This window comes from Cucumis sativus, chromosome 3 (genome assembly GCF_000004075.3).
Source record: "Cucumis sativus cultivar 9930 chromosome 3, Cucumber_9930_V3, whole genome shotgun sequence".
NCBI lineage: Eukaryota > Viridiplantae > Streptophyta > Magnoliopsida > Cucurbitales > Cucurbitaceae > Cucumis > Cucumis sativus.
Window position 1 is genome coordinate 11,983,403 of NC_026657.2, and position 72,089 is coordinate 12,055,491.

At 31.6% G+C, this 72,089-nt stretch overlaps 4 protein-coding genes and 4 long non-coding RNA genes across 10 annotated transcripts; all 8 read right to left on the reverse strand.

Moving 5' to 3' along the window:
• Nucleotides 1-12,216: 12,216 nt before the first annotated feature.
• On the reverse strand, nucleotides 12,217-13,641 carry LOC116402581. Its single transcript, XR_004215029.1, has 2 exons — nucleotides 13,476-13,641; nucleotides 12,217-12,546 (listed from the first exon to the last, which is right to left on the reverse strand). It is a non-coding gene; the product is annotated as an uncharacterized LOC116402581 (long non-coding RNA).
• A 2,351-nt stretch (nucleotides 13,642-15,992) lies between these two features.
• On the reverse strand, nucleotides 15,993-16,853 carry LOC116402800. The gene is made up of 2 exons (XR_004215448.1): nucleotides 16,667-16,853; nucleotides 15,993-16,272 (listed from the first exon to the last, which is right to left on the reverse strand). It is a non-coding gene; the product is annotated as an uncharacterized LOC116402800 (long non-coding RNA).
• A 1,463-nt stretch (nucleotides 16,854-18,316) lies between these two features.
• Nucleotides 18,317-19,777, reverse strand: LOC116402854. The gene is made up of 2 exons (XR_004215518.1): nucleotides 19,627-19,777; nucleotides 18,317-18,575 (listed from the first exon to the last, which is right to left on the reverse strand). It is a non-coding gene; the product is annotated as an uncharacterized LOC116402854 (long non-coding RNA).
• A 1,887-nt stretch (nucleotides 19,778-21,664) lies between these two features.
• Nucleotides 21,665-22,428, reverse strand: LOC105434846. Its single transcript, XR_968942.2, has 2 exons — nucleotides 22,167-22,428; nucleotides 21,665-22,036 (listed from the first exon to the last, which is right to left on the reverse strand). It is a non-coding gene; the product is annotated as an uncharacterized LOC105434846 (long non-coding RNA).
• Nucleotides 22,429-28,155: 5,727 nt separating this feature from the next.
• LOC101213132 (structural maintenance of chromosomes protein 2-1) lies at nucleotides 28,156-38,359 on the reverse strand. 3 transcript variants are annotated; one of them, XR_004215432.1, is made up of 21 exons: nucleotides 37,820-38,137; nucleotides 36,148-36,828; nucleotides 35,860-36,003; nucleotides 35,429-35,719; nucleotides 35,151-35,336; nucleotides 34,907-35,071; nucleotides 34,754-34,813; nucleotides 34,334-34,396; nucleotides 34,143-34,234; nucleotides 33,788-33,884; nucleotides 32,495-32,611; nucleotides 32,133-32,351; nucleotides 31,531-31,671; nucleotides 31,102-31,454; nucleotides 30,799-30,892; nucleotides 30,644-30,732; nucleotides 30,311-30,536; nucleotides 29,077-29,151; nucleotides 28,705-28,842; nucleotides 28,519-28,586; nucleotides 28,156-28,371 (listed from the first exon to the last, which is right to left on the reverse strand). XR_004215432.1 is itself a non-coding variant. In XM_004148098.3 (20 exons), the coding sequence occupies exons 1-19, from the start codon at nucleotides 38,135-38,137 to the stop codon at nucleotides 28,723-28,725; spliced, it is 3,531 nt and encodes a 1,176-aa protein (XP_004148146.1). In that variant the 5' UTR covers nucleotides 38,138-38,359; the 3' UTR covers nucleotides 28,156-28,371; nucleotides 28,705-28,722. The 3 variants fall into 3 exon arrangements, 2 of the variants coding, with proteins under 2 accessions (XP_004148146.1, XP_031738918.1); XM_004148098.3 differs by lacking the exon at nucleotides 28,519-28,586 and having other exon boundaries at nucleotides 37,820-38,359; XM_031883058.1 differs by lacking the exon at nucleotides 28,156-28,371 and having other exon boundaries at nucleotides 28,398-28,586.
• Nucleotides 38,360-47,187: 8,828 nt separating this feature from the next.
• Nucleotides 47,188-51,277, reverse strand: LOC101212895 (cell number regulator 6). Its single transcript, XM_004148097.3, has 5 exons — nucleotides 51,079-51,277; nucleotides 50,797-50,904; nucleotides 49,269-49,383; nucleotides 48,148-48,416; nucleotides 47,188-47,689 (listed from the first exon to the last, which is right to left on the reverse strand). The coding sequence occupies exons 2-5, from the start codon at nucleotides 50,902-50,904 to the stop codon at nucleotides 47,462-47,464; spliced, it is 720 nt and encodes a 239-aa protein (XP_004148145.1). The 5' UTR covers nucleotides 51,079-51,277; the 3' UTR covers nucleotides 47,188-47,461.
• A 2,033-nt stretch (nucleotides 51,278-53,310) lies between these two features.
• LOC101212661 (peroxisomal membrane protein 11B) lies at nucleotides 53,311-54,458 on the reverse strand. The gene has a single exon (XM_004148096.3). It carries the CDS (start codon nucleotides 54,108-54,110, stop codon nucleotides 53,427-53,429), a length of 684 nt encoding a protein of 227 aa, XP_004148144.1. The 5' UTR covers nucleotides 54,111-54,458; the 3' UTR covers nucleotides 53,311-53,426.
• A 120-nt stretch (nucleotides 54,459-54,578) lies between these two features.
• Nucleotides 54,579-60,469, reverse strand: LOC101212416 (conserved oligomeric Golgi complex subunit 7). The gene is made up of 10 exons (XM_004148095.3): nucleotides 59,895-60,469; nucleotides 59,078-59,167; nucleotides 58,849-58,968; nucleotides 58,668-58,769; nucleotides 58,301-58,581; nucleotides 57,677-57,816; nucleotides 57,333-57,531; nucleotides 56,539-57,214; nucleotides 55,775-56,107; nucleotides 54,579-55,118 (listed from the first exon to the last, which is right to left on the reverse strand). Exons 1-10 carry the CDS (start codon nucleotides 60,177-60,179, stop codon nucleotides 54,840-54,842), a joined length of 2,505 nt encoding a protein of 834 aa, XP_004148143.1. The 5' UTR covers nucleotides 60,180-60,469; the 3' UTR covers nucleotides 54,579-54,839.
• Nucleotides 60,470-72,089: the final 11,620 nt, after the last annotated feature.

The following is a 72,089-nucleotide window of genomic DNA, read 5'->3' on the forward strand; positions in this document are numbered from 1 at the left end:
AACTAAATAATAACTGTAATAGCATTAGTAACAATAACGATAATAGTAAGTATGTGTCATATCAAAACGATAATAATTAATATTGGCTAGAATAAATATGGAATGGATCTACTTATATAAAAAACAACAACAACCATAATGGATGTACTTCAATTTTCATATTATCCATACATTTCACCTATAATAAACATGGCATAAACTCCTCACATCTCCCCATGCATGTTGAAGTGTAAGACACAAATATTGATAGATAAGTAAGTATATGGAGATAATTAGGTGATTAGTGTGTTCATATAACTTTCTTTCTAAAGGAAATTTAATTAAGTTGTTATTGTAACTTTTCTGTGTTAGTTAAAACTTCTAATTTATTCAAGTCAAATAAATCAAATCAATATACATTTATTTATTCATTTTAATCACATGATCTAATGAATACGTAAAAGTTTGTATACGTAAAAGTTTGTAAAGAGATAATGACAGCATATAAAACCAAAGTTATTGTTAGTTAGATATAATAAAGAATCTCTCTATACATATGGGTTAATTCCAGAGCTTGAACATTTTAAATATAATCATAATAAACAAATAGCAAGGAGATTGTCACATGCATGGAAGGTAGAACAGCAAGAACAGCCATTTTAAGAAAAATAAATTCCAAGTTGAGAATAAATAATATATATTGACCTTCTTTGAATGTGTGACAGAAGTGATAAATACTCTAAAAATACAAAGAAATTAAAGAAATTATATGTTTGATTAACTTCAAAAAATGACATTATTAGCAACCACATTTACTCAAATAATATAATTAACATTTTTTATGATATGGTTTAGTTTGGTATATTTTAATGGATAGTTTTTTATTTGGTGAAAGAAATCAAAATGGCCCGACGGATAGGACCAAACGATTTTCCATTATTAGTACAAAAGTGGACTTTGACGAAATGGTTGGAAGAGAATTATATATAATTCTTTTTTTAATCATTATAATTATTCATTCCTTTTTCTTTTCTTTTTATGGTCCAAGTTTTTCAGCAAAAATTAAATTTAAGGAAAATCTTTCAAAAGTGAAAAGTGGTCAAAATTTATTTGTAAACTAGCTACAAAATATTAAAGACAAATCATTCTTATACCACGTTCAAACAAAAGTTGTTGATTAGCATTAAACTTTTTCAACCAAACTCATTTTCGTTTTAGATAATAGCTATCGATTTTCTTTTCAAAAATAAACAAATTATTTACACTCCAACATTTATAATTAAGGTCCAAATATTTTGTCAAATATTCTATTTTTTGTAGTGATAAACTTTATCACATTCATAAATTTTTACTAACAATGTAGTTTAATTTCTAATAGGCCTTGAAAAAATGTGATCTAAATTGTGTTATATTTGTTAATATGTTTTGAGTCTAATTGTTATAATCTTTCGTGAAAATGAAACTTAGATTTTAATTAATTTTAAATCTATATCTTGAATATCAACTTAATTTTTTTGGTTAATCTATGATTTAACATTTATTTGATCACATTCAAGTTAAATTAGTGAGTTGATAACCCAACTCCAAATTGTACGAATGGTGTGGTATTGATCAAATTTATTTTAGTCATAAGATATTTTAAAGTGAAATTGTTAAAAACAAAATATATTTACATTTCATAGAAAAATCAAGTATAATAAAATTTATCTTTTAATGGTATTGTTCGAGAAAGTGGTGAATAGTTTCTTGCATTTTTTATTTTTTTTATATGTGTATTTTTTGTGTAAAGTAGAGAAAATGGAATATTTTAACTAAAAAAGAGTTGAATATTTACAAGTGGGGTGATAGTTGACATTTCTAAAGGGACAAATTTTATGAATGAAAATTTACATAGCCCGATCATGTGAAATGAATTCCCAAGTCCCTAATTACATTCAACTCTTCTTATTTGTTTGTTTGTTTTGAGGAAAACAAAAAAGTCCTTATACAATTCAACTCCTTTTGATTTTCTACCTCTTTTGTTCAATTCCTTAAATGCTTTTCATAATATAACTTCAATTTTAATTAAACCTGTTTTTGTATTTTTCATTCGTCCATTAGAAATCTTAACTTGAGATAGTTTAGAATTTGATAATTAGATTCTACATTTAAAATTAAAAATGAAACGATCATATAATATTTACAATATAGTTTTATTATTTACACGCAATCTAACAAATTAATCAATATAATATATCTAAAACATGTACATTTAGTATTTTAAGACGTAAGTATTTGAACACAAAATCTTTTACATAGATCGATATATCAATTTCCTCTGCCACCAACTTTAGTAACTTCCACTGATAACTACCACCATCATTGTCTCTTACCACAATCAACCTAGCTCATATAGTGTTATTTTAATTTATATTAATAAATAGTTGTTTTTATAGTAATTTGACTTTAATATCACTTTTAGGATATAAATCAAACAAAACATATTTATATATAAAAGCACTTCCCATCAAGAGTTTCAAAATATATAAATAATTTAAAATTCAGACTGTTTAAACTAAATGTAAGTGATATATTATAAAACGCATTATTTCTTTCCTAACCAATTGGAACAAACCCGACATATATATATATATGTATGATATGTCAATTCATACTATATTCTTCTGCATATTAGATATATTTTACAAACTTCATGAGTACTCTAAATAATAAAACTAATAATCATACTTATGAATTTTTGTAAATTGTGTCCTTCACATTATAATTTTTAAGGAATAATTAAGCTTTGCATGTAAATTGAGATTCACGTATTGAGCCTATATTTAGGGATATGTTTTGGGTTATTTTAAGGAAATAAGTTTAGTCATATGTAAGATACATAGATGGAATTCAAAAATAAATCACAAAAGTCTTCAAACAATATTAATTTATACACAACCCAAACACACACAATTTTCAACACCTTTTGATATAAAAGATAAAGTCTACCCTTGCGGCTATTAATTTAGAAGGTGGTCCAACAAGTACATCTCCAAATAAGTCTTTTATCTACCCACTTGTAGTTAGAAATACATTTGCTATCTCATCTCTCTCTAACTTAATTCTAGTATATTCGTTTGTTTTTAATGTTTATTCAATGGTTTTATACCACTCGAGCACACAAAACCATACCCTTAAGAGTTGGAAATAAGATTAGTTTGAACCAGTTTGGTGGCATTTAATTAGTGTACGTCAATAAGGAGAAGAAACGTGAAAAGAGCTCCCTCGACGTTTCTTTGTTTATATGAATTTTAGAAACTGACATTCTTACAAAGTAGCAAAATCTATATCCACTAGAGCGTTGTTTGATATCTCCTTTTTTCGATTCTTCCTTGGCAAAAGCTCTCCCCCACCATATTATGTACAATTTGAGGTTGATTTTACAATATTTTCCTTCTATTCTCGATCTTGATGGAATTTCTAGTTTGGATCTCAAGAGTTTCTTCTCTTCCATGTAATTTGTGAGAGATTTCTCACTTCATCTCAAACTGATTCATAATTGAACTTTGAATTGGTTTCTTTTTGCTAAGATTTTATACTAATAATTATATTTTATCGACAGTGTTTGACAAAATAATTGATTTGGTTTAGATCAGCTATAGATTCACTGGCAATTAGTGAGGTTGGGTATAGATTCACTTCATCTAATTAGAAGCCTTTCTTTTAGTTGATCAACTTAGCACTGCCCTTTTCTCATAATGTTGTTATCTTAGATGAATTGCATGTTTCTCATCTTCTCATTAAAGAATAATTAATAAACTTGGACTGTTTACAATTAATTAGCTTCTAATTAATTTAGGCTAGGTATGGAATATGAGTTGAGTTGATTAATAGATTCAATAATTAATTTGCTTAGTTAGAAGGAATTTTGAGACATGACCCAACCTAGGATCTCCTGGATCATAAGAACACTTGATCGTAATATTTTTCACCATTGCACTACTCTTGGTTTAATTTCATTGCACATTTAATTTACTATCTTACAAATGAACAAACAACTTCCCTTCAGTTCCCTAGAAAAATGCTGAAGTCTTTAATTAAAACAACACAGCAGTTCTCTAAGGTTCGACTTGTACTACTGCTACCATTGGCTCAAGTAGGAATGAAGAAATTATTTTGTCGTTCCTACAACAAGTCAATACTTAGCTACCAACCAACAAATACTTTGTGATGCAAACAAAGTCTTACATTAACTAGATAATAAAATTGTAAGTTTATAAGTGATCACAATTATATTTTTAAAGGTTTCAGATTTTTGGAAGGTAAATTCGAAAAATAAATTCATGAGAGTTAATGTCAAAAGTGTATAATACCATATTATTGGGTTTTGATAAAATATTAAAAGGACTCAATTCTATCCATCAAAGGATCCAAATTTTAAAAAAATGATAGACTCCAAAGTCCATTATAGAAGCTCACAAATTTGATAATTTTAAACTATCTCAATTAAAAACAATCAAACTCAAAAGCTTGTCTATCCTAAATTTAGCTTAATTTTTTCTATAGAGATATTCTCTGACATGAAAGTCGAAAGAATATAATATCGAGCTTTGAGTATTCTCGTAAGATTTTTCACATAGTAGATTTCTTTTTGGGGTCGATATGATTTTTATCTAGCTCTGTTTAGTTTTTCATGTTTTTTTTTTTGGCATTTTTTGAGTATTTTTTTTTTATAATTCCTACAGCCCTATTATTGGAAAGCTTTTTGCCTCCATCCACAACCACTATGATGATGCTTCAAATGGTCAACTTTTCTAAAAAAGAAAAAAAAGAGGACTGATTGTTTAGAAGAATATATATAACAAAATAATATATAAATAGTCATAAAAACAAGTTGAGTATGGAAAAGCTTTGACGATGGCTTTTAGATCACTTTGACCAAAAGTTGACAAAGACACAACACCACTCCACTTAATTCATAATCGAATAATAATTAAAGCTTTTGAATGTGTGATTCATTTCTTCTTCTACTTTAATTTGACCCTTAAATATCACTTAACACATTTTTAATTAAACCATGAAAATACACCTAAATTTTTAAGTTTTAAAAAGTTTTACTCTACAAATTTGAGTTAGAGTTAGTTTTGGATGAAAACCGTTATCGTTTTGTGTCAAAATTATCTCAACTTTAAAACTTTCTAAAGTACCTTTCAAACTTTTTTAAAAAATGTAAAAATTATGGCTTAACTGTCGTTAATAAACAAAACCCCTAAAATCGTCTTTTAACTTTCTATTTTTCATCTTTTTCTTTCCTCAACCCCTTCTTCAATACCCTCCTACTCCTAGTTAAGTGTGTATTAATATAGTCAAATAGTTTTGTGTTTAACTGATTAAAAAAATGGTGTGATTTTATATTTTAACTTAAAATTTTAGATTTTTTTTTTGTGTCAAGAAAATTGGTGTAAGCTAAAAGTTGAAAAATTATGAAAAAACAATTCTAAAAAATACGCACATTTCCACACCTCTCTAAGAAATCTTTTTTTGACATATCAATCACAAATCAAATGCATCTCTTCCCATGATAACTTCACCATATTCTCTCTTTTGATGGTGTGTTATAAATTAGTAACTATCCTTCCATCCAAATTTGCATATACACACACAATAAATCATACCATGAATATATTATATAAACTAGGCCAACCATAGAAATGTTTGGAATCGTTATTAAAAGATACAAATATAATATGATTTACATTATTAATAGAAAAAGATACAAATAAATTTGATGATTATATATCCTTTAAAGGAAAATACACAAAAGGAGTTTTCAAGGTTCATCCTTGAACTTATTTGGAGGATGGTAGTTTCCATTCCAACCTCCATCCAACAGTACTTGATTATATGATCTCTTCTCCTTCTCCTTCTCCTTCACCTCCACTCCATTCAAACCTAAGATTACTAATACAATTAATAATAATTTTAAGCTAAAGTATAAAAATCTACCACTTCACCCTTTAATTTGTTAAAACAACATATTCATTTTTGTTGGACCCTTTTCATGAATATTATTTAGAAAAAGAATTATCAAACTGAAAAATTGACTCCCTAGAATTGAGTTTGAATGAAAATTGAGATCAATGATAACATTGAACAACAACCACACACATCTTTTTCAAGTTGACCTCTTTTTCATTTCATCTAAATTTCTAAGTGATGGATTTCTGTTAGTTCAAGGGGTAGCTAGAAGCATTTATGACAACTAAAAAGTCTAAGGGTATTATTTCAACTTAGGAATAAATTGTATTTTTAAATATAAAAAAATGTCATTTCTTTTATTAAATTTGGCCAGAAGTTTAAGAAGATTATTGGAATTATTTAATTCTGTGTATAATAAGTTTCATAACTCCAATATTATATTATGATATCGTCATGACATCATTTATATGGAAAGTTTATGAATGGGTAAAATAAAAAGTATTTAAAATATTTTTTTATATAAAAAATTATAAAAAACTAAAAAATCGTTTGAATCTGGATATTATTTCATACTGTAGATATTAAATATATAAAATTTAAATGTATGAAAATTAAACATATCAAATAATAAATATATGTACGTATTTGGGTGTGTGAAGTATAATTGATGTGGAGAAGTTAAAAGATACATGTTAGAATATGGAGATTTAATTAATATGTGCAAATTAAATGTTTGTGTTTGTTCATTAATTTCGTACATATATAAAAACTAAAATTAAATTATGAAATACAAAATTTTCTAAGCTGAACTTATCTCAACTTGTTAGTGTAATTTAATTATGATACCTTTTCAAGTATATATATATATAATAATTTTAAAACAACATTAATAATATTTTTATATTTTAATTAATTAAAATCATTTTGGGAGTAATAATATAATGGTTTGTTCCCTAAACTCGATTAATATGTTCCAAATTAATATTAAAATTTAAAATAGTAAATACAACAAAAAAGAATATAAGAAAAAATCCAAACTAGCATTCAATATTATTGCCTCTCATTAATTTAAAAACAATATATTAACTATTTTACAAAAGTGATAGGTTTGGAAATTAAAAGGGTCCCTCCTTCGCAACCCCAAATAGAAATCACAATATCACATCATTGGAAGGGATAATAGAAACCCACATCCCAAGTACTTTCTTTTTATCACTAATACCTACAATTTACATTAAAATTTAAATCGATTAAACCTTATTTTCTTTTATTTGGTGGTTATATGATAGAAGTCTATCAATATTTATCATTACTATATTTTATAGATACATTTCACATTTTTACGGTCAATAATAATTCTTCCTTTTAAAACTTAAAAGTTACAAAATTATAATGGTAAGAAAAAACATAATCACTTTATGGTTGCGCGTGAATAAAACATGCCTAATATTTTTTCAAACTATAAATCATATTATCTTGGAATGAGATAATATATTGTATTTTAACTATAAATTCATATAATATTTATTATCTAATTAGTCCTATACAAAATTATAAATTTAATTTTCTAATTGTTGGTCTATTCAAAACTTAGAAGGATTCAGAGGATCTGACTAAAAATCTTCTCTCCATTTTACTCCTTATCTAGAATAGAGGTGTAAGAGCAACTCGAATAATTCGGATTATAAGGATTTGATACTCACAAATGATAAAGAAGAAGGACAACACGTGTTTCCCTGTGATTCCTTTTTTACGAAGTAAGAGTAAAAAAAATGCACTATTAATTTACTGTTATTATTAATTTAATAAATGGAAAACTAAAAGCCACTTGGTCAATGACGTCACTCTTTTTCACGCCTTTTCATTTCTCTTTTGTCATCCTCGATGCCTCTCTCTATCAATCTCGCCGTGCCTCTTTAGTTCTCATCTCTTTTAGTCTCTCATCGTCTCCTTCTCATCTCTTGAACTCTTCACACACGCCTCGTCTCTACCTCTCATCTCCATCGTTCACCATCTCCTCAGTCTCGAACGTTCCAATGTTAGTGATTATTTATTTTGAGTTTTTTTCTTTCATTGAAAATTTAGTAGGTCTAGTTTTTTTTAGTAAATCTCTAGTCTTATTAAAATATATCATTATAAATATATTTTAATAAGAAGTTAAAAGATCTTATTTAAATACCTTTTCCAAAGAAAAAGATAAAAGATATTCCTCATATTTAAAATATCTTATTGTAAAGAAAATTTTCTTTATTGGCTCTTCAAAAAGGAGAAGTTTTCTGAATGTAAAATCCAATCTTTATAGCTATCTTCATAGCTGATGTTCAGAAGTTTATATTTTTTTGTGAAGAATCTGTACGAAGGTAAACCGACTGTTACCTTCTTTATTTTATGAAGAATTCTTGATATCTTCTTTAGTGGTTTCAGTGTATATGAGATAAGAGATTTAAAGACGATCTTGAACATTTGATAAAGTCTTTAAATTGTGAAGCTTCTCGCAAGTTTTTGTGTGCGTATCACTAGATTTTTATTCGAAAAAATTCGTGTTATCAAAGAAAGTTTTTGAAGGTATCTCAGTTACCTTATGCAGTACAACAGATTATTAAAAATCGTCAAGTGATTTAGAAATATGAATAAAAACTGAGATAATTGTACTACAATCACTGAATTCAGGGGAGTCTGATCAATTTGTCTTCGAGGATATTCACAATTACCTTAAGAGGGAGTCTGAGTTTATTTTAAGTTATAGTGATAACTTATCAAAGTAGCTTTAGATTTAAGTTACCGACTTTTAAAATTCAATAATATTTCTTATTTGAGCAAAAAAGCTCCCCAGATGTAGGTTGTATTTGTCGAACTCGGTTATTAAAGTCTTATGTGTTATTTGTTCGCTTTATTACGTTAGTTATTCCTGCAGTTAGTCATAGCGGGAGGATATTATTTATCATCTCACCTATTTTTCAAAATGGAATGATGAAATTAGAAAAGGAAAGCAAGAATTTTACAATCCGACAATCGAGCTCATATTTTAAGGGTTGGGTTGGGAATACTCTATTTGGGTTATTTGTGTTGGCAATCCAACCTGTCTACATACCTCTAATCTTGAGTGCATGGTTTTCTATGGTTGTGTATGTTGATGCAAATTTATAGTTTGTTTGTTTTGATTATTTTGTCATGAAATTCATAATATTCCATTTGTTTCTAAAATAGAATTCAATATTAATGGAAAAGAATGAAAATGAGACATTATAAGACAGAAGTTTGAATAATACGACTCCCTGTTATGATGTCATATATATTAAATTATTCATTTACCCAAATTAAACTTAGCATAGTTTAATTATATTAACATGCACATGAACGAAGTAATGATCTAAAAGAACTATCATGAGAAGAGAAAACTTACGAGCTGTGTCAGCCATTATATTGAGTTCCCTAGAAGAAACGTTGAAAGCAAGTAGGAGAAGCAAAGCAATGAAGACAATAATCTTCCAAGCACCAAAAAATGCTTTTCTGGAAGCCATTTTTGTCTGCAAAAACCTCAAGCCTTTGTTATATATTAAAAGTATAGAGAGATACTTTAATTATTGAACTTAGTATAGAAGAGACTTCAGTTTCTTAGTGTATTATAAACCCAACAAAGGCTTGTATATATAATCTTCTCTTCATTGCAAGGTCAAAGAAAACGGCCCAAAATTGTCATTGTTTCACCCATCTTTTATATATATATTTGATTTTATATTTATATCGAGTTTTCTTTAGACCCAAGTTTAAGCCCTACTTTTATTTACTCAACTATAAACTCCTTGCCAAAATTTCTATAAATCCACCATTGGAAGCATCATAGGCTTTTACACATTTCTTTGTTTTCTTCTTTTTCTTTTCTTTGAGTGTAGTTAGCGGTACAACCCATTTGTCGTCCTGCTATAAACAGTTCTTTCTTTGTTATTATGTTTTCAACAAAAAAGAAAAAAAGATGTAGTCTCTTTTATTGTATGCTATGTTATGTTAACAAATTGAGGGGTTTTGGGTTGGAATTGGTAGGTTAGGACCAAAAAAACACGTTTACATTTTAATATTTAAAAAATAATATATAATTAAAAAAGGAAGAAGAGGTAAGCAAAACTAAAAGTATACTAACTTGCAATTGAGGGTTAAGTTATGATCATTATCCTACATATTTAGTCCTTTTAAGTTGGTTTAAAAGGCAATTCGTTTTATATTAGTGGAAATACTTTTGGTCAAATCTCTTGAAATCTTCAGTATCTCGTTATCAAATGGTAACAATTTTTCTTAATCAATAATTTATTTTTAGAGTTAAAAGAACTAACATTTTTCTTCTTTTTTTTTATGTTATTTTAAATATTGATGAGTGGAGAGGCTCTAAATTGCTTAAGTGATGGAGTTTCAGTTTTGTAAGTACAATAGATAGACTCCGATTATTCGAACAACACACTTTGTGGTTGCTAAGTATACATATATTGAAACTCAACAATAAGAAGCATAGCTCGTGTATTCTATAAAAATATTTTTAAGGTCTTTCATTTTTTTCAATATGAGACTCTCATCATCCCTTGTTAGCAAGTACGTATGTTGCTCCTTCTCAACGTGAAAATGTTTATATAAAGGATAAGATGAACTTCAATTCGTAGAAATTGAGATGAGAAACAAATTTGGAAGGATTTGATACTCACAGATAATAAAGAAGTAGGGCAACGATAGGTTGCCCCATGCTTCCTTTTTTATAAAGTAAAAGCAAAATAAAAATAGTTCAATTTTTATTGGATAATAATTCAATTTTTGTTGGATGTTTAGTGACATAAAAGATGTGTACAACACAAAATGCAAATAAAATAGCATGTATACACGATTTAAGTTGGTTGGAAAAAATGTCACTTCCAAAAGGAGAATGTACGTCTTATTCGATTAGCAAGTTTTCTTTGTTTTACTTTTTATACCTCAGAAGAAGTTGATTTTGACAAAGTCAATAAACAAATTTTAAATTAATTTTCACCCAGAAATTTAAGACTTGAATATATATATATAGGGTTACTGTTCCTCATAGTGACACATAAAAGGATTGTGAAAAAAAATGGACGTTTTCCTTTTGAAGGATTATAATAGAGATGTAATTAATATCATGTAAAAGAAAGTCAAGTGTTGTAACATATTTTATTTGAAAGGGGAAACATTAGACTAAAAAGGTCCAATAGGAAGTATTTTTAAGAGCAAGAGAGATAGTAAAAGCATCATAATTATAAAATAGTATAGACTTGGAATAGTGCATCTATACTAGTGTTACATATATTTTAAAAAGTCTAAGACTATTATAAATGATTATATATCAAAGTTTACTCCTGTTTAACTATAAATGGGGCAGGGATTTCATAGAAGAAAATAATTAATTATCTAAACAAAGAAGGTGCTTTTCTCCCAAGAGAGAGATGGAAAATATTTTTCCCACCTTTGTAAGATTGTTCAATCCTCATCAATTGGGACGATTGCAAATATAGAATTAAATTTCAAAATATTAGTATATATTGTAATATATTTTAAAATTTTACAAATATAAAAAAATAAGTTAAAGCTTAACATTGATAGACGTGTGATACAAAACAATTCATGTAAAGAAATAAGGCAATGATTACGTGCATTCAATCTCAATGTCTCTCTTCTTTACCCGCAAAAAAAAAAAAAGAAAACAGATCATTTAGTAATTAAAAGAAAAAAAACTAAATGCAACGAATACTGTGAATATTATCAACTTTGTAAATCTTATAAACTCAAGTACACAATACTTTAGACTTCATCTCTCTTTCGACGAAGTTCACTATTCCACCATCAAACCATCTATTTTTAATAAATTTAGAATATACATGTAAGTAACGGATTAAATTAAATTTGACTTTTCATTAGAAAAAAAGATATTTTAGTCCATATTAAGGCGTATATCAGAAACTTACGTTTGCAAAATATTAAAAGAGAAAAAATATGACTTAAATGATACAAAAGTTTTGTATATTAAATAAATATGATTTTTTTAGTTTAAAATAAAAAGTTGTGTTCTAATTTATTGATGCTTGTGTGAGAAAACATTTTAGACTTTGTTCATGGTGGCAGATAGGGGTAGAGAGTTGGTAAAAAAAACCAATTCAACTTCATTCGTGTTTGTGAACCAAGTATACCCTATTTGAAATATAAAATGAGTTTTGGAAATGTGACTTAAATGATAGAATATAAAATAGACAAATTTATTGATTAATTATAATATTATACCACTAATGAACGAAAAATACAAGCAGTTTTATAGTTCAAAGATGAATTTAATACTTATATCAATAGAAAATGATGGTGTAGAAGTTTGAATGCATAATCACATCATGTTCTTTTCTAATGCAACTTGATGTTAAACTATCATTAAATAACTCAAAAACTTTTTTATAAGAAATATATAAAGTTATAATTAAGTTTAACATGTTAAACAAGATCGAGTAGGATTAGAAGGAGGAGGGATGGCATAATTTCCGTTCCAAGGCGGCCAGTCGAACTCTCGAGCGATTAATCTTCTACATTTGTCATTCGTCACACCCTTCTTTTCAATCCTTGTCTTACCTATTCAATTGAAAAGAAAAAATATATATGTGTGACAAATAAGCTAAATAAACCAACTCCTTTGGATGCCACCAAAGTCTCATATTATTAAGTAGGATAAAAGAGAGAAGATTTGTGGTATATAAATGAAGAACGGTTATACCTATTTGGTTTAAGATCTTTCCTTGATGAGACTAAAAGTAATTAAAATCGTAAAAGTTTATGTTTGCAAGTAAACAGTATGTACAATGTGAGACTTTGCTCTCACCAACTAATTGTCATATTTTGATGATAGAAAATATTTAATACTATTATTGCATACTCAAATTTGCGATTTCAGTATTACAAATATTAGAAGGGTATTGACGTTAGTATTCATATTTATATTAAACTAAATAAATTGTATTTTTCTTGATGTACAAACATAATATTAATATTAACGTCGAATCCTTCAACTTACGAATTTATCAATGGGTATATCACCATGTCAACCAATATTTTGATTTTTCTCAAAACTAGATTCTCTTCTCTCTTCTTGGTATCTTTTTTCTTTTTTCCGATCACCAACCAACCAACACCACTAAGAACTATAGGATTTTTTCATCTTAGTTCCCCAAAACCAGGCGATCATTTGTGTAGTCGGTTGGACGTTCCATTGGCCCTCATAAATTTTGACTACCACCCAACCAATCTCTAAACGAACAAATCAGTGGGATCGGTGTCAGTTTTAGCCAAAAATCAACCTCGATGAAGAATAACCCTAACCCTACCTAAAGTTTATGTTTTAGAGGTTATTGAATGAACAAAAAGTTCTGTATTCGAATTCCAAACTCAAGGTAATATTAAAGTATGAACGAATAAAAAATTATTATAGATCATTCTTACTATGTAAACCATATGTTTACTAATAAGTTTTCGAGTTGAGTGATAATTGGAAGCTGAAAACTTACTAGCTATCCGAGCAGCTTTATTGGTTTCGACGAGCTGATTCATCGCGGAAACATTGAACGACACAAGGAGCAGCAAAGCAAAGATGACAACCTTAGGGATGAAAGCTGTTATGGAAAAAACCATTTGTACGTGGTTCCAGATTTAAAGCTGAAATAATGTTTTGAATATATAGATAATGTTGGTGGCGTTTATAAATAAACAACCCAAATTAACAAACTTTGTTACAACTTTAATTAGGCGATGGAGCTTGAAAGGTTTAGGGGTTATTTTTCCAATGGCTAACGTGTTCATATTCTGACAACAAATATTTTACTTAGTATGACAATACACAAAACAAGACAATAACTACTGCGTTCAAGCGAGGTTTAACATATTGGTGTCAATGAAAATTGTTATTGCGGTAAAAATATGGCTAAGCTTTTGCTTGAAGAGAATGACCAACAACTGGATCATTCCAAGAGAAGTATATGATGGCAAATTCCTCAACATCGGTCAATAGAAAGTTAAGAAAGTCATAGATCGATAGATGCAGACTTAATAATTTGTAGACTTTATTATGCCTAGTCGACCCTATAAGGAGAAAACTAACATGGATCCTGAGAGGGTAAGATCTTATTAATGTCTGAGTGTTTAACTTTTACATAACAGTTTGATTATTATTAATGATCCTATAAATTAACAATTAGCGATTTGAAACTGTGTGCACTATATATATAACAGTAATTTTTCACTACCGGGGCTCCCAAATTTTTATATTTTTTTCTGAACCAAAAGAAAGAAAAGAAAAATTGGGATTCCTAGCTACTTTAATTACAAAGACCGAGTCTGCTTATAAATGGGCTTGCTATCAATTCAACATTAGCAGTCTTTGATCAATAAATGCTAACATCAATGCTAATAAAGGTTTGATGAAATGGGTGATTGTTCTAATATTGGAGAAGAGAAGGGGAGGTATTGTATATTGAACTCAAACTTGACTTGGAAATTGCTACAAAAAAAAATGGGGAAAATAAAAAATGTTGAACCTACTAAAAGAAAAAAATTGGTTTTGGAGTGATCATGTCAACCCTAATACACATTAGATTATATTTTTCATTAAAACTTCCTAGTTAAGTGTGCTTTGACTAATACTAAGTTAGATAATCATTTGAAATAATTAGACAATTCGGTTTTTAAATGGTTATACATTTTTTATAGATAAATTTGAAGTATAATCCACAACACTTTATTGATATTTATATGATATTATATTATTTTTCAAATTGAGGCTTCATTTTTTTCTCTTTTAAATCTTGGTGTCCACTACACACTCACATTAATATATTTACGTCTATCTCCAAGTTGATCTAAAGGATTCTTGAGGATTTTGTTTCTATTAATTTTTTGAAATCCATAGTGATCAGATGCTACCCGTGAGATCTTCTTGTTTGTCTTCTACTCAAATAATCGATCAAATACAACTATACAATCTTGGAAACTACGATTCGAATTTATTAAATTATTGTATATAACAAAATCGTTTAGCAAAATTTTAAATTTTATCAATAATAGTATTGACACTTTAAATTTTATCAATAATAGTATTAACACTGCATTCATAAACTTCTACTACTAGTGTCTACCAATTTCACTTACTCATAGTTTATGTCTACTATTGATAAAATATAAATTATAAAGTATGACTATATTAATTTGAAAATCTCTTTTTATTTATTAATTTATGCATTTTTATATTTTAATTTTAAAACGAAAATATTTGTTGCAACATCAACACTTTGACAATATTTTCATAAAAATTATAACCTTCAGTAACATTTTAAAGCATCAATAACGTTTAAAACCTTGGTTCCAACTACACACTAGCTCACATGGACATATATTTAATCCAAAGTTGAACTCGGGATTATTTCATTTTGTTAATTTTTTAAATCCATGGGGATTCTACCCTAGAGATTTTCAATTTATATGCTATTGTTTCTTTGTCAAATATATGGAGAAGAGACCTCATTAATATAGCCTACTATTAAAATAAATAAATAAATCCTCAGTATATATATATAGTCTACTTCATGCTACAAAGAAAGTAAGGACACAGGAGGGAGATTTGTTTTTACAAAAGGATCGCTTTTTTAATGCATAGTGCAATAATAAATTTTCGTTAGAATCTTAAGTTGAAAAAATTGAGAAACTTTACCCTCTTTATAAGATATTAGTCGAGAAAACTCAATGTTATATAATATGGTAATTAGAGCTGGTAAAGTACAATCAAATTGTTGTTTTTATGCAATGACAAATGCAAACTTATTTGCATCTATCTTCTTTTAGTGTGACATGAATTTGTATTGCATCTTTAGTTAAATTGTATTTTTCAATGTGAAACTTTCAAATTAGAAAAATTGATGGAAGATTTTGAGATAAACTACGTTATCTAGTAAAGTCAACAAGTAATTTTTAGATGGATTGATGAATAGAGCCTTAACAAAGGCACATTCTGATTGAAAATACAAAATAATGGATGAGAGAGAAAAAACAATTAATATATATATATATATATAGAGTAGGGTTAAGAAGATGAGATTGATGCTTCAAAAAAAGTCAACACCACCAACCAAATAAAAACAAATTACAGAGCTTGATTTAAACCAAACATAGTTTAAAATTAATGTGATCATGGGTTGCTTAAGTGTGGATGAATATAACCTCCTCCCCATGGGAAATCTTCAGAAGTTGGTTTTATTACTCTTGGTACAACACCAGCCTTCCCATCATTAGTTTTCTTATCCACACCAATCTTACCTGAAACCATTTACATATAGAACTCAAAATGAAACCATATATACTTTTACCAATTTAACTTATGGGTTGTCATTTTCTTTGTAGGGGGAGATCAAGTAAAATGGTTCATATATAATGTCTTGCATAGCATATGCTTTCTTTAAAAATAAGCTTCCTAAATTAGGGTCTATGTTATATATCCATTTTGATAAGATTTAATTCACGAGGGTTTACTGTTGGATCCGGATTGACTTGGTCAATTTAATAGGTGAAAAAAATTAACAATGAGAGAGTATTCAAAATAAGAACAAACCACGACTAAAAACATACTATTTTCAAAATCGTTTCAAATACGTTTTTAAAACATATTGAAAAAGAATAGGCATGTTAGATAATAACGAGAATGATGACTTACGAATGCGAGGTTTGTGGAACAGGGGCTGGACGACGTTGTTGGTTGTAGAAACAGTAGAGAAAATGAGAAGCAAAGAAAAGAAAAGAAGCTTCAACAAAAGGGGAATTCTCCAAGGGGAAGCCATTTTTTGGGGCATTTAATAAGCATAGATGATGGAGTTAGCTAGGTGAAGAGCTAATTTTTGTTTACTTGTATTTATAGGCAAATTTAAGGTGAAAGAGACTAATGCTGGTAATTAAAAAATAGGCCATAGTGAACTTAAGAGAGTCAAACAAGTGGCCATTTCCATTGACACTTTCTTATGTATTTTCATGGCTGTCCTAAATTTGGCACATGGCCCCATGCTACTCAACATTTTTGTTTTGTTTTGTTTTATTATGATGTTGTAAGATTGGGATGCTTTTATTGGGTAATATGAATTCTATCTCAAGATTCTGCTAACAATAAGAGTTTATCTATCACATAAATATATGATGAGATGTTTTAAAGGGGATTTTCAAAAATAGAAAACAAACTATTTAGACTTGTTTGACGAGTCAACTTTCTATTTTGGACGATCTCTTCTTTTAAATTCAATCTAATTTAATATAGGTACAACTTTATCAACAATATATATAAAAGGCTATCAGTGAACGATCATAGATTAGCCTAGTGGTAAAATAGAAGTCATAATATCGATTGATCACCTACCTAAAAATTAATTTCTTACGAGTTTCATTAGACGAATTGTTTTATAAAATTAATCGAGATACGTGTAAGTTAATTCAAACACTCATATATATATATATATATATATATATATATATAAATAAATAAATAAAGTCTATCAACCATAAACTTCTTTTTAATTTTATTGATAGAAAAGATTAAAATTGACTCCGACCATACACTATCCCTTATCTAAGAAAACCAACAAAATTATTATAAAACAAAAGCACCTTATGGGAAACTTCAATGCTTGCATCCAATCCCGAAAAAACGGGTGATTGGAGCATGGAAATATCAATAGTTTATCACTAACATTAAACTCTGCCTTTGATAGTCCATATAATACTAAAACATCCACGATGGTAGACTTATCAGTGATCGAAATATATTACTAATGTGTTCTAAGCAATCTAATATCAATTTGGCAAGCTAATTAGATATACCTCTATAGCTTTGTCCTAACACATATGTTATGCCACGATTGATTTAACAGAAAGACACTTTTAGTAAATTTGGTGTTATCTTAAAAAATGATTCTGATATATTTTCAAAAGCTTCAACCATATTTGCTATATTTGCTGATTTATTTAATGCTACTTTAACCATTAGCTTTAATTAGTTTTGCTATATATATGCATAGAGCACTTATGACTCGACCATGCAGTATTTATTTTATTGTTAGGTAACTTATTTGATTGAAACACATCACTGATGTCTCGACCATGCACTTTGCTTCAATCATATTGTTATACATAGAGCCATTTTATTTTATTGTTAAGTCTTTTTCTAGGGTCAACCAACACAGTATTTAATTATCTCAAGAAATAAAATTAATGGAAATGAATATGACAGCTTGACCGTGCATGTTGAAGTATTAATCTATATGATCCATTGGAAAAAGAAGAGCTTGAATAATGTACTGAGAAGAAATAAAGTAATAGATAAGATTAAGAAATATATGAAATTATTAAAGTACTTTTTATTGCAGGGTAAAGAAGACTTAGAGATTGACGCTCCACAAAAGACAAACATAGCTGATGATCATCCAAACAATTGTAAAGCTTCATATATCATGGGTTGTTTAAAATTGGAGGACGACGAACATAGCCTCCACCCCATGGAAAATCAGCAGAAGTTGGTTTATATACTTTTGGTACAACCACAGCCTTCTCACCTTTTCTGTACCCCACAGCCATTTTACCTGAAATCGTAGGGGAGATTTTTGTTAAATGATCGACGTCTTTTTTTATATATACTTATTATTTTAAAAGCACATTGTTATGAAACATGTGTTCTATGTTTGTTATGAAATATATGTTCCAATTTTGTAGTTGGAACTTTCCTATTTTAGTTTAGTTATATTAATTAACTCATAACATTTTGTTAAGCTATTTTATTGAATTTTAGATCGAAACTGAAAACGAAATAGCACCGAGGTATACCTAAAAAAATAAAATAAAATAATAATTAAAAAAAGAAATAAAAATGTAACAATTTCCAACGTACGCCGTCAGGAGTTGAAGCTCCTCAATTTTCAACGGTTTCACTTATGCATTGGGTGTTGGGACGTCCATTCCCGACACGATTGCATCGTCTAGAATGATACGTTTCCGATGCATAAATGAAATGTGTCGGGAGTTCAAAACTCTCAACACCGTATTAATGGTGCATCGGGAATGATCCATTCTTGACACCTTGCATCCTCTCTCGAGGTGGTTTTTTCAACCACATCTGCAACGACTATTTAGTCTTCAGGAGAACTACTCCTGCTGCCATTTTGTAATATCTCGATGACATGATGCGTTGAGAGATCCCCAATTTCTTGTAGTGTAATATTAAATTAGCTTTCGTTCATTAGCTCGTTTACATCAATCAGTAAGTTAGTGATTTAACAAAATTCAAAATGAAACTATGGAGGCGTTTGGATGTCCCTGATGTAATTTGTTTATAGTGTAATGTAATCCAAAACGCATGTTTTGTTTTTATTAAACATTTTGGACTCGATTTTTAATGCTGAAGGCATTTTATTCGACTCAACCCTCTTTTCCACCATTTTCATATTTTACCATCACCCCCAAATTGGTTGTTGTGCTCATATCACCTCTCCAAACAACCTCTATCGTTTTCTTACCAACTTAGCTCCCATTTCTTTTAAAGGGAAGTATATGTTTCTTTGCTTGTGTACTAAAATAGATTTTATTTTATATATTCATTTATAATAATGATAAAATAATGGGAAAAAGAGAACTTACGAATAGGAGGTTTGTGGAGCAAAGGAATGTTGTTTGTTGCAGAAATAGTAGTATAGGCAATGAAAAGCAAAGTAGCAAAGAAAAGCAGCTTCAACATAAGGGAAATCTTCATGGGGGAGGATGCCATTTTTGAGACCATTGATGATATAAGCTTTTTCTCATGAAGGTAGCTGAATAGTTGGTATATTATTTATAGCCAAATTTAGTAAACGGGTGAAACTCAAATGATAGTAACAAACTAAACAAGACTTGTGGTTGTGTGTGGCCTACTGGCTTACTTACAACTTTTCTTACTCCATACATTCTTTCGTTGAAATTTGAACTTAAAGAGTCAAACAAGTCGGCCATTTTAAGTGGTTCCTAAACTTTGTTCTAGATTTCTTTCGCCCCCCACACTATTTTAGATATTTATTTGGATCAATATATATCATTTTTTTTATATCTCAAAGTACTTCAGAAGCTGTAACCTAATTTTGGAAAAATTTTAGGTCTGCATTCAATCAAAATCTGACATGTGACTATTTTGTTTTGTACGTTTCTTTGTTTAAAATAATGTAATTCTTAAATCTTTCTCCTTTTTAACTACGAGAGATGTACCTAATCATTGTTCTTAAAATTATAAACTAATAGTTGATTTTATTAAAGAAAAAACTAGAGCAACATGTTAATCTACATGTCAAGAACATTATGGTACCGATCAAGAACAACTTTAGCAAAATATACTTTTCATATATGTGTGATTTGCAAATTTATATAGATTACTTATTCTCTCTAAAATTATATTTCCATAGCTAGTCATATTTATCGTGTGTTCCCATTCATTTAATTGGTAATTAGCTGTCTCAATTTAAAAAGTGAGTACATTGAACGTTTTAAGCTTAAGGTTTGTTTAAGTCTCAACCTTCTTGTATTCATATTGAAAATATTTGTACTTATGGTTGAGACTTTTGGTTCAACAACCATATTGAAGAACTCAAGAGGAGTTCAATATTTGATATTGTATTTAAAATATTGGGAGCCAAAATATGGTGAATGTGAGAGGACTCACTCTTACAAATCTTGAAGAAGCATTTTTTTTTTAAGTGGGTGGAGCTCAAACTTAGAGGGATCCTAAGTTGAAATGTTGGAGAGCAAGCTATACGGGAATTATCACTAAAGATGAGTTTATCAAATAAGTAGTACTTAATTTTGTTGTAATTGCTAAACTCTTTATACATAGTGAAGTTTCATTTCACTATCCACATTGCCCCTAGACGTAGGTGATTTTACACAAAACTTAGATAATCAATCTTTGTGTCGTTATTTTTCTATTTGTTTCTACACAGTCACTTTGTCGTGCATATTGTTTGTGACATTGTGTCCTCTATTAGATGCTATTATTTTCCAATCTTGTAAAATTAATTTAGGGGTTTAATTTCAAAAAAAAAAATGTAGTAGAATGAGTAAATTGATACACATACACCAGTTTAAAAATTAAATTGATACATGTTATTACTCCAAGGTTTAAATGTGAAGGCAAGCTCTAAAGTTGAAGGGTATATATAAATTATATATACTACCTTTTTTTTTTTTTGTTGAATGCCAAAATTTGATCATATTCTCATGAAATTTGTGATTTGTTAGCTAGGCTTTATTAGTTTTCTTTTTTTCTTTTTTTCTTTTTTTAAATTTGTAAAAGTTCATATATGACGATTCCAACGAAATTTTTTGTTCCTTTTGGGAATAATTCAATTGCTATTATGAAGAAATAAATTTGATATAATAATATTCCAAATGAAAATAATAATAAATAATACAATTTTCTCCCCAAAAGAAAATATCACCGTTCGATGTATAGTTAGCTTTGAGAAAAACAACTTTTACTTTTTCTGAGGCAACATAGCATATTCTACAATTTAGATTTTGGGGCATTTCTCCCGAGCTATGCTTGATTCTTCGAAGCATATGTAATATATTCATGGCGTTTCCAACTCATACATGATAAACATGAAGGTGCTATAACAAACTAGAACGAAATTGTACGCTGTATCACACATTATAAAGGATCAATAAATCAAAAGTATGTTATTAAACTTTGGGTTAACTGTTTATTACATTACGACTACTGAATTTAACATTAAAAAGTATTTGTGGCTGTAGTTAAACTCCACCACAATCACACACAACGCCATTAAATGGCCACATCCTTACAAGGGAAAATAACTATTCATACAACTTGTGGTAGATCCTCGTCCCCAAAACAGAGATCAAGGAAGGGTAATTAAAAATAAAATTAACATCTCATGTTCAAATCAAGACCTTGGCGGTTTAGGAGGAGGAAAATAATTTCCTCTCCAAGAGGTATCCAATTGCCGAACAAATAATCTCCGGTCTATTACATCATTCATCTCTGTCGTCAACGATGGCTCACCTATTAACCAAAAACAAGAGACGTAAAAGAGTTTCTGGCGGAATCAGTTAAATCACCAATCAAACTCAAAAGTTTAAGCTGAGATACTAATATTATCATAAGGGTATTATGGAAAGAGAAAAAGACTTACAGGTGGTGCGAGCAACAAGTTCTCTCGCCGAAATGTTGTAAGCAAGAAGAAGCAAAGTAAAGAAGATAATAACTTTCTTCCAAGCAACCGAAGCTATTGTTGCTGTAGCCATTAGTTTGTGATTGTAAAAAGCTTACAAAGGAGGATGAGTTAGGGTAGAATTAGAGGAAGTTTGGTGATTGTGAGTATTTATTAACTAATTTAATTAACCCAATAAACCAAGTGGGAGGGCTTCACTTTCGAGGAAACAAATTAGAAAATTTTGGTCTCCACAAGACTTTTTGGGTTTTAGGTTAGTTCAGTCAATGAATTTGGTCATTGATATATTTTCTCTTTGGAAAAATTAACCCTACTTTTTGTTTAAAGAATAATAATAATATATAGTAATACCTCCATCCATGTTTATTTCTTTCACCATCTATTCACTTAGAATACTTGGATACATTTCGTGCTACCTACACTTTTTTTTTTTTTGTATCTTATATAATTAATTGATTAGTCATAATTTTTTATGTGGAACAAAAATATTATTTAGTTTTGTTAGTATGATTGATAAGAAGAAATGCATAAAAACGTGTGTATCTCACGTACGGAATGCATTCAATTATTATTCCTAGTTAAATGCATCTAATAGGTTGAAAGAAAAAAATTTGAAAATTGATATAGTCTTTTATCCAAAATTCAACGGATTCATTATTGCAGCTTAGTTTAAGAAAAAGTTGATAGCAAAAGGAGAGACTAAGAAAAAAGTGGTTTGAATGAGGTTGTTTTCATTTTTGATCGAGTTTAAATTCTAGTTTTATCATAAATTTTAAAACTTGTTATAAACAAATATGCCAGTTTTTCTTTTTCTTTAAATTTCATTAGTCAGTAATATATGCATGCATTGCATACGAAATTTGTCATTTTACTTTACTATAGTTTGTCGTTGTCGTGTGACCTCGTATTATTTGAACATATACAATTTCATTAAACATGGAAGTAAGCACATAAAAGATAATATTAGACACCAAACTTTCCGTCATTATACATAAACAGCTTTTACAAATTTTTAATGTAGAGATTTGAACTCGAAACCTCTTGTCCATAGGTACATACAGCCATACAAGTGTTAGTTGAGCTAAGCACGTGTTGGCCAGCTTCTACAAATTTTAAAAACCCTAAAAAAAATAAAATCACTTATTTCATTCTAATTATAATTACAACATTTAACTTTTAAAAAAATAATATTGTATTTAATAACGGGGTAAAAAAATAGTAAATATTTAATAATATTCTTAATGAATATCGTATTTTCTAAACTCGTTAACATGGGTTTGAATTTCATGCTCTGTGAAAAATAGTTTTTTCTTAATGGTCAATGTCTATCAAGATATCATCTTGTCCATGATCTTATCATAAACCTAAAATTATTTTTTTTTTAAAAAAAATCTCGATGGACAATTTCATGATCTTTTTTTTGTCTTTGTCCACCAAGAAACCTTAAACGCATCAAGAAATCAAAAACAAATCTATTAATCTTTTTTCGATGATGGTCATTACAAATCAAGAAAATTTATCCCTCAGTGAGTCTCTCCATCAAGAAAATCTAACTAATTTAATGGACATTGTCACCATCTAGAAATAATCTTTTGACGTTTGTGGATCATCAACAAAATTAAGGAAACTTTGTTCATCAACGAAATCAAGAATCCACATTTTTTTACGTTTTATCATACTTTTCAACAAAATAAGGAGACTTTTCTTTAAACATTGTATCATTTCTTGATGGTCATTTATCATGACTATCAAGAAATTAAAATTTGTGTGCGTAAAAAAAGACTAAATTTGTAATAGTACAGTAAACTGTTCGTGATTTGTCATAATCGATCACTAGTTCTTTGATCCTAAAACGTTCTTCACTACTCTACATACTAAGAAAGAAATTTTTAGAGGGTAAGTTGAGAAATAAAAAGAAACAAATTATGAAACAAAAAAGTGTGTTATATAAAAAGAAATGTTAACTTTACATAGTTAAAGCTACTAGTTGTACTAAAAAATGTTATAGTGAGAGATCTAAAATATTATAAAATATTCTAATATTGGTTTAAGACCATTATATAAAATAACTTAGAAGTCAAAAGAATTGATTCTTTGACAAAAAAAAAAAGTTGAGATAAGAAAATTGAGGAAAAAAAAATACACAACAAACAAATTAACATAAACAATAAACAAATTAAAAAATAAATAAATTAAGATTTTAGAAAGAAAAAATAGCAGGGGATAGTTCTTTAAATAGTTAGGAGTTGGATAGATTGCATAACTTTGAAATTCTTTTATTAAATATAATTAAATGTAAAATCATTAATTATTTAGTTAATATTTAGAAATTCAAATAAAAAAACTTTGATTTCATCTTCTAACCTTTCTCTACTTCTTTTTTTTTTTTTTTTAATTTTATCAACTTTATACAAATGAAATGAAATGAAAATGTCAATTATAATAAAACTAAAATTGTAACTAATTAAATTCAACTTTTGAAAATGACAAAATGGAGAAAAAAAATGTTTAAATGATTTTCCCCATAATACCACATTTATATATAGTATAGCTTGTAGAGAGTAATTTATTGTTATGGAAGAAGATTTTACTAGAGTTGTTTTTTAACTATCATTCATGATCATATCCTTTTCTACATCCTACGAGGATTTAAAATATCGATCACGAGTACTGTTTGGGACGGTTTTTAGATATCGAGGAAGAAGAAGAAGAAGAATCAACTACACATCCAGATAAAAAGAGTAAATAAAATTAGTAAAGAAAATGCTACGTACGTCACTAACCTGTCACTAACCCACAAATTCATTGATTTTTGCGATGGTTTTTTTTTTCATAGTTGAAAAAGTCAAAAAAAATACAACACAATGGCTTGAAGGTTGAGCTTTCATATAGAGATAAAATTAAAGAGTTAATCTCAATATTAATTCTAATGTCTATTAATTAATTTTAAAATATTACTTAAATTAATTATAATTAGATTAGTTTCCATTAACTTTTTAATTAATTTTTAAAAACTTTTACATCATAATTGTTTTAAATTAATGAACTAAAAATTCATATAAAAAATGAAAATGAGAATACCCAACGAAAATATTTAAACCTATGAATCAAATAAAAATTAAATTCATAGACAACATCTTAATAGTTAGCTCTTAGTAAATAGAGGAGTTAACTTAAGATATGAACAAATGGTACGTAACTTAAAGTCATAATTGATAACCACTTTAAGGAAGAATCGGTGTGGTTTTTATTTCATAATTGATAACCACTTTAAGGAAGAATCGGTGTGGTTTTTATTTTCTTTTACATTTTACAATAATGTGGGGTGGGGATCCAACGCCCAAGAACTTGTACACTCAATGATATTTAGGTCTGAGATTTTCGATCTTCACCAGCTAAGTATATACTCCATGTTGACGACTTGGTGTGTGATTCTTTGTTTGATATGAACATATTTCCCACACACACTCATTATTATTACTCATCTGTATTAAACTTGAATCAAAGAAGTCATAACACATAGTCTTCAGTCCCATTTACATAAAGAACATTCTTTATTACATCAATACTCTTGAAAACTTTGATCACACACACAATTGAATTATTTGACATTATTAAACTCCAAATGCACCTGTGCCCCAGGCTCCACCCAAAGTCACACAACACCATTAAACGTCACAAACCTCAAAGAAAATTCGAAGTTCATACAACAATTTGCCATTCACGTTGGCGATTTTGCCTTGCTGATGATTAGGGAGGGATACAAGGACGACGATAACAAGGACGAGGGCGAGGAAGCTGACGATAAGGAGGGGGCGGAGGAGGACGATTAGGAGGAGGAGGAGAATAATTTCCTTTCCAAGAGGTATCCAACTGTCGAGCTGTTAGTTTCCGACCCATTTCCCAATTAGTCTCCACCGCCACCATTTCACCTAGAGGAGAAAAGAACAAGTCAAACATAGAGTTTGTGAAAATCGATAAGCATGGACAGCGAAACGTAGCCCTCGACATATATTTCTATAATGGTTAAATCACCCAACATGCTTGATCATACCAATAGACGTAATATAATTATCGTCATTTGTATTCCACAGATTGTCTCTACATTTAATTTCTAGAAAGACATTAGAGAAAACAAAGACTTACGGGCTGGTCGAGCTAAAACCCCGGTCGAAAAGTTGAAAGCAAGAAGGAGCAAAGAGAAGAAGACCAAAAATCTTGGTGTAGCCATTAATTTTTGGTTGTGGAGAGAAGTGCTAAAATATGTGCATATATATTAAGTAACAAAACAAAATAGACAGGTGAGGAGGGGCTTCGTTTTCAAGATAAATACTTAGAAAAATAAAGAAGACTTTTTGGGATTGTTCTATGAACTTACCACTTTGAACATGTCAACTTGTTATATATTTTAAACAAGTCTGTGTGGAAACAACTCATCTAAGAGAGCATATATGGAGGAAAATAATATAGGAAAAAAAAATTGCAGTCAAATTGAAATCTTCTCGGGATGGGCGAATTACCCTTGCATTTTACATGGTTCATCTATTTGAAAAGCTTACGTTAATTGAGCTAAAATAGACAAACGTGTTTAGTGAAGTTGAACTTAACACTTAAATTTCATTTTCTAAACATTTTTATTAACTTTTATTCATTAGTATCAAGGTTTATCTTATTTTAACAATAAAATTATTGCATAACCAACTATATATTCAAGTTTATATATAACTCAAAACTTAGGAAATACACATACAATCACAAAAAAATATGTTTGAATTAAAATTCTAAGTGTTTCTAAACATTTTTGTTTTGCATTTATAAAACTTAAGAAGTAAATCCAAACCTACACATAGTCACCAATAAACATCAATGACAATAAGGATGGAGACATTAAAGGAGGAGCCAATATGAAAGAGTAAAGAGAAGCAAAGAAAAGAAAAGCAAGAAGTTAAACACTAAGGAAAATCTTGAGGGGTGCCATAATTTTAAATCAAGAAAGCCACAAACTATCTGATATGACTAATTTTATTTACTTGCAAATGGGCAAATTAGAAATATAAAGATATTGATGTTTGGGAACAGTTAAAATTAGTCTTTGTGATGTTTCTGAGTTTTAAATGCATTCAAAATTAATGTTCAAGAGTCAAACAAGTGTTTGCCAAATTTTCCATTCATCTCTTTATATATTTTGAGACATGAAAGTCAAAATGATAAATGCTTTACGGGTAAGCTTTCATTTTCTACATATTTTCTCTTCGTCTTTTCTAACAACTTCCTCAACCTTATTCTCTCTAACTTGCACTCTAAAATCAAGGAAAGTTATAACAAGTACCATAATTAGGAAATTAATCCAACAGATACTAAAAAGTAACAAGTACCATAATTAGGAAATTAATCCAACAGATACTAAAAAGAACTTTAAATATTTGTAAATATAGCAAATATTGACCATTTAACGGGTAAAAGTTCATAGAATTTCAAGTTTATTCTTTATTACAAGTATTTCCATTGATAGCATATTTCTCAAATTGAAATTTATCGATGAATAGATATTCATTGATAATAGCCAATTTTTAAACTAGACGTGGATACTATGCAATTGATCCAAAGATTAATTATAAATTTCAGGAAAATTTAACTTCTAATGTCATTTTGTTCTCTTAAATTTCGTAAAAGTAATTGCAAATCAACAATACATTTGAATTAGATAAAATGGAAAAATGATTGGGCTGGGTTGAGAGCTCTCCATGAAGCAGGCAAAAGTCCAAACCCACATGGAACCTCAAATCATTCAAACCCAGTCACTTTAGCCTCACTTGGGCCTGACCATCATCCTGGCCAGTACTCCATTATTTTGCCATTCTGAAAGTTATCTCTTCTTTTTATGTGGGACTAAACCAAATTGATGACATGGTTTCGTTTATCTAACCTAACAGTGGTGCTTTTGGGCAAATTGAATCAATAGGAGAGGCAATGCTGTACACCAAATTGCTAGAAATTTTGATGCTACGCTTGAATTACAAGATTTTGTACATTGAGAACATAAATGTAACTGGATATAGCAGAATGATTTAACATATACATACACAATACGCACCAACTTCTGTGATCACATTCACTGGGTGGATTTGCACACAAAAACTCTGAGCAAATAGCTTAACACTTCCATCTAAACAAACAGAAGCAAATTGGATGTTAGTTCAATGTTTGAGAGAATGGTGGTTTATGCAGCAATTTTACAATGAGGAAGCTTTATGACTTGTTCAATCAAATCACCAATGAAGGTGTAAAGTTTAAGTTCTCCGTCCAAGCAGACCTTTATTTTGACAATCATGATCCCACACTACTTCATCGACTTATTTGTAGTGATTGTGACCTGACCGACTGTGTGATGAATTGCTAAAACAGCATTACTTTTGGACAAAAACATGGATATGACAAGCTAAATAAGAAAAAATAATTGCTTCCACAGAAATAAGAAAAGAAATAAAAGGACTAAAACCTTGTATAGCTACGAGGATCACTTGTTTTGCTTGGCGGTAACTGTTCTCTGAACAGTGGAAACACCATCTACAAATTTGGTCCGGAAAAGTACGTTGGCATTGTTAAACATGCCTTCTTTGAGTGAAACCACTATAAACTGTGAGATAAATGAAATGAAAAGGATAAGCTACCATAATATTGTCTAGTGCACGCATTTATTAATATGAATCATTTTGTTCCAATAATACTTCATGCTGCTAGAAGTCATCCCATCTTAAATCTCACAATTTTATTGTTTTATCGCTATCATAAAGTTGGACTTCCGAATGTATGGTAATCATATTTCAAGAAAAATAAAAAATAAAACTAGTATCAAGAAAATGAAAGAAACCTGGGAATGTGGGAAGTGAGCCTTGATCATCCTCCCAATGTTCTGTGTATGGCTTAGATCAAGAGCTGCATCAACCTGAAAATCAGGTTGCACATTAATTTGATGAGGACTAGACGTCAATTAAATTTGAGTAAAACAAACTATAACAAGAGAGATGCAAGTGAACAAATTTTTACCATGCAAATGTTAATTAATACAGGACAACTCAAACATTTTAGCACAAAATAAAGAAAGGGTTTTCAACAATACCTATCGACACAAGTTAATGAGGTCATTGAAGGTAGCCAATCCCTTTCATTACAGATTAATCTCATGGATGGTTACCTTTTTTGGTTGACAGGAGTGTACGGACCAACTAAGGCTAAAGAAAGATCGTCCTTCTATGAGTTATATGACATGTCACACCCCTGTAACGACCACTAGCTTATAGGGGGAGATTTAAACATGTCGAGATGGTCTTATGAGAAATCTAGTGGACATCCATGCATGTCATTACCAGCAAAGAAAGCTAACGACAGGGAAACAGTCTATTACGGCCACTTTTTTAACATAAACATGTGGATACTATCACTGAAGAAACATCAAGAGCAATATTATTAGCTTTCAATTATCCCAGTGATTTAAATCAAAACTCATCGAACAATATATAAAACTTTCCAGCTGTGCTACTAAAAAAATAAATAAATAAAAATTGGTATTGGTATTATCACATTAGTTCCACCCATGTCTTCTAATTGTTCATGGTATGGAGTACTTCCCTTCGATAATTCCTTTCCTTTTTTCTTACCCTTTTGAGACTTAGAAGACTAGAAGTACACCTGAGTGAGATATTTAACATATGTGCACCCATTCCCAAACCCCAAGAAAGAAGAGGGGACAAAAGAGAGGCCAGCTAAAGGAGAGGAAAAGACACAAAACTAAAAGAAAAATCCTAATACATGCACCCATCTTTATGCATCCTTTTCCACCGTTCACACTAAAAAAAATTTAAATATTTCAAAAAAACCTCATCCAATATATAAAGTGGAGCTGGTTTGAAGAGAAGCAATGTCAGATTATGATTGGATAATTTGGTGGGAGGTATTTTTCAGGAAAGGTGTTGAGTAAAACAAAGGCATAAATCATTCGGTAAGTAAACCGGATGAGCTAATCTACATCAAATTTGCAAATCAAGATCTCAAATAAATGACACAATATCTTGATCAAATTTTTAAGTCAAGAAAATTGAACAAACCTCATCCAATATATAAAGTGGAGCTGGTTTGAAGAGAAGCAATGCCAAAATTAGAGAGAGTGCCAACAAAGATCGTTGACCTCCACTTAATTCTGATAATGACTGCTTCCAAACACCACCAAATGCCACTCTAACTTCCAGACCATCTAAAAAGCTGCAACCTTCAGGAGGCTCTAATTTAGCTGTGGTCCCAGGCAGTAATGTAGAAAAGATGGAACCAAAGTCACTGCAAGATCAAATAAGATGCTCAGTTCACTCATTTGAGTGAAGGACAATGGGAGAAAATAGACATGAATGCCAAAATAAGATGGCACATGATTTACACAACATCACCTGTTAACTTTGACCCATGTAACTTTCAGAGTTTCCTTTTTTTTCTCATCTAGTTCTTCAATCACCATCTTTATTTTGGACTTGTCTTTCTACAAAGTAGATTTGAGTTAGTAAAATGAAGACAAGAAAATGTATGCATGATTGACGAAACTAACCTCGATGATGTTTTTCTTTGACATCAAATCATTGTACTCATCCTCCGCTTTCTCAAACATTGCCATTACCTTCTTGTTCACCCTTTTCTCAAGGCTTCATATGTAAAGAGAAGAGTTGAGAAAAGTAAAGGTAGGATGGTAATGATTTTAGCATAATCTTCCAAAGTATACAACAATCAGTTGAGCATCTATCAAGAGGGGTATTGCATAACTACTAAATCATCCCGGATACGCCTATTTTAGTCTAGCCATTTGAAATAATTTAATAGTTAAAAATCAAATTTCTAAGCCATAGCCGTTCACCTGGATTGTTGAGCCTCCAATGTTTCGAGTTTCTCCCTAGCTTTAAGAGGATCATGTGATTCAAAATCATAATCAGTTCCACTTTTTCCAAATAATTGTTTCTCAGATGTAATCCATGCATGTTTTTCAACCAATTTGTCTACTCGAACCGAACAATCTTTATTTTCCATCTCCAATCGTTTTACCTCATTTTCCATTTTCTTCCTCTCAATACTCATTTCACCAAGTTTATTTTGAAGTTCTTGTTGCTCTTTAACAATGCAACTGATCTGGGAATCACATTCCTTCATCTTCAAACGAATTGTGTTGAGCTCAGACTGAGCATGATCATTATTAGTTTTTATAAAAAGTACCTGTAATTGTGGAAATCAGGTAAAAACAGTCAATAACTGCTCTACTACTTGAATGAGCTGAAGTTTTTTCTTTTACCTTGGCCCTCTGTTCTTCTATTTCCAAGGTTAGACGGTTAACTTGTGTTTTCAAAGCAACTAATTCAGCCTCTAATGATGCCTTCTCTTGTATAACAGCTTCCATTTTCATGACTAGCTTCTCCCTCTCATTTTCATGCCCCTACAAGCAAGTAAAACTAGTTGTTAAAAAGATTACAAGTTAGACACCATGTTGACAGATCAATGGCATAACTGTTGTTAACTAATTAGAATATGTTTTAGCGATGAAGTATCATAGAGTCGCCAGAAAAATAGAATTAAAAGGTGGGTGGCTTTGCCCATAACAATTTCGTATTACACAGGCCTCAACTCTTGCAATGAGCATATGAAGTAAGAGGAAGATGTACATACTTCCCTCTGAATATTTGTGTTCTTCTAAATGTTTATTCAGTTTTTGTAACTTGTCTCATCACTGGTGAAAAAGTTTGAAAATGAAACTTGACCAAGTGGATGCAAAAGTTTCAATATCGTCATGATTGAAAGGAATACGTACAAGAGGCATGTATTCCACATGATATTTTTCTTAAATATCAACCTTCAATGAGAAGGTAAGGAATTGTAATTTCTACTAAAATTGTGTACCTTTAAATCCTTTAAACATGACTGCAACTTAGATTTTGTTCCCTTAATCTTTTGCTCGAGATTTTTTAGCCTTCCTTCCCGATTATTGTCGTGTTCTTTGATTGATTTTTCAAGCAATAAAACGGCATTTACACGATCTTTATACTCAAGTTCCTTTCCTTTAGCAGCAGCCTTTGATTCTTCAAGATCCTGCTCAATCCTCTTCACCAATTCACCAAGCTTAAACGAAACCAAGAGAAAATAATGAAAAGAAAGAAACAAATCGAGTTCAATAAGCAGACTCAAGCATCAAATAACAATCTAAACATAAATCCTAAGTTCCTAACATTAAACTTATCTAAAGAGTTCACAAGTGATAAAACCTTATGATGCACATTTTCTTCAGCTCTTGTCTGAAATAATGAAAGATCGTGCATTTTGAGCTCTAATTTTGCCTTTAAGTCTGCAAACTTTTTTTGGAGTGGAAGGATATCTGAAATCTGAAATATGAAACAATAAATTAAAAACAAATAAACATAAGAATTTTGAAATGGGTAGCTGTCTAGAACACTCTTCAACTTTCTAAAAGCATCTGGCCACAAAGAAGTAGTAAAATAGTTTTAATGTCCAGGAGTATTAAAAAAAGTTGTGCAACCTTCAACAAATAATAGACAGATAACTTGACAATATAATAATAAACTTGAACGTTGAATTATTTTCCCCTGTTATGAAGACCAAATTTGACAAAAAGAAAAATTAAGACAAATATCATATTATAAAGGAATAGGATGTTTGTTATATCAACATAAACAGAATAAGTTTAGTGGGTTATTTTAGAAGTTCGAAGATGAAAGTTTCCATTATTTGATAGAATGATTTCTCTATATCTTATTTGTTAATAATATGTAAACTTTTGTATGGTATAGTTGCATTTGGATGAAAATATTAATCATTTCTTTTAATTGTTTTGTAGATGACCTTTCCATTTATCATTTATCTTTTAATTCCATCAGTAACAATTTCTCTTACATTAAATGTACCTATTATTGGGTCTTTTTCAAAAGAGAAAAATAAATAATGTAATACAACATTGCCAATATTATATAATACTTCAACTTTGTTTGATAGTATGGGTTCCATCTCAAAATCAATTGGCAATGAGAGGAGTAGCCCTTCTATATTATAAGGAGTGTAAGTCTCCTTGGTTTTCTCAACGTGGGACTCTCATCATCTCAACAAACTTGTCAAAATTTACACTATTTGAAGCTTGCCAAAATTAACCTAGAACTTGTATAACCGCTTAGAACATGACTTCTGAACAATGCTTGCCAAACCTTTCCACCTTGCCTCCAAATTCAAAATAGCATCATCAACAGACATCAGTTTATCTTGACACTATATATGTCATGTCGTGCAGTATGATTGAGAGGGAAGAAAAGGGCAAGATAGAGAGAAACCAAGCATTCTGTATTTGCTTGTTATATTAAGGAATTCCTTATTTTGTGTATCATGTAATAAAGCCATGTATAACCTATTGGCGTTATTAATTTTAAAACCAATAAATGATATAAACTACAACCAATGAACTTCAGAAAGATATTGCAGAAATCTCCTAGTAATTGGCATATTTATATTTCTCACTTTTCATAAGAATTGAGAGAAACTGTACAGCCTACCTTTGCTTCAATGTCAGATAATTTTTTCTGATGTGTGGAAAGTTCGGCCTCCATCCCAGCCAAATCATGAAGCTGTCTCAACAGTTGGCCACCACCCCTGTCAAGAAAGATAGTTGCTTAATATCTAACAAGCTGAGTTCAAATTTTGAAAGCATTTTAGATTCTTTGCGATGAAAGCTTGAAGGCAAATATGCTATTATCATTCAGCATATTCCCATGTCAAGGCATAAGATGTTCCTCGAACCTAATCAAAAGATTTTAAGTATAAAAGAAACGCCAGTTTGTTTGCATATCCATAATAATAATTGGTGCTCATACTATATCTTGAGACATAAACAAGAGTTTTGAGGTATACTTGCGACTTCCTCCAGTCAATAGACCACTTGGCTGAAAAATGTCACCTTCAAGTGTCACACTAGGGGTGTGAATTCCTCTATTAAAAGCAACCTGTAGATTAATAAATACCAAAAAGTCTACAATAAGAAAACTAATTGTTGACTCTAAGAACACAATATTTCTCTCAACAGGAACACTGAATTAGCATACCTCTTTTGCAGCATCAATATTTTTGCAAACAAAGGTTGAACCGAAAACATACTCCATTGCACTCTACAATTTCCACCAATTTGCAGAAACATGTTAGTTACATTGAGAAAACAAAAGTTACCTAACCAACCAAAAAAAGAAGTAAATTGCTACCAGTCCATTCATGATTGTCATGCTATAAAAAGAAAAAGTTTCTAGTACAAACTTGAAATGATAAACTATTGCATACAACCACAACCAGGTTGCTAAATCAAACTCAACTGCATAAATTCCTATATTTTCCAAAACCTATTAAGTAATCTTTCCTTAAATATAAGATCTCACAAGCAAAGAAAAGCCAATATATGTCAACAATTAAAGCCTAAACCATGGCGAGCACGATGAAGTCACATCCAACGAAAAGGTAAATTACAAGGATACCTCCAATTCTTCGTCATACCCAACTAAAGAAAGTGCAAGTTTGGCATTCTCCTTCCCAACCTAACAAGGCAACAATAGAAAAAAAATAATTATCTGAGTAAACAAGCTTAAGATGACAACAAACTGTGAAAAGAACATAGTTAAGTAACCAACCAATTTGGTAGCAGCATGTTGAATTCTAGGGGGAACGGGATTGGATTGTATCTTGTTTAATGGTATAATTGTTACTCTCCTCTGAAGATCACCGTTCTGAAGCAACTGCTTTCCAGTATTTTCATCATCTACAACTACATTAAACATTTTTCCACCAGCAGTGACCTACATATTCACTTAGTTTGAGAGCACATATTCAAGTAGATATATGTCATTGTCAATTGCAAAATTTATAACAAGCTACCTCTAAGGCCATAACTGCAGAACTATCCTTTACTTTGATAAGTTTTGCAACTACTCCTTTGACCTTTGACCTATCAAAATTTCGTATAGGGTCACGGTATTTGAATTCAACAGAAGCTAATTGTGCTGAAAGGTAGCGTATCTCATCTTTCAACTTCTGTACTCCCTCCAATTCAAATGCACGTTCCTACAAAAAGAAATAGGTTAATAGGATGATCAATCCAATCAATATAGAATCCTTAGTTAGTTAGTACAGAGAATAAAAGAAATAGCACCGACCTTTTGTAAAGCTTCTAGCTGACCCTCTTTATATGGGAGAGACTCCAATGAAAACTTGACATTTTCTACGTCTTTTTTTTTAGCACTTAACTCATTTTCTACGAAAGTAGCTTCTTCACGCTTCGACAATAATTGCTTAGTTTTCTCCACAAGTTCCTTTTCCCAATGGCTTATTTTTGTTTTCAATTGTTTTAGTTCTGTTTCAGCACATCCAACAGCAACCTTAGCATCGCCTAGTTGATCCTCAAGACATTTCTCCTCATCTCCACTTCCCTTGCCAGCTAAAACTCCCTGTACAAGTTTGTTAAAAAGAAGAGGAAAGGAAAGGAGGGAAAAATATACACCCATATGTCAAATGCAGTTTGTGATTGAGATATTTTGCAAGAAATGAAGTGTCAATAGTGCAATCAACACATGTACTCATCGGTTACCTGATATTCTTTCTCATAATCTTCCACGTCCTTAGACAGCTTTTCAACTGATTTTCTTAGATCAGCTGCTCCTTCTTCAGCCTTTTTGACAGCAGAAGCTCTCTCTTCCACAGAGTTCATTAAATCTTTTATATCATTAACCATCTATCAAAACCAACATTAGAAATTAGAATAAGGCCAAAGATGTGAAATTTTATATGAACCAAAGATAACTATATAAGCATTTCTATCAGGTTCATAAGTTTGGTCGGGCATATAAAATTATGTTTGAGATTGTGAGCCAGAAACCTTTTCCGCATTTTTCTTTTCACCCTTCAGATTGTCTTCTTTATTCTCCAATATAGTCGTTTCCCTAATGAGATCTTCAGATAGCCTATCGACTTTCTCTGTTAAAGTTTTTACTTCACCACCCATACTAGCTTCCTTTTCTGCAGTCAAAGTTGTGATTTTTGTCTCCAAATCTTTGATTTCCAACTGCATCCTTACTGTCCCATCATCAATTTCAGAAATATTTGCCTTCATTTGTTCTACCTGACTGGCTGCATTATCCCTTACGTTCTTAGCTTGCACATATTCATAAGCTATGCAAAACCTCTTAAGCCTATCTAAGTCAGCATTGCCATTAGACCATTGCATGTACTGTATTCGTTCTTTCCTCAACTTCTCTAGAGCAGGCAGTATCTCCTGGTCAAGAAGATTATTGATCTCATCTACCTTATTTTGCTTCTTATCAAGTGTTTTCAAAGCAGCCTCTTTTTTTGTCTCGTACATTCTTGTCCCAGCAGCTTCTTCAAGCATAGATAAAATCTCCGGCGGTTTCATATTTAAAACTTTGGTGATGCGGCCTTGCATAATTAGAAAGTGTGGATTATTAACGTTAAGCTGCACTGAGTGGAAGAGATTTTGAACTTGACTAGGCTGTGCAAGCTTCCCATTGATCAAATACTTGTTCCTCCCTCCAACCACAATCTGTACAATTTTCTAAATTAGCTTCAAACATCAAATTTGATAATTTGACAAAAGAACATCCATTGATTGAGGAAAATTTCACGTTTTTCTCTTTACTTTCTATTAACACAAAAACTAAAGATGTATGTCATGGTGTAGAGGATAGCAAACACATTTTTCTCTTTGAGCTACGGTATGGTGCATGCTATCCTCTAACCCAAAACGTGAAAATGTTACTCACCTGACACACGATTGTCAAAAAAAGAACTTCCATTCCCTTAAAAAAATATCACATGAAATAGAGTTCAATTTAAACTTTCAAGATTCTGATGTCCAAGTCTAATGCTTCCTAAGATTTTGAATTGTTAAAAGCATTGGAATGTGCCTTCTAATCAGAATGCAAATGGATAAACTCAAAGAGAAAATCTAAAACTTGGAAGAGTCTAAGATATTGTATGTGAAGCAAAGCCCCGTAAGATGACAGTGGATAGCAGCAGCAGCGACAAACTAATCTAACAGAAGAAAATAAAATAAAAAGAGAGACCCAACTATCAACTAGTTTAAAACCACGCCTTCAGAGTGCAAGTTATATATTAGATTGACCAGGAATGTTTATACATTTCCATGAATACTGTACAAATTACTTTTTCTTTTCTTTTTGAGTTCGACAACAATGGGTGGAAAACGAATCATGAACATTTAGAATAGCAATTAGTGTCTTATCCACTTAATCGGCAAATTTTGTACAAATTACTAATATCTATAATTTTCCACACAGCTTACGTAGTTAGTGAGAAACTCTAATGGGAAAATATGAACAGCAGCACTTATGCAACAAACTATGAAGACGCTGTTTCAAATCCCGCTACTAAACTTAGACAATAGTAATGGAAAATTAACAAGCCAAAGTAATAACATACCATATAATTGTAAGTAAAAATAAAAATGACCAATTTATCAAGAATGGATGAAAATCAACACAGAATAAAGGACAGCTACAGATTTACAAAACCTGTCTTGTGACTGTAATCTCCTGATGATCCTCATACCCAAGTGGACTCCTATTCCTCTCAGAATTATCAAACACAACGGAGACAGTTGCTTTGGTAATACCCGCTTGCCCCTGCTTATACACTAGCTCTTGAAGATTCGAAGCTCGAACCTGCTGCAAATTGGTAATTCCAAGAACAAAGCAAATAGAATCTAAAATATTAGACTTTCCAGAACCGTTGAGACCAGTAATTGCATTGAAATGAGGATCAAAACCCGGAACAACAGTCCTCGTGGCGTAGGATTTGAACCCCTCCAGACAGATTTCCTTGATGTGCATCGTTCCCAAAAATGCTTGGAAAGGTACCACCGAATGACCACCCCGAGCCCAAACAGAGATTGTTAGAAGGGAGGTGTAGTGAATCGGGTTTCGGAAATCGAAACCCTAGAAGTGTGGATTTTGAGAGAGTTTGTTTGTGGGAAATTTTGGAAGTGAAGAAATGTTCGAAGAATTGTCTGTGGAAGAGAAGAGAACACCGGAAGGCGGGAAATTGTTCCTTCTTCCTCCTCCTTAATTTCTTTCAAATTAAAAATACATTTTGTAATGAATTTGGGCTTTAAGTTGACTATGGGCCGTGGCCTGTATTCATGTTGGGTCCATTCAAGGCCCAACATTAATGCATAATTAAAAGAGAAAATTATATATCTCCTCTTACAGTCAAAATTTAGTCTTTGTAATCTGATCAAACATACCTAATCTATACGTCACATAACATAATGTTTTTTAGGATGCAACCAAAATGTTTATAAGGAGTACTGTTTATGAGATTTTAACAAATTGTAAGAATTAAGTTCTAACTTTTTAAACTATAGGAACTAAAACTCTCATTTTCTCCCCAGTCTAAATTATTAGAAGAAAAAAATTCTAATTTAGCCAGTAATTAAAAAAAACCAATATCCAAACTGGAATTCATAAAACTCAATAAAAATTGATCACATTTTATGATATCTTTACGGGCCTGACTATGAGTCTAGAATATAGTCTTAATTAGAAAGGAATCAAAAAGCACACAGAAAAGGAGATCCTGAAGTAGGCAAACTGTTTGTTGAGATTATTAAAGATCCAAATAATTGTTTTGCCTCCAAATGTAGGTAAATCTTTTAAACAATAAGTATATATATATATATATAGTTTTTCGTTGTGATTGCAGGGTGTGAGAAGACAACTAACATGAACCTCATTAAGACAAATTTTTGCATGTGTTTTGATATATAAACTTACAGAGAAGATAACTTATTACTGTAGCTTTAGTATTTAAGTTACAAACTTACGAATCTCCCAAATGTAGGCGTATGTATTATTTGTCACCTTTATGTTTTAGCTATTTATGCGGTTAATAATTTTAGATATAACTAAAGATTGTTTTGATCATCTTTTTTTCACAAACAACTGAAGATGTCTATGAAGGATACTTTGATCTGTGAAAGTATATTCTGAAGAATATTCCCTTAATTTGTTTATTGACCAAAGGGAGTGTATTTATACAAGGGTAATTACCCAAATAAACTAAGCCTACTTTATTTACATTAACATCATTACCCAAATTAACTAAGCCTACTTTATTTACATTAATACCCTCCCTCAAACTCAAGGTGGTAGAGTAGCGATCAACTTGAGTTTGGTAAGTAAGTGACAAAATCGATTAGATGGCAAGGCTTTGGTGAAGATATCCGCAGGTTGTTCAATAGTAGAAACAGAACGTAAGAGGAGGGTGTTGCTTAAGAGGTGGTGACGAACAAAGTGACAGTCATTTTCAATGTGTTTTGTACGTTCATGAAACACATCATTGTGAGCAATCTGAATGGCACTACGATTGTCACAATGGAGGAGGGTAGGACCCTGTTGAGGGACACTCATATCGGCAAGGAGCCACCGAAGCCATATAAGTTCAGCTGTAGCATCAGCCAGAGCACGATATTCAGATTCCGTACTGGAACGAGATATAACACTTTGTTTCTTACTACGCCATGAGATGAGAGAATCACCTAAGTAAAAACAGTATCCTGTAGTGGATCGTCGATCAGTAGGATCCCCCGCCCAATCAGCATCAGAATATCCCGACAACACAAGGGAAGACTGAGATGAGAATTGAAGACCATGTCCCAAGGTGCCTTTGACATAGCGAAGTATGCGTAGAACAGCAGTGAAATGAATTGTTCGAGGAGCAGCCATAAATTGACTGACAATATGAACAGCATATGCAATATCTGGGCGAGTTACTGTTAGGTATATAAGACTGCCAACAAGTTGCCGATACAAGCTTGCATCGTCAAGAGGAACACCATCAAACGGAGTTAGATGGACATGAGGATCTAACGGTGTTGAAGATGTGGTGGAGTCTGTAATTCCTGAGCGTGCTATTAGATCAGATGCATATTTCGCTTGAGATAACAGATAACCATCTGAACGGTGAGAGACTTCAAGACCGAGAAAGTAATTGAGAGATCCAAGGTCTTTCATCTCAAAATGTTGACCAAGATATTGTTGTAGGTCGGATATGGCCTGTTGATCATTACCAGTAATAATCATATCATCAACATAAAGAAGGAGAAGAACAATACCATGAGTTGTCTGTCGTGTAAAAAGGGCATTGTCGTGAGAGCTGGAGGTAAATCCAAGTTGAGTAATGGTGGAGCTAAACGTGGCAAACCAAGCTCGTGGAGCCTGTTTTAGACCGTATAGAGCGCGACGAAGGAGACACACCTTGTTGGGAGGAGGAGAAGTTCCCTGAGGTGGCTTCATATACACTTCTTCAGATAGGTTGCCGTTAAGAAATGCATTTTTGACATCCATCTGAAAAAGAGGCCACTGTTTGGCAGCAGCAACAGCTAACAAGCTGCGAACAGATGTCATCCGGGCAACAGGGGCAAATGTTTCTTCATAGTCAATCCCATATTCTTGTGAGTATCCTTTTGCAACAAGCCGAGCTTTATAACGTTCAATAGTTCCATCAGAGTGAGTTTTGATTTTGTAAATCCATTTGCAACCAATGGGTCTTTTACCGGGAGGTAAATCAACATAGTCCCAAGTGTGCGTCTTTTCAAGAGCCTGTAATTCTTCATCCATTGCTTTCTGCCATACTGGGTTAATACTGGCCTCTTGATAAGAGGTGGGTTCAACAAGGGTGGTAGAAAAACAATGGTAATCAGTGAGATGAGGGGGAGGTTCTCTTACCCGGGTAGAGCGACGAAGAGGAGTAGCAGGTGGCGATTCAGGAACATCATCGGAGACAGACGGTGGATCCAGATTTGCAGTAGCAGGTGAAGATTGTGCAAGCTCAGTATCCAAGGTGGGTTCAGAGAGAGGAAAAAGGTCAACAGATGTGTTTGTAAAGAAAGATTGAGGACTAGAGAAGGAGGTGTGGAAGGAGGACAAACGAGAGAACATAGTGTGTTCCCAAAAAGTGACATGCCGAGATATCCGGAGTCGGTTGGAAAGAGGGTCCCAACAACGAAATCCTTTGTGTTCGGTGCCATAGCCAAGGAAGCAACAGAGACGGGCACGTGGTTCAAGTTTATTGTGTTCATGAGGATGTAACAGAACGAAGCAGGCACTACCAAAAACTTTGAGTTTAGAATAGTCGGGAGAAATACCATATAGTTTTTCGAACGGAGAGGTATTTTGAAGGACAGAGGAAGGGAGACGATTGATTGTATATACTGATGTAAGGGCAGCTTCACCCCAGAATTTTTCTGGACAAGAGGCAGAAAGAAGGAGGGCACGTACTGAGTCAAGAATGTGACGATGTTTGCGCTCAGCACGTCCATTTTGTTGAGAGGTATGAGGGCAAGAGCGCTGAACAATAGTGCCCTGTTGGGAAAGAAAAGAAAGAAGGATGGAATCTTTATATTCCAAAGCATTATCAGTGCGAAGAATTTTGATGGGAGAGGAAAATTGAGTGCGAATCATGTTAGCAAACTCAATATATGTGCGAGATAATTCAGAACGATGTTTTAGAAAGTAAATCCATGTAAATCGAGAGTAGTCATCAATGAATAAAACATAGTAGCGATAACCATGAACAGTAGTAATTGGGGCAGGACCCCAAATATCAGAATGCACTAAATCAAAAGGTTTATCACAATTAGAGATGGATTGAGAAAAAGATAAGGCAGGTTGTTTAGCAAGTTTGCAATTCAAACAATTAAAAGGAACAAATTTAGTAAGATTAGTCAAATTGTTAACAGAAATTAAATGACGAAGTTTTTCAGAGGAAGCATGACCAAGACGAAGATGCCACTGATATGTGTCAGAATCAGTGACCGAAGCAGAGATGGAAGAAGGAGATGAAATCCGAAGTGATGTGAGCTCAAACAATCTTCCCACTTTGCGACCCGTTCCAATCGTCTGTCCCGTCTGCGGATCCTGAACCTGACAACCATTGGGAGAAAATGAAACATTTAAGCCCAGATCACATAATTGACCAACAGACACTAGATTAAAGGTCAGGTTAGGAACACAGTAAGTATGGGGAAGATGTACACTGGGAGTATCAATGGTACCAGTATGAGAGATGTTCATACAATTACCATCAGCAGCATAAATAGGAGGTAAAGATTTTGTAGGGCTAGAAGTAGACATAAGAGAAGAGTCAGAGGTCATATGATTACAACAGGCAGAATCAAGAAGCCATCGATTACCTGATGAAACAGCCAGAGCGGAGGATGATGAAATTAGTTGATTCAATAAGCTCTGAAGATCACTTATCTGAATGAGGGATGAATCATCCGAGGTCGCAGCAACAACAGATGAGGAACCATGTTTGGTAAAAATTTTCTCTTTTGTGGAAGTGCTAGGAGGTCGGGGTGGTCTGGTAGGGCAGTTATCCAGAATGTGGCCATGTTTATGGCAGTACCTGCACTCTATTTTAGGACAGTTACTAAATTTGTGACCAGAGAGCTTACAATTCTTACAAAACATATTTGCGGCTCTGTTGGGAGTGTATGTGCTAGCAAGGACAACATCAGATTGTTTAGTAGAGTTGATGCCAAGACGCTTTTCTTCAAACAGAATTTCTTGAATAGCTGCATCTAATGAGGGTAAGGGATTCCGGTGTAGTAAAGCAGCTCTAACAGATTCATATTCTGGACGTAATCCCATAAGGACTTTAATAAGGCGAAGATGATCTTTGCTGATGTTCGCTTGGTCAAGTTGAGTCCAAATGGGTTGAAGAACTGCCAAATATTCATTAACAGACTGACCAGAATCTTGATTTAGATTTACAAGTGTACTGTGCAGTTGGTAATAATGGGCTAAACCAATAGACTTGAAGCGTGTAGACAAAAAATCCCATAATATTTTAGCATCATCAAAGGCATCAAACTGTGCATGTATAGCGGGAATAGAGGTGTTACCAAGCCAGGTGATAATTTGATGATTTTTACTGTCCCAATCTTCGAGACGTTCAATGAATGTGTTATCCCCTTCCTTTGCAGTTGGTTTGGTGATGTCGCCAGTTACAATGCGCCATAGTTTTCTTCCAATAAGAAAACTTTTCATTTGATTTGCCCATGTGATATAATTTGTACCATCAAGTATGGTAGAAATGGGTCTAAAGATATGGTCTCTCTCCATTTTGATTTGGGGTTAACAATGCGGATTTTCGGCCGAGTTTTGACTGATTCGTGACTGGATTTGTCAGATCTGGGTTTCACTGTATTTGGCGACTGGATTCAGGGGTGCACGGCTGGGAACGGAGACAAACAAAAAAAACGTGAAGACAAACGGCTGAAAGATTCGTCAGATCTGAAGACAAACGGCTGAAGGATTCGTCAGATCTGGTGGGCGGCGTCGGACGGTAGACGTCGTCTTGCACTCACGGCTGGAAGAGAAGTCGCGTGCGGTTTTGGAAACCATCGCGAACAGACAGCAAATCTGAACGGTTACAGCAACTAGTCGGCCGACGTCGATAGCAGGTGGAGCGGCAGTTGTGAGCGGGGAGCGTGGCGATTACTGGTTCACGCGGCGGCCTTGGCTTCAACGGAGACAGAACCGGCTGAGACGGCTGGACAGCGGCGGAAGAGCAATGGCTGCAGCGGCGGAAGGTCTTGCGGTACAGATCTGGACGGCGGCCGCAAGGTGACGCGTACGGCTGCCTCGCGGATGGAGACGAATCGGAGCGGAAACGGTGCGGATGGAGACGAATCGGAGCGGAAACGGACACCTGCGATGCCGAGGCTGCGACTAATCGGCGCGACGCCGATGCTGTGGTGGAATGGCTGGAGACAGATCGGAGCTGTCTGCGAGGCGCGCGGAAGGGCTGGAGACAGATCGGAGCTGTCTGCGAGACGCGAGGCGCGATGAGGATGACGATGACGGAACGGCTGCGAGGCGCGATGAGGATGACGGAGACGGTTCGAGACGTCTGCGATGCGCGATGAGGATTCGGGATGGAGACTTTCACGGGTGGGGGCGCGCGGCGGCGGCGGCTAAGATGAAAACCCTAGCTCTGATACCATGTGAAAGTATATTCTGAAGAATATTCCCTTAATTTGTTTATTGACCAAAGGAAGTGTATTTATACAAGGGTAATTACCCAAATAAACTAAGCCTACTTTATTTACATTAACATCATTACCCAAATTAACTAAGCCTACTTTATTTACATTAATAGATCCATATAAATTTGCAAACCACTTTAAGGAAGAACAAAACTCAACCTGAATAATAAAGTGGACTGAAGTTGACTACCACTCAAGGGTTAAGACTAGCTCTACCATTAAAGCTAATAAAAAAAAGATGGTTTGGTAGATAAAGACTTGATTTATCATAATTTAAAAGAAGTCAATGAATCAAACACATATAAGATTGGTAAAATAAAATAAGAGTGTGGGTTTTTGACATTATTGGAAATTATTATATATTGTGGTTTAGAAATGCGAATGGTCGGTTGTGGAGCGATGCATTTGCATACCCAAATCAATCCACAACATAACACAAACAAACAAAAAACAATGAGTGGATGAAAGAGGAAGATGATAAGTTATTTAATTAGAACTATATATCAAACGTGGAAAGGATCAACACAACAACCCCATTGGCCATTGCCACCGACGACGGTAGGGTCAACCCTCCCAATCCCTATACTTCAGATGTGCAGGAATTTGTCATTTGGTGAGATCTATATGATGAGATTTGTGTAAATATTATGGAATTTAATTGTCATTTTTTAAATATATTTGTTATTTTAAGGGAAGTTTAGCTTCAGAATAAAAAGAAGTAGCACAACAAATGTGGGTGGGACACTTTGTCATAACTTTTCTAACATTAATTTCATATTTTTCTCATTTTAAATGACATCCACTAGATATCCTTTCTCTTTCATATATACACTGATTTTCATGTGATACTTGTGGAAACGCTAACAATTCATAATTCTTATTATTATTTTGCTCACCAAATCAAATTTCCACAATTTTTCTATATGGTTTAAATTAATACACAATAATGAAATAAAAATAAATACTCTCTTGTTTTAATATAGAGAAATGTATCTCGCTAAATGTGGATGTTGATTAGAAACCTTATGATAAGAGTAAACTTTTGTGAATATTTCCTTCATCAGTTTTGCCATCTTTTACATTTTCCAATATTTTAATACATCACTTGTAAATTTAATTTTAAAAAAAAAAAAAAACAAGGAGATTGAGTCACGTTTATGCATTTGAACGAAAGTTCCATTGTAAATTCTAAAATAAAAAAGGAAATCTACTTTCCAAGGAATTCGAGTTCATCGATCCAAGCAAAATCTCCATCACTCAGTTGACCTGATACTGTTTGGATTCCAAGAAAACTCCTAAAAGCAAATTGGAATTGGAATTGAAATTGCAACAATAATAACAAGAAGATATTTTATATACATTCTGAAGCTTTCTAAGCAATTCAAGTATATACAGGAATCAAAATTTCTAATTAATTTCTAATTACAAAATATCCTCGCTCGGAAAATCCGATGAATGAGCATCGAGATCGAGGGAAGCACAAGAAAAGGATCAGGAATCATTTGATTCGATCCACAAAGAGGAAAAATAAGAGAGAATCAAGAGAGTTAGTTAGAATTTGAAACACCAAACGATTTTCAAGAACTCAAAGCAATTGAAGGGTTCTAGCTTTCTTCTGCTTCTCTTTCTGAGAGCTTTCTTGGCGGATTCTGTTTCGATGAATCGGACTGTTTCCTCCGTGTAAACTCCATCCCATGCGTATTCTTTCATATCATCCTTACCGAAGAAAATGTCTCCGCCGCGCTCGCTCTCGCCCGCGCCGCCGCCCCCGAATTCGAAGGGAAGGATATCTCTGGCCATCGGCGAGTAGTCTTTTGGAGAAATGGAATGGAAGCTTTCGAGGGCTGCCTTGTTGTTTAATGGTTGTATTTATACAAAGAGATAAATATTAAATAACTATGTTTTTCTTTTCGTTTCTTTTTTCTTTTTGTTGAGAGGAACAAAAAATTCATAATAATTTTCTATTAGGGTTTAGATAAGGATAAAAATTAGTTTGGTGGGGAATTTTTTTTTATAATTTGAATCTTAATATTTTAATGGCTATGATTAATGGAACCTTCCTGAATTTACTGAATCATTAGTTATTTAAATTCAAAGTTCAGTTAGTTTAATCTTATTTAACTAACTTCTACAGGTCTTTTTTAACTTTATAATTTGATTTTTTTTTAATTATATAAATTTTGGAAAGGTGAAGTAAAAGTCAACCAAAATTATTTATTATTATTTAAACTGTACTTTTTTTACCCAATTGTTATTAGTTTAATAATAGTTTTAAAAATAAAAATTGATGGTTAGAGATAGATAGAAGTGAGTAACAAAAGTAAAAAAAAGGCATGAGGAGTTGTAACAAATTAGGATTTTGGCTTAAACAGTATGAGTATGAGTGGAGATTTTAACCACAAATCTATTGTTTCGGGTGGAATTGAACACTTAAAAAAACCTGTACATGGTTAGGGTTTTCTTAATATAATTTATTTAATTTTCTTTAAAACAAAAACTAAGAGAGATGAACAGGCAAAACCAAAATACTACCACAAGTACATGATGGGAAGTCATCCCAACCATGCCTTACCTCATGAACATTTCCTAATTGATATTAAGAAGACAAGTACAACACGAAGTGTTTTGAGTCTTAGTTTTCATTCAAGCCGAGCCATTGTCACATGTCACATGTTAGGTTTGAATATAAACTGACCCTTTTTAATCCATAACTTAACTCTGAGGTTTGCATCTCTTTTCAATAATTAAATCATTAATTTGGATGAAGCTGATACAAATGTAACTAATATACCAATAATCAATAGAAGGAAAATAAAATAAATAAACAAATAAACTCACCAACCAAAATTTTTATATTTGCATAATGAAGAGAGATAGTGACGAGCAATGACCACCCATAATATTCCAAGTCTCCATCATAAAATTGTATATAATTCATGCCAAATAAAAAAAAAAAAATCAAATCAAATATTAAAGAAATTAAAAATGAAAATGATTCAAGACTGTGTTGAGTTCATTACACTCTTGGGATGGTCCGAGTCTCAGAAAAGCTTATTGAAACTATCTAATGTATGCTTGTGGTGGTTGTATCTATGATGGGATCCTACAAAGCTTGCATTTCCAGATTGGTCTGCCCATTCCTCATGTTCGAAGATGAAGTTGTGCCTTCCTCATCATTTTCTGACTTCATTTCTTGAACCGGTGGGGGGTTAACGATTGTCATTGGCACCGCAAAGTTATCGGCTAGACGTCCCTTCATCTCCCTGTGTTCTTGGCATAAAGCACACCAGTGCAGGCAGCAATGTGTCATGCAAGGATCACATGGGGAGTTCTGCAATCAGCAGTACAACTAATTAGTAGCATACAGCACGTGCTGAAAGAACATACGATTGTAACAACTGTCTCGACTCCATGAAGCATCCATTAGTAAGATGATGGTCTCCAACTTTTGCGATGTTGGTCACACATGTTTAAAAAAAGAGGATGAATGTTCGAGCTATTCAGGTTGATATTCTGGTGTACAAAAATTATAGAAAAATATCAATGGCTTTCGAGAAGAAAACATTTTAAACAGTATATCCAATGCAATGCGATCCGCAAACTTTTCTTATGTGGGGAGATTTTTACCTCGTATAACACATGAGAGGACACTTCAGGATCCACAAAACACAAAGCAAACAATTCCAGAATAAGTGATGCTTTAATTCAATGTGCTTAACAATCAAATATATATATATAGTTAAAGATCAAGGCTGAAAGAAACTGTTATGCACATAAACAGAACACTACCTTTAGATGATACTTCTTCTGCAAAGATTGGCGGACGAGTCCAGTGTAAATGCCACACATCCACCAGGTAAACAATAATCCCTCACAAATGAGAAAAGACGTGTTTGGATCAATGCAATGGAACGCTGCAGTTGCTGTCGCCAAGGCAATGCCACCTTCAACAAATATAGCATGACAAACACATGGCCTGGTCCATTCCATATCATCGTCTCTCAAGCTTTCGACATTGCGCCCAAACAAAACACATGGACAAAACAGCCCAGTCCAGCCTGTAGTAACGCCAATTGTATAATTGCAGAAGTTTCCATATTTAACATTTATAAGGTTTCCCAAACGTTCTATGTATGATAAAAGTGGAAACAGAGCAACCAAGGAAGCTAAGGGCACTCGGAAGAGTACACAGTTTAGGTAAGGGTAGGAAGAGAGGTAATGATAAAAAAACATCTCATAGTTTTCATAATCTATGGATAGTTAAAGGCAACAATCAAACTTCTAAAATCAAAGGGGCCGTTTCGCTTACTAAGTAGAGTAAATAAATTTAGAATTGATATGTTGGAGTTAGGGTTTGAGATTGGAGTGTAAAGTTGTAAGTGAAGTTCCTTGACAAATGTGAAAAGTAGAGAAAAAGTGAAAAACGGAGTTACTCGATAAATGTGAAAAGTAGAAAATAAGGGAAAGATTAAGTTCCTCGATAAATGTGAAAACTAAAGAAAGTGGGAGAAATGGAGTTACTGGTGCAAACTTCAATGATGTTTACTATTGAAGTTAGGTTATTTAATACAACCTTAAAAAGTTGGTGGGCCAACAGCCCCCAGTGTTTTGAAGAAAAACTTGACTAAACAGTTGATGCAAAACAAGCCGATAATAGTGCTTAAAAAAGTGCTAAAGAACTACTTTCACTTGAAAACTAGCATCGAAAGTAATCCAAAATTCACTCATGCCTTGAGTAAACATAAACATTCTTTCTCACTCTTCCATAATTACCTCGTCACAGATTCTATCAGCTAATTTATACACCTGACCAAACAAATCATTATCATTATCATAATACGAAGCTGTTTACCAAGATCTCATCGGAGGACCGTACATTAAGCAGAATACTATATACATGGAAAACTTACAACTTTGTGGATCTTCAGCACAGCCAAAAATCCCAGTTGTCCAAGGTTCATCCGCTGGAGGCTCAAAGCTTTCAGGTAGTGGCTGTCCACACTCGTTACACTTTCTTACATTTAACTGAAATTCAGCCAGAGGATTGCAGTTGTAAATGGTTTCCCCTAGAATATTCTTATCTACATAAAGTTCATATCAAAATTATATAAATGCTCATACACAAAATATAAACAGCACAACCTAGAGAACCATAGAACAGTATCTGCAAAAGAAGTATGGCTCATAAAACCAGCAAATGAGCCGAAAGGACAACCCCCCCCAAAAAAAAAAAAGAAGTAGAGCTCTCCAATTATTAATAATCATAGGAAGGCTATAATTACATAAGAATTTGGTGTAATTCGTGCACCACCAAGAGGCTGTATTATGAACAAAACCCCCCAAAAAAAGTCAAACAGATGCAAATCAAGAAATCCAAAATGAAGAAAACAAGGTTCATATCAAATAAAAATTTCAAAATACGTTAACTTGAAGTTTCAACCGGACTAACACTATCCACATCTAACTAACAAACAGTTTAACAAGTATGAGTGTTAGCAAATTATTGACATGCAGTAAACAGAAACAGAGCAACATCAACGAAGATTGGTGTTCCTCCATCATTTAGCATTCATCAATCTTAATAAACAACAGACCCTACAGCTTTTAATGTAAAGAAGGCTACCATAAGTTGAACACTGAGAAGCACTAATACAAATATGTGACAAGGATACGACTCAAGCACGACAACACATCATTTTTTTAAATCTAGGACACGATATGGCAAGGACACATTTAAATATACATTTTTTAAAATATATCTCATTTTATGACCGTACTGAAACAGGATCTGTTCTAGGTTATACAATTGTGTTCTTGAGTTCCAAGAACATATCTCATTTTTTGTAGAAAATTCAAAAATAAATTGGCTGATCATTTATATGCTTAGAAAATTAGTTTGATACATTAAAGATTCAATTTATTATTATTGTCAAATATGTATCTTTTTAGTCTAACCAACAAGTGTTCTATACATCTCTAACACATTTGTTGCACTAACAAGTATTTGATATGTGTTAGACACGGACATGATAACCAAACTAAAGTGTTCACTGTTTATCCTTCTTAAGTTGAACCTATCACTTCATAAACATCTAAAAGTGACCTCCCTCCTTTCAGCATTGCCTCATTGGACTCGTTGCATATATGAAACACTCTTCACTACTAAAAAATCAATCTAAATTTCCAGTGACATTTATATTGGGAACTTCTACATGGAAATGCACAACTTCAGAACAATTCACTCACTAAGTCAGTATTGTCTCACCAATGTATCTACAGACAAAACTACAAAATCCTGAAGTGATAAGCAAATTCCACCCCCATTAAAAAATACCAATGATATCAACAGAAAATCTCGAATCTACAGATAGAAATGTGAGAAAGAAACAGTAGCAAAAATAATTCCTAGAAATGTAAGCTTTTCACCACTCAATTTACCTGAGGAACATCAATGGGCTGGTTAAGCTCTCCTGGCTTGATTTCTTCCAAAGGCGCTTGATCTTTCTTCAATTTCACATACCGAGAAGGCGCAGCCCCATCACCCATCTAAAATCGTCCACCGACAAAAGAGAAACAATATATATTCAAAGTTATAAAAATCAAACCATATGGGCAAAAAATAAATCGACCCTTCTACTAATCTTTCTCCCGGACTATGAAATATGCAAAGATCAAAGTGAAGAACAACAAAAGAGCAAGATGTAAACAATTCTTACTAACCCCAGCAAGAAAATGAACTTGCCCAACGAATCTTCAGCTGAAATGCTTCGGTTAATTGTGGAAGATCTGATTCACCCCCCCAAGAATAGTGGAGTTGAAGAAGAGTCAACCGATCCAAAAATTAATTTGCCCTGACTTGAAGAAAAGAATGGGAGAAACAATAAAAATCAGCAGAGTGGTCAAATTGAATGCGTTTGGTTTGGACAAAATGGGTGGGTACTGGGTAGATAAGACTTCCCGAACCGCCCGGATTATGTTTCGTGGAGACAAGTGTGGAAAAGTACCAATCTTTTTTCTATTCTTAATGGTAAAGATTCAATTTTTATTTTTTGTTTAGTGGATTCAAATGTAATTTGGTTTTATAATTATGGTATGTCTTGGAAATTCCATAGAAAGAAAAAAGGTGTTTGAGACTTTTGGGGTGATTATGACCTTTTTCAAAAAACGATTAATATTCGTTTCATCTAAATATAAAAATATTGTTAAAATTTACTCTTTCAACGTTCCATAAAAAATTAATGATAGTAATGTAAACATGAGTTTAGTTTAACTGTCTCGATAATAAAAGGTTTTGAGTTCAAGTTCCTCATATACGAGTTGTATTTGAAAAAGACATGATTTTAAAAAATAATAATCTTGAAAAATGCTACCAGCAAAATATAACTATTATGAACTATTGATGTGTTTGGACCACGGTTCTAAGGGAAAAATATAAAGAGACCCAAATCGTGTTTGGCCAAAGGGTTATGATAAATGGGGATTAGGGTTATACTAATTCCCATTTAACCTCATCTTCTCCTACCTTTTCCCCTCGTACAACCCTAAATAACCCTACCCCATTTCTGGTCGATTTTCTCTAATTATCTTCCTCATTTTCCATTGTATTTTCCCTTTTCTCTCAAGTGTCAACCGAAATGAAAGGAAATCTATGTTTCCTTTCTCTCATTTTCAACAAACTGTTTGTCTTCGATTTTTGTCTTACTCTCCCCGATTTTATGTTGCTGTTGTTGAAACCCATTTTCATTTTGCCACGGTTGTGTTTCAACGCTAATCCCAAGTATGTAAGAAAAATATTTTAAAATGTAGGTAAACAAAAAATTGGTTTATTATAATTACACAAATTAATATTGTAAATTTATGATATTTTTTAAATTCATATATTAATATTCCTTACTTAACTAAAAAAAATTATCCTAAATTCATTAACATGATCTTTGCCCCAAACACATATTATCATAATATTACACTCATAATCCTTCCCCTAAACAGATGTTATAATAATATTACAATAATAATCATTTTTCCAAACACGTATTATAATAATACTACAATAATAATCTTTTCGCCAAACGCATACTATCATATTCCTTCCTCCAAACGCATATTATCATAACACTAGAATTATCATAATTTTTTTCCTTCATAACTCTTTTCCTCCGCCGAATGCGTCCTTAGTCTTATAGGGTAAAATGAAATTTTTGTTGTACATTTGGGATAATTTATTTTTAATAAAAAGTATAAAGAATTATTTGCATTTTCAATTTGAACATTTGTTCCTATCCTTCAATAATTTTTATATTTGAATCAAAGGTTATATGTGGACTAGGAAGACAGATATATATGTAAACTATTACTTATTAGACTTAAATTAATGGTTGACTACAATTATGCATTCGTTTCTATTATATTTAACGAAAGTGTAATGTGTATTGCAAACATTAGGTTTTTTTACTCATACAAAGACCCAGCTTGGGTTTGTTGGGTTTCAAAATTTAACATTTAAGTGGAAAATCTGATCCACTTTAGACATAGTCTTTGAAAACCATACATGCATTAATTCTTGAGTGCGTAGATTTCTTTAAATATCGAGTTTAGAAAATAGACGATTAGAATAAAGGCATTGACTATTCTCAAATCAAATAAAACTATGATTGGAAGTCTAATTTGATTAACTGAGAGAAAAGTTTAAAAGTTGTTTCACGCTACTATTTCTCAAATGCTCTAGTTTGATTTTTTTCCAGAGTTTTATTACTAGAGAGAAACAACATGTCTAATCTTAAACAAAGATCAATCTTGATAAGCCTATTCTTTTTGTCTTTGACAGAAACAAGGTATTAAAAACTAATATAACAATTTCTTATGTTTCAACTAGAATCTTAGTTCATATTAAACTACTTGCAAAGTTGGTTAGTTGAATTTCTATACTCTTTTAAACAACATCATAGACACAACTTTTGAGGTAAAGATAAAAAAGGAATATAATAAAACCTTTGAAAGTATATAGATGAAATGGACATAATGGTTGATGAAACATAGGAAGATGCAAAATGTAACTTAACGTTTTGATTCTAAGATGGCCAATTTCTGTACCAACCAGCCCAAGCAGAGACCAGCCCACTTATCCCAAGGGTGATTGTATGGTTGCAAAATGGATTAGGCTCAATCTCAGCCAACCCAATAATCAAATCTGCAACATTAGCTGCCACTGCCATAAGCCTCATAATTCTATCACTTTTGATTTTGTTAATACTTTCCTCTTTTGAATCCTCTTTTGAATCCTCTTTAGAACTTCTCAGCTTCCTCTCTGCCTCAATCCCTCGTTTAAGCATAATAACATCAGCAACTATGAAGAATATGTATCCAAAAGACTCACCAAAGGCTGATATAAAGCTCATCTTTTTGGCTAACTTCGCATCAAGTGTCCCAATTCTTGACAGCCAAAGCAAGTGGTCAAAGAAGAAGTAAACCATTTCACCTGCATTAGCAAGAACAGCCAGGAACTGAAACGTCGGAGTTGATCCAGGGGAGCGTCGGAGGGCATTGAAGCCAGTCAGGAAACGCCCGGTTCGAAAGGCTTTTCGACTAATCCCCGAAGCAACTTCCCAGTTCTTGGCTCTGGTTGCTTTGTCTGGATGAGAGGTTTCAAGGTGCCAGTGAACCAATTTGGAGACATATTGGAAGGTCTTCACAAGCTTGTCTATGCCATCTCTTTTGGCTAAGAAGATTACGAGTTTATCCACTGTGTCATTCATGGTGGATGGCTGTTATTAGAAACTAAAAAGATGGGTTTGCAGCAGAGTTTTTGGCTGAGAAGTTTGATGGTTTTTGGTTCATAGAGCTTTGTAGACACTAGAGGAGTTTGGAAATTAAATGAGAGCCACAAAATATAGGCTTTGTTGATAATTGTGTGTGGCATGCCATACTACTTGTGGTTGGACAACATTTTTTCTTCCTTTTTGTTCCAACAGTTTACTCATTTTGTTTTGTTTTGCATTTTGTCTCTTTTGTATTATTCTTTTGCCTTCTTGTTTTCTTGTTAAATGTTTCATTTAGTTTTAAGGCCTTGTTCATAATCATTTCTAGCTATAGGTTTCTTTATGGTGCTTTCAAAAACTAAAGTTAATTTGTTTTTAGAACCCGATTAAGAATGTACATGTAGAAATGTGGAAACTGCTCATGAAATTGGAGGGAAATAAACATAAATTTCAACAACCGAAAACTTAACAGAATCGTATGGAGAAGTGCCATGAAGGTATATATATAGTTTAAATGTGAGAACCTTCCGAAAGCCTGTTCTTGGCTATGTAAAATATTGACAAGATTAAATGAAGAAATCAACTTGTTAGGAAGAACCCCAACAAATAACCTAATTTAAACAAAACTGATGAAGTGTCCAACTCGAGCTAATTGTATTACCTAATAACAAGTATAATACGGTACTTATCGTAAGGCCAAAGATGTTTCAATAAAAAAAAAAATTGCTAATCTAAGTTGACACGCCGCATCTTACATACAAGGTTTGCTGTTGGAAGATCAAGCTCCCTTCCAGAATCAGATTTGAGAAGATCTTTAAGCTGCTCTCTTGAAGTTGAAAGGCAAGTGAGAAATGTGGCGAGAGCAGGAGGAATTTCCATTGACAGGGCAGAGAGCACGTTTGTCAGATACTCGATGTCGACAGACAACTGTTGTGCTCCACGATCAGTTACATGTTGTATCCCACGCAATTGCTCCGTGTAAAGTGCAGCTGTACCCTCGGCAACCTTTAGAAAACAAACAAGATCTAGTTGGTAGTACATTACGAATTTTTTACGCACGCCTTAACTAATCTTACGGTACAACTAGTCTAACCTACAATATTTGCTCGTAGGATACTAAACTCTATGTAGACTACCGTAGATTGAACCCATTACCTCTTAACCCTTTTACCAAACCTAAACCTTTTATTTACTTTACTACTGGATCAATCCATGATCATAGATTACAAAGCTATAAACATTTGGTCATGTTACATTGGTACTCTACATAGTATATGCTCTACGTTTTGGTAACTAACACTGAGATTCTGGATAATTGCAATGAGTATCTATAATGAGGACACCCGAGTTAGACAAGAATTTCATAGCAATGATGATGCAATGCTTTTTTTCCGTCGGTAACTTTGAAGTTTAATAGTGAGTAATGGGGTTGCTTTCTTCAACTTCTTTAATGTATAAATGTACTTTCCCTCTTTTATTACCGATGGGACTTCTTTTCTACTCACCTGGTTTCATGCACGCCGGTTTCTTTAAATGATATATGAAGCAAACAGAAACTATGTGTAGGAGGAAGTCTAGTTTGTTTAGAATTTGAGAGGGAAACTTAAAAATCGCAATATTGGGTCAAATTTTTTAAATTTAAATGAATGTAGCTATGGTACCTTGCACATCCATTCTGCAGCAAAAAACTGAGCCTCGTCATTGTTTGCATTGCTATTAGAGATACCCTCGGCAAGTGGCTCCAGCTGTTGGGGTAAAGTGAGAAGATATTCACCAACACTGGTAACGTAAGACTGGGGGTAAGAGCTGAATGTTGGAAGAGGTAAGGCACTATGTTCCTCAACCGAAGACCATATTGGCAAACGAGATACATCACTTAGGCGTTGTCGTACTTTGGATATGAGAACATCATATACGAGTTCGTTAACCTTGTCTGCAAATGCTGAAACTCTCTGAGATGCAAGTGGAAGAGCATGGAAACGTGGATCTTTTGACTGCATGACATTAAAGAAACTACTCAGATGCCAAAACAGAGAGAAAGACCAATGGAGCCCAAAATCTAAGCGGCAATTGACAAGCGAAAAACAATAGAATACAATTAAGCAGCTGTTAAACTTCTCCCTTTCTCTCTCCAACTTCTTAAAAAGGAAGGTGGTTTGGCATTTTCTGAGGTTGGTAATGGTATGGTCAAAGATGATCCGACTACTTAGCTTGAATGGGATCAGTTGAAACCAAAATCTAAGAGCATGGTCGACACACGATATACCTTCATCTATAAAATAGAATTTGATCTCTATCTAGTTTTGAAGAAAATTTATAAATGAAAATACTACAAATCTATCTGGAAAGCAGAGAAACAGGCATCTCACAGGAAAAAAAAGTAAGGGGAAAAGGAGAAGTAAAAGTGATTGAAAAATTGATTAACCTGATCTAAGAGGTTGAAAAGTTTTTTTGCCTTCTCAGGAACATCAACAAGGCGAATAGCTGCCATATCCAAGGCAGCCCTGCCACCCATAGTCACTTCCCTATTGCTGTAATCGCCAACTATGTGAGACTGATTTTGGTCCAAACTCGAACCAAAGACTGAAACAGATAAGGTTGTGCTCAGTCTGGCAAGAGTAGCCCTCAAAGAAGCTTCAAATACAGAAGACCTGCTAGTCAAACAATCAGCCACAGTTAGCATCTGTAGTGTCCCCTGGACGATGGACCACTCTTCCTCATTTGACATCAAGTCAACTTTGCGTGTTCCATCCTTCTTGTCCAACCCAGTTTCCTTCTTTGACCCAACACCATCACTACTCTGATCAATTCCACAGACAACTCTAAGGGATTTTAGAGTTTCCTGGAGTGAAGAAATATACTGTAACATCACATCATCAAGAGCTAGAAGTATTTCATCAGCCTCAGAACCACCCGTAAAGCTAATGCACCTCTCAACAGCTGCTTCAAGAAATAAAATAACTTGTGGGATAGACTCCTCCATTCTACGCACTGTTTCACTAAGTTCAATCCCTTGAGCTCCCACACCTCGAGTGACAGCTCCTCTAAGATCTACCTCTGCAATTTCAGCTGAAAGGATAGCACGCTCCATTTGTCCATATCTAGGAACAGGGAGAATAAACTATTGTTGGATGTATTGCAAGAACATAACGCTCTCATTGAATACAGGGGGGAAAAGTGCCTAAATTTCTAGAAAAAAATCACCATGTATGATAGTACCTTTGTTTAAAGGTTTCAAAAGGAAAATATACAGCCTTCAGCGTGTTGGTTAAAATGTTCAGATTTGATTCTGAGAACAAATGTTGAACATTCCGAGCAAAGCTTCCCGTCATATTATGTAAATCAATGAGTGCTTCTAGATGCTTAGTTTGAATCTTGACACCCTTTGGCATATCTCCAGATAAAACATCTAATATTCCTGAAACAACAAAATGATCTGCTTAGTGGGGAAAAATATAATGTGCATAGATGACCACCTGGCACCCCATACACATCAATACATCATAAACAGTATGTACTTGGAAGTGGAAAATATAAAACTAATTTGAGATGTTCACTTCAACCTTTCCCCAATGTTCCAGGAACAACATCCGCAGTTGCATAGTTAAGACGGGAAATAAAACTTGATCCCACAACTGCCATTATCTCAATCAAAAGCTTTGGGACAAGAGCTTTGTAATCATCGGGAAACGCAATCATACACCTACAGATGACGAGTTCTCATTTTAACAAGTAACATATAAAAGAAGGAAGCCTCACCACAAGAATGCTGAAAATTTAGCTGCAAGTGTCAAAAAAGGAGAAGAAAAAGAAAAGTAAAACTACATAAAGGTATTGATTTCGTCACTTGTTCAAATTTGATGTCCAGTATGATGAAGTTAACAACTTAACATTTAGGGTTAAATTTGACTCAATGAGTAAGTACAAGTAAGAAAAAGAATCTAAAAAATAGTAGAAAGTGATCCAATACTAATACTAAAAGAAAACAAGGAGGCTATATTTCCATATATTGAACAGGGAACTTGTGAGGCAAGATCACTATTTATGCCCCGTTATTCAACTCTTACCTTGAAGATACTAACAGAAGTCAACATCCAAACCTAATACCGTAACAAATGACCTCATGTTATCTACCATGCATTCTTCAGAATAAACAGCACATAAAAAGATTTGAACATAAACATTACCACTTCCATTCTTGTTCAAGGTAAAGTAGCAATTCGTCATAGAAACTTGGCAGCCAACTGGTGAATGAAACTGATGGAAAACTTGATTGAAAATCATTATTAGTCGTTGGTCTTTCAAATTCATTCTTTTCATTAGCAATTTTATGTGCTCGTTGCTTTGAGTCAAAATCTTCCCAAAGTTGCTTTATAGGCTTCAAGTGAACTTTCGTATAGTTCTGCTCCAGAGATTTGAATCTTCCAATTCGAAGGAGAATCACCCTCAAATCTTGAGCAACATCAACCTGAACCATATAAAGAGTTCTACAAAATCATACATTCAAATACGAGGCTTTGCGAAAGAAATGTTCTTTTTAGGCAAAGAACGTACCTTTCTGTTTGTTAGTGCATCTGTTAAACGAGGTTGAACCATAGCATCAAGCCTGTCCTCTAAGACCTCAAGTTGCTTCCTCACATTAGCAAACTCAGCAACCTAATAGAACCATCAAATAGATTAATCTTGCACCTAGCAAACATGTAAGCAAGGAAAAGGCACCAATGAAGAATTTTACCTCACCAACCGCAGACAAGCAATGTCTCATGTTGGCCAAGGTTTCAGCAGCCCGAGGAAGATCGCCACTGGCAAAGACATCTTCCACTGTTGAACTTAATTGAGCTAACCCAGCGGCATCCTATTGAATACAATTAAAAGAACATACAAGTATATCCATACGTTATCTAAACATTGGCTAGTGTAAGCACTTACATTATAACTTGCATACTTCATCTAACAGTCTCTACCTGTAATGTCTCATAAGCAGCTTCCATTCTCTGCTTAACAGTATCAACTCTAGCAAGGGCAGCTATAGATTCTGCGGAGGATCCCTCTGCCTACAAAAGATATATACTTGAAACACTTAGATTTTTTTGCTCTTTTTTAGTAATAAAAGCAACCACCCAACAAAAAAGAATAAACAAATACAGACATAAAAAGGGAAGAGTGAAATTCCTCCTCCAAGTTTCCTCACAAGTACGAAAACAATATCATGAACATCCGTTCACCCGTGGACGAGAACAATATCATGCATCAAACACTTGTATCTAAATAAACTCCGGTTAATCTTTAAAAAATATAATATGTATAGCATCCTCTTCATAATATCACTCTGTATACAAAATGTTGATACTACAATAATTTGAGCATTATATTCACCTCGTCAAAGTGATGTAGAACCCAAATTCACACCTTCAAATATAACTACCGAAGTAACAAGAAAATCAAGTCCCAACACCATGAGCACGAGACTGCCACTAATACAAATTAACAAAAGTTGAAACTTTCCATAACCTCTAGTCTACGCATTCAGTTTCTACCTCCAGTCCTCTCCTCTAATATTTCTCTTCTCAATTTTGGTGCAACATAGTGATTATATATATACGCTAGAAAAAACACAAACTCATGAAATGCTAAAGAAACTACGGAACAGAGAAACCCCAAAATGTAGCATTAAATAAACCGAACCAAACAACAACATCCTCGAAAATGCACAAAAAGAAACCAGAGATCGTTGGAAAAAAGAAAACCAAGTGAATTGGATGGAATAAGAATCAATGTCACCTTCTTAAGCTTCAGGAGGATCCCAGAGACGGCAGATCGGAGAGAAACAGCATCGTCACGTAAACGGATAACATCGCGAGTAGCACGAGGAACGCGAAGGAGAGCATTGGCACTGAGCTCCTCGAGTGAGGCAGCGATCTCCTCGGACACCATTTGAAGCTTCATCTCCAAATCGACAAGGTGCTTGTCCAAAGACTCCTGTGGATGGCGAGTCTGGCAAGCGGAGTTGATCCATTTCTTGGGGTCGAAATTCTCGCCGGAGAAGGGACCTAAATCCAGATTCATCGCTGCTTTGATGTTTGTTCCGTTTCAGAGATTCATGGAATTTGGTAGCTGATTTGAGATCGGGTGATGGACTTTTCTTCAAACCTTCAAATTGAACTCGCTCTTCTTCTCTTACACACCAATATGCTAATGGTAACTATTTGGTTGGAAATTACAACTTGGGATAATTACTTCTTTCTTTTCTTCTAATTTATGGATGGATGGCTACATTGATTTTATAGTACAACCAATATAACATTTTTCTTTGAGAACCAATAGTCTAAGATGGTTCAATCTAATGCACATCGTGGTTGAATCATGTTGTGTTGAGATCCTTCATTTGCTTAATGAATTCCTAACTAAACATCTCATAAGTATTCTTTTTCATTGACGAGGCTAAAAAGTGTAGCCTAGAGAGTAAGTATAATTAACTTGTACCCTTCATTGAATAATAGTTAGCTGTTGAAATAGGTAGAAGAAGTGAGAGTGTTGATCAATGGAGAGGGTTAATTAGAACACAATTATAACAAGTTATGTGATTTTTCAAAACGGGAGCCTAAATCTCCGATCATCCCAAAATAATTGTTCAACACAAAAGTAAATGGGCCTACAATTCCACATCTCCGGCCCATTTGTTTGGGTTGTTTCTTTCAACAGGTAACCCTCCCTCGTGCGTACCATATACGAGACCTGGGCCCATTTTCTTAGGTAAATTTCATAACTGGGCCTTGAATTGCAAATGTGGCCCAAATCAATACACTTGTTTAGGACTCCTTCAACAAACACTTATAAGTTTAGAAATTTGAATATTTGTGAGAATGGTAAAGGCAAAACTGGGGAACAGAATAAATAAAATTGTCATTATATTGTTAATTCAGAAAATCGGATACCCAAAGGGTAGAGAGTATATATCTTCTGATTTCAATTCATTAGTTTCTTATAGATACAACAATAACAATAATGCACATGCCTACCCTTTAACCAACAATCCTTTTACATTTACTTTGCAAAATCTTAATCTTCTTTATTAAAAATAATCACATTTGAATTGTTCATTGAGTATGATTTTAGCATGCCTGCTAATTAAAATATATATTTCATACAACTCTTTCACATTAACTTGATTTCAATTTAAATACCTATGTTTATTTTATACTTAACATCGTTGGGGCTGTCCAAGGTGATTGTACAAATATGAAACTATGGATAACTTTTAAGTTTTAGGTTAATTTTGTAATCTAAATGTTATTTTTTGCTTGTGAAGCTCGACTCGTAGTAAAAGAATATCACAAAAATGGTACTTAAAATAACATCAAAACAAACTTTTAATGTATTGGTGAAACAATAAATTAAAGTTTGGAAAGTAATTCGTAGACAAACAATTTTAATTTTTGAAATAATAATGCATAGAAAATATTGTAAACTTTAAATCCATAGAAAGTAAAACCGACCAATCCCATTTAGCCAAACTCTTTTGACCTTCTTTTATATATATAATATTATTACTTTTATGGCAAATGACAAAAATAATAGATAAATTAGTAAGATGCAATTACACTCCTAAATTTTATACGCTAAAAATCGAATCTCTAAATTTCTAAAATTAAATCAGACCACCAAACATGTAATAATGATAGAAAGTAGACCTATAACTTATATGAACCTTAAAATTTAATATTTATATGAGTTTAAGAGCAAGATATTTTAAAATTGAAAGTTTAAGAGTGTAATTACAACTACGACCATAATTTAGAAATGAGTTTTGATCATTACTTTTATTTTACACTACGTTGAACAATTGAAAATTTGATAGTACAAATTCATGTAAGTTTGCGTGAGCCAAATCTATTTTGACTTTTTTTTTCAATTATAAAGTTATACAAACCAAATGCACTACTGCACGTGCACTAATCAAATTCTATTGTTTTATATAAAGATTTTTTTAAAAAAACTACTTTTTAATCCAAAAAAGTCCAAAATATATAATACAATATTGATATATATATATAAAAGAAGAAATAATAAATTGGAAAGTTAGGCTACTTTCAATTATAGGGCATAGAGAGAACATGCCTAACTCCCCCTTTTTCATATAATAATTAAAATATATAGTTGGAGTTCTCCCCCACATTTGTCACTTTACATTCTCTACCTAATTTTTAATACCATATATATATTTTAGCAATAAACCAAACATTCTAACCTTCGTTAACTTTTGTTCGATCGAGTTCTTGGTCATGTATACAAATCATATACCTAATAAATCAATCGTATAATATTAAATACTGTAGATTGCATTTGATTACCTTTTATGTCATTTACAACTGTTAGTTTCATAATTGTTATGAGATAAATGACGATACCATTACTAATAATATTACTTTAACAATAGAATTATTATAAAAATGTTATAATTACGATTATCTTTACCATCAATTATCATTACTAAATTAACCTTAAACAGCAATAGTAAAAGTAAGGACAAATACTAAGTATGAAAAAGTTGAAATGTTTTTAAAACGTTTGTGTTAAGTGATTAATCAAATATAAAACATTAATTAACTTAATTTATATGGTTAATTATTTGCATTTGACGTGGCCTAACCTTAAACCATAAATATGTACAAAAGACTATAATATAAATATACAATATAGTGTGTGTTTGTGTGTGTGTATATACATATTTTATATTTTATAGTTGAGTTTATTTTAAACTTTTTGTAGCTATAATATAATTGTTTGTCCACCACGAAGCCCACTTGCTAATATTAGAAGATTTTTAGTATTCCTATGTGGTTTGGTTGGGTGAGTTTATATATGAACGTGACAAACAATCTATAAAATATTATGAAAATTAGTAAATTAAGAAAAGTCAAATATTCCTTTTGAGTTTTTAACGAAACTTTACAAGCAACCATGTACTTCTAATTATTTTAATTTAAACTTCAATTATACTTTTCCTCTTACAAAACTAAACCCTAAACAATATCCCTCGTTTTAATCATTGTTTAACATTTTGTGTTATTCTATTAGCATAATATTTTTTTAGTTATTTTCAACTTTTGTAATTGTTTTGAATACATTTGTCGAGATGGAAAGAAGATTAAAAGTTTAGAGAAATAAGGGGTTCAAAGAATGATGAAGGTTTGAGAAGGTAAACTAAGGCTAGTGGAATCCACGTCTTAACCAATAGTTGCTCGTGGCCTTAGGAGACTCTATTGTGTGCATTGAAGGGAGCCATGAGAGAGAGAGAATGTAAAGACCATTAATGGAAGAACCTTAGTATGATGACTAATAGAGGAAATAACCTATAAGTAGCTTAGAAAACTCATAAGGAGTATATGGAAAAAGCTCAAACGATCATGTTGGTATTCATGAAGGGATCACTAGTTTAAAAGTAGCTTAGAGTACTAGTATATCATGAAGATTCTAACACTGCCTAACAATACCATGAAGGATTTTGGTAGTACACCATGGAAGACCCAATGTGGCAGCACCTAGCCACGATACTGCTAGACCTTTGCAATAGGTTGGCTAGTGTAGTAATCTAATAAGTTTATTACATACGGTTCATGAAGAGGATTAAGTGAAAAGTCAAGTAGATTAGGGTCTTGGTTGTTACTTCAAGTAGTGATATATATTGTACCCACACGTAAAGAGTGAAATTATTCGACGGTTTTAATCAATTAACAAAAAGAAAACCTAAGTATGATTATGAGTCTAATTAGTGTCAGTTACGTAAAATTCAACCTATATACAAGATACAATTCATTCATTAAAGTGCTACATAATTGAAACAATCCACACACTAACTTGAGTGTCAGAATATGACTTGATTTAATTTCTTCATTTTTCAAGGTACAATTTATGTGATTCTTTATTGAAGTACAAATTCAAGATCGATCCAATTTGTGCCATCACCAAATGAGATCATATTTGAATCTTAGAACAAATTCATACCCATTAAACAATACTCATGTTACCAAATTAAACTAAAACTTAAGAATTGATCACAAAAAGGGAACACAATCATAAATTTCTAAATCTACAAAATTAGATAGAAAAATGTCGTATTAGAGAAACTCAAACACAGATTCAAAACCATCCAAATCTAACTTGAAAAAAATACCCACCACAACAACATTAAATTTTTTCCAAAATTAATAAAATAACATTGTGCTCCAAACCATTAATAATAATAGCAATAATAATGTCAACCATATTATTTGAAGCAAACACAAAGTTCACATTCATCTTACACCAAAACTTAAAATTATAAAGTTAAAATTAAATTGCTAGAATAAGAACCCATGAATGTTTTTGTTTTTTTCCCCCTTTCAATAGATTAATATAATATGATTAGAAACAAAATTAGGTGAGTTAGGTGCAACGTGGTTGGTTGCCCTAATTAGATTTCTTAGAGAGTAAGGTTCATAGCCAATGTTTGATCATAAACATATATATTTATAATTTTTATTGCATAGGTCAACTTGTAAATCAAATGCTCCCACCAAATCTGGACAACCAATCAATTTTACCTTCTAACTTATACAAATAAATAAATTAAACATTGTTCTAAATTAATATAATTTAATATATATCACATGCCACTGTATGAATTAACAAAAAAAATAAAATTCATTCAAACGATATACCACAAATTTTGCAAACCGACCTTAAACTAAGAAGTTTGTTACATGACCTAATTTTTAATTTGATCGATTTGTTTATTTGCTCAATTTTCTTCTTTAAGTTCTAATTTTCGTTCAATAATATACTTCTCATTAAGTTTTATCTTAATTTCTAAATGTATTTTTAAATATTGTTATTTAATTAGAGATCCTCTAGTTAGTACAAATTCTTTTGTTAATTTCTTTATAATTCTTTTCAATTAAAAATTGAGCTAAAAGTACTCATATAACTTTAGACCAAAACTTCAATGAACTACAAGGAATTCATTGCAATAATTAAAAACTATATATGAATTTAATGGTCAAATTAAAAATTTATGAGATTGTAAGGATTAAAAGGTATAAGTGTGATTGATTAAATTAAAAGTTAAAAAGTTGTAAAACTCATTCAATTTCTTGTATTAAATAGTTGCATTTTTTTTTCAATTTTAATTCAATAATTAACCATTTGTTAGCGTATGTGATTTGAATTTCTCATCTAATATCGACAAAAAAAATCACGTCATTGAGTCGATATTACGTTAATTATATATATGTTATGAGTCATTTGAATTAAAAACAAATTGTTATTTGTCTCTTTAATGTTGATATAAACAAACAAATTGTTATACCATATAGTAGTGGTGTAATTACTGTAACAAGTCGTTTTTAATCCAAATTTTAATTTTCATATTTTCCTAATGTTTTTGAAACCCTATAAAAAATTAAATATATACCCATCTGAAGATACACTAACCTTATAATTTTAGATTTTGTCTCTGTTTTTTATCATAAAAATCAACATCAAAACACACACGTATGAACATATATATGTATGTGTATATATGTATTTTTTATTTATTTGATTGTATATATTTTGTTCACAATGCCCAAAAAATAACAGAATATTAGTCCTTTGCTATGATTGGCCTTTTTGTGCCTCCAAAAGCCATTTTTAAGTACTTGTACTTTTTCTTCTTTTCTCCTTTCCTTTCTTTAGTATTAGAAAGGTGACAAACCATTCATAAAAAAGCATGCAATTGTTTTCTTTTTTAATAACCTGGATGATTTAGACTTTTGTTTTCAAAATAAATGTATTAGGTGTGCTTATTTATGATGAATCATATTCCAACCTACGAATCATAGAGTGAACCATATACTAAACTACTTTACTTCTTGAGTTGAGACACTGTTCAAATAATTTTATTGTTTACTTAGGTTTTTTTGTCTTATAAAATAATCTATTAGAGATATTTTGTGAATCTTTATATTGATTTAAATTCGTTAACTATGAATTTGATTAAATTTTCTTTTGTTTAAAGATATTCATTATATAAAATCACTATTCAAATTTGAAGGATATAACTAAAACAATTCAAAATTTAGAGGTGACAAAAACTTGAGTTGAAGTAAAATTTGTAATTTAGATCACATTAATACATTTGTAATCAAAATTAATCATTCATGTGTGACTACTCTAATGTCCTTGAAATTAAAAGAAAAAACTTATCAATTAACTGATCAAATCATCATATTTCAATCATTCTAATCCCTTAAATAAATTTTTATATTACTTTATCTTCTTCTAACTATTATTTCATCAAACACGATTTTGTTTATTTTTTTTAACGAATGTTTGTTTCACGTATATAAATAGATTCAAATATGTGACACTAGAAAATAAATAAAAAATAATAATAAGTAAAAGACAACAAAAACATAGAAAGTATATTGTTATCGATCTTATGTATCAACATCGATCAATATTTGATATCATCTTACTTACACGTATCTCCTCTTTCTCAATTGAATAGTTAGTTTTGCTCAACAATTGAATGTATTACCATTTCTTCCATACTTATAAAAATGATTAGAAGAATAGCAAAAGGAGCATGGGGTTTATTTATTCAACTATTTAATTGTTATTATTATTATTTTTATATAAAAAGAGTGAATGTTGTGATTCGGAGTTGAAAGCTAAATATAGCGTTTGTAATTAGAACCTTTCTTGGTAGGACCATATGAAATAATAAATTAAAACCGCACCCCAAAATTCAAATGTCATACGTTTCTTTCCAATAATAATAATAATAATAAGAGCTCACTTATTTACTCTGACACGTCTAATAGAGTATTCATTAAACAATTAAGTAATGAAATCATATTTTCATAACTAAACTTTTTTTTTCTTTTCAATTTATTGTGTTTTGAAGTCAAGATTTTGAGGGTCAACCAACCCAACAATGGAGAAATAAATGAATAAGAAAAAACAGAGAAAGAAATTAGGGTTATGGTGATCACAAAATAATAATAATATTTTACTTCATCACACCCACTACTTTCAATTGTGTTATTATGCTCCAATCCAAAATTTGACTTCTCTTAATCTTCTTAAAACATAAAATTATAATTAACCTCTATTAATTCAATAAGAAGAATTATATAAAAAATTATAATTAATTTAATATGCGTTTGATTTTTAGTTTTTGTGAAAAGAATGCTTTTGTCGATGAAAGTTTATAAATTCAAACCTAATTTAGTAAAAAAATAATAATTACGGTCTCAAAAATTGATGATTTGATTTTTATGTAATCGTTTAAACCATAACTACTATTATTGTTTATCATTTTTTATTAGCAAATCAAATGTACATATTAAATTTCTAGAGAATTTGTATGTCCTAAAATTCTATTAGTATCTATTGCTATTTATCAATAATTAATATACAATATTTAAAAATATTAATTTAAAACTTTTTAAGGCAATTGAGTTATCTCACGTAAATAATAAAATAAACTCAACATTAATTTATTTTTCCTAATTAGGTTTTGAATACAAATAAAGTTTTTAGTAGAAATTGGGGTGAAAGATTTGATCACCGTCGATCATTAATAACTAAATAACTAAGATAATTAAGCTCTTCTTGACTAGAATACAAATGAAGTTATTGCCAATTAAATGTCAATGTTTCATGGTTCAAAACTTTTACCTAATAATAACTTTTAAATGCCTTTTCTTAGTCAATATAAATATAATTAAATTAACTAATATATTAAACCGAGTTTAACTCGATTTGCATAAAAGTTTACGCTATTAAAAACATAAAACCAAATTTTCCACTCCACATGTTAGTTAAAAAGAAAAAATCGTTGCAAACGATATCAAGATTACAACTTCAAATTAAATTCTTACTATTTGATTGAAGAACACTACCCTCCATAGATTTCCTTCCAAACTGGCTAATAAAAGTTAATTGGTTTAAACTTTTTTTTGACTCGTAAATAATTAAAATTGATTAGGTAAGATTCATGTTTTTTTTTTAATAAATAAATAGTTGTATTTAAAAAAAAAATCAAAAGAACCCTTTAGATTCAAAATATCAATATATATTAAAAAAATTAATTGAAAATATAGTAAAATTAATATTATATTACATTATTGATCAGTTATATATCTCAACAATATATTCGTAAGAGTCTTTTAGCGATAGATTTTGTGTCTATTTATAATTGTTATAGTACTATTTATTATTATTTCTAAAATTGATCGATTGCTATTTATTGAATTTATAGAATAAAAATGCCTTTAACAGAAAGTTGCTTATTTATGTTAAGCCAACTCTTTTGATTAGGTCCATTGTATAGACTTATTAGTACACCACATTTAACAATTTCATTTTCTAAAGAAATAAATGAGGAAGTAACAAAAATATGACAACAAATTTGTCACCATTCACCATTATACAAAGTTTAATATAAGAAATTTGGTTGTGTCTGACCTGTCAAATGTGTCAGCCATGAACAATGAAAAATACAACCTTTCTTGTCATTTATGCCTAAGTGGATGAATGTCAATTGGTCAATTGGTCAATTTTTGCACATTTTTGTTGTTAAACTCTTTTAATTAATAGTACTAATTTTTTTTTTGAAAAAAAAACAATAAAGCTTCAATTCTAAATTAGAATTGGAAATATAAGGAAGACTTATTAATGAGTTTGTGTGTGTGAGGTCACCAATAATATATCAAACAGAAATTTCTCAATTATTGAATGTGTGATGAAATGGAAAACCCCATTAGTCCACTCTTTTAGGTGATCATAAATCATCAATGAAAGTTTCCCAAATCTGTGGGACTTACCTTCTTCCTCCCATGGTTTTCAAACCTTCACAGAACGTCACATTCACTTTCATCCTTATTTCTTTCCGGAACATTACTTCCATAATCACATTTCAATAATTCAACTCTTAAGATTGGGTCTATTTGATAATTTTTTAAATTAATCTTTCGTATTAGAATTAATTAATTTGAACGTATACTAAATGACTAATTATCGTTCAATTAGTTGTAGTTTAATCTTTTACCCTACGATTAAATAATCAATAAAATACTTCGGTCAAGTCATTTACGAATCAAGTTGTACGTAGAATTATTGTTTTGAAATATGTTTGGACCTATTTGAATAATCTTTCTGAATAACTTTGTAGCATGGCATCACATTTCATAATAAAATTCATGCAATCATAGATAAAACAATTTTCATACCTTTTTTTTTTTATATGATAATTGCTAATGAAAAATTTCATTAAAAATGTCATTTTCTTTAAAAGCAACAAAATTTGTAAACATCATCTTAAATTATAGCAAATTGAAATCTAAATCAGTCCTTTGCTTTTTAAAATATTCTCATATTTAATTCATTATACTTTAACATAGTGAGCACATCATTTGTTCATAGAAGAAGGAATCAACCAAAGATTGTTTTCTTTCCATATGAAAAAAGAATCAATTATGAAAGGATTTTCCCATATTCAATTTTTTTCCATAAGCTTCTAGAAAGAGTAAATATCAAGTTAAACAAAAATTCTTTCATTTTTTTCTTCTCTAATATTCATTTCAAATTTTAACGTAAGAGCATATTCAACTTTTAAAATTATCCTTCTAACTTTGGCTTTTTAGTAGAGGGATAAATTTGAATCTAAATATCTCTTTGTTCTCGATACATATTTAGATGTCGGTGGAGATAATTAATCTTTTTTTTTGTTGAGTATCTAAAGTATAATACTCTTTTAAAAAAATAATATAACATCTAATAAAGTAGAGTTTTCTTTAAAAAAAAATATAACACCTAATAAAATATTTACACGGTATAAAATAATTTTGAAAACCAAAAAAGCCCACGTGCCTATAACGTAAAATACCAAAATTACTCCAACAAACATTTGATAAATTGGCCACACGCGCACGTGATACACGATCTCATACATATCATTGCTTCAATATACCCTAAGATGAAAAACTTTTGTCTTTAGTTATTCGATCACGAACCTTAATTGCACAAAGATTGTCCAGTATTAATAAATCGGAAGGTATATAAATCACATGAACATATATAAAATTTATAAAAAAAAAAAAAATAGTAGCCCATGTTATGAACTTTTCTTATTTTGTTATATGGGCTCCATTTTTTTTTTATACATTTACGTAAATGATTTAACAAAATATATAATTAATTAAATGAAATAGATTCCAAGTCATTGAATATATATAATATGTTTACCTAACTAAAAAGTAAGAACAATAAAAAATAATCACAACTTTTACTTCCACATCATGTTCTTTGAAATTTTTTATCAATCCAATTGTCTCACTCTCATACATTGCGTGTCAATAGCCTATTAAATAACTTGTTGCTTAGTTTGTAAAGAAAAAAAAAGAGTAATTAGTAGTAGAATTTGAAATTAGTTAGAATCTTAATTAAAATGGAGTAAAAAAATTCAAAGGAATGCCTCAAATGTCAAAAAAACTATATGATAAAAAGTCGTTTCCTTTGGTTAGGCCTCCAATTTCAGGGAATCCAACACGTTAGAATAATTTTATTGTTTTATTAATGAGATTAACACATCCATTTAAGTTTATATTTATGTATGAAATTAATTACTATTACCTATCTTTTCAAATGTATTGATATTATAAGCTAAGTAAACTCATTATTGGGATACAACTAGCTAGATACATTTGTATAATATTCTAAAAAGAATATTGTAGAAGCAAACTTAATTAAGATTTGTTTTCAATCATTTATCATCGGTAAACTCAGATGGATACTTATGAGTATCTATCACTTAAACACAATAAGATTTTACTATATTTATAGATATTTACAACAGTATTTATAGAAATAACTTCTTCTACTTGAAAAGCAAAAAAGTAACAAAGAATATTGTGGTAGGAGTAAAGTTGGAAGGAAATTTTAAAAAAAAGTGAATGAGATGACCGAGTTGGAAAAGCAAAATGCAAAGAGGAGAGAAGAAGTAGTTTCCTTGCTTCTTCCTTCCTTAACAATCAAACATTAGTATAAAACTATAGTACTAATTTTATTTATTGTTTTGCTACTTTACTTCCTTCCTTGTTATTTCCTTTCCTTTAACTTTTTTTCTTCTTTTATTTTTGCATTGTCACCATCTTTGACTAAGTAAAAATTCATTCCTCTTTGTCTCTCTATAATTGGAATCAAAACCACAAATCAATTGGACCCACTAAATCTCACTTTTTCATTTTTCTTTTTCACAATTATTTTTTATTGCCATAATTATACTACATTTTCCTTTAATTATACTACATTTTCCTTTCATACTTAACTTAATCACCTTCTTACTTTTCTTTTCTAATTTTGTTTTCATGATTTCTATTGCAAATTCTACGTAATGCACTCACACACACACACAAAATAGATGGGAAAATATGAAAACTTAATTACTCTTTTCATTTCTTTTACTTTATTTTTGTTAATATACTATTTTCGGTTTAGATATTCTACATTTCATTCTCCTTTAGTTCATATTTTTTATATATATCTAAAAGAAAACAACAATTCAATTGTGGTTGATTATTGGTATCGCTATCAAAAATATACTCACGTACACATGTTTTACTTATCTATATATGATGTTAACTCTATCAAGTTTCTCGTTGTACTATTGAAGTTTGTACATTTATCGAAAAAATTTATTTTTCTGTCTTGTAGATTTATTGAGGAACTTAACTAAACAACTCTACATCTCAAATACGTACATTCCACGTTAAAAATTTAGTGTTCATGCTCACCTTGATGTCTTAATTTCTAAATTTAAGATAAAAATACTAACTATAATTTTAAATGACAAAAAATTGAGAATTTTTAAATTGTAGCAAAATACCGACTCATAATTGTTCGGGTAAAAAGATGTTGAAATTATAGATTTGAATACAATATTCAAAAGTA

Bases quoted from the DNA above. Each gene is read 5' to 3' on its own strand.
- LOC101213132 (XM_004148098.3), bottom strand. From the start codon at position 38,137: ATGCACATCAAGGAAATCTGTCTGGAGGGGTTCAAATCCTACGCCACG. The intron at 31,455-31,530 runs GTAAAAGAAAAA...CCACAATTACAG, and splicing joins TAGAAGAACAGAGGGCCAAG to GTACTTTTTATAAAAACTAA. The intron at 30,537-30,643 runs GTGATGTTGTGT...TTGATCTTGCAG, and splicing joins ACATGGGTCAAAGTTAACAG to TGACTTTGGTTCCATCTTTT.
- LOC101212895 (XM_004148097.3), bottom strand. From the start codon at position 50,904: ATGGGTGATGGGGCTGCGCCTTCTCGGTATGTGAAATTGAAGAAAGAT. The intron at 49,384-50,796 runs GTAAATTGAGTG...GCTGAATTTCAG, and splicing joins AGCCCATTGATGTTCCTCAG to TTAAATGTAAGAAAGTGTAA. The intron at 48,417-49,268 runs GTAAGTTTTCCA...GCGTTACTACAG, and splicing joins TGCTGAAGATCCACAAAGTT to GCTGGACTGGGCTGTTTTGT.
- LOC101212661 (XM_004148096.3), bottom strand. From the start codon at position 54,110: ATGAATGACACAGTGGATAAACTCGTAATCTTCTTAGCCAAAAGAGAT.
- LOC101212416 (XM_004148095.3), bottom strand. From the start codon at position 60,179: ATGAATCTGGATTTAGGTCCCTTCTCCGGCGAGAATTTCGACCCCAAG. The intron at 58,770-58,848 runs GTAAAATTCTTC...TGGTTCTATTAG, and splicing joins GCTTGTCTGCGGTTGGTGAG to GTTGCTGAGTTTGCTAATGT. The intron at 56,108-56,538 runs GTTAATCAATTT...AATGTCATGCAG, and splicing joins TTTTCAACCTCTTAGATCAG to TCAAAAGATCCACGTTTCCA.